Genomic DNA, 72089 nt, shown 5'->3' on the forward strand with positions numbered 1-72089 from the left:
CCCAAATGTGATCTTATTCACTTTGTACTTACTCCTGAACTCATTCTTTGCTAACTTAAGTAATCTTTCTATCTCTTCCTTAGAAATTACTGAACATAGATTAACTAATACATATTATTTCAATCTCTCATCTTCTTTATTTGTCGTTTGTCTCCTAGCATCCAAAATTTCATACAAGCTCTTGGGTATGACTGACATTATCTCAATTAGAGATAATTTACTATATAAATTCAAGTAATATATAGTAGCTTCTTCTAATGTCCTTTTCCCATTCTCATCAAAATTATCATACCACTCTGATAGTGGCTTTAAATTCCCATTCTTAATGACTTGATTCACAATCTCACTCAAAGACATAGGAGGTTTGACTTCAAATTTTCCTTGCTTTAATGACTCATCAATTTTGGATGGCTTTAGTTTCTTACAAGTTTTTGGTTCACCGGATGGTTTCTCCTTGACTACCTTAGAAGTCTTTGAGATTTTCTTGACTTCCTTAACAACTTCATCAGACTCTGTCTCTTCTTCATCAATAGGGGCTACCACATAGACTCTGGATGGTTGCTCTTTCTTTCTCTTCCCTGCACCACCAAATGGCTTGACTTGAGGCTTAGGAGATTTGATAGGTTTCTAAGCATTGAAGGAGGGTAAAACACTCCTTGTCAACCTGGGCTTAGGTGAAGGGGCATCCAGTTTAGCCCTCTTTGGCTTTACAATATCTTTTTCTTTCAAAATATTCTTCTCTCTCGCTCTTTGGACCACCTCCTTGGTAATCCCCATGCTCTTCGCCAACTGCTCTACCTCCTTCCTAACCTTCTTCTGAATCTTAGGCTTCTTGAACTTAGTATACAAGTCCAATCTCTTTTCCTTGTAAATTCTAAACCTCTCCTTAGATTTATCCACCGATTTTCTCAATGTGTTGAGCATATGCATCAAGAACATGTCCTTCAACTTCATACCCCATGGGCATGATCCATGAAGTTCTTGGCTCCACAACTTCCATTAGGCACTGATTAGTATCAACCATAAAATAGATTGTGTCCTCATATTTCTCCACTATTTCATTAGGGATTTTGTCCCTTCTCTGCATCATGCTTTGCAAGGCCTTGAAGTATCCCCATAGTATGCCATTTTGGACTGTAGCATCTCCAAGGCCATGAAATGTCTCTTTTATTTGCACTAACACTGACCTATCATAGGCACATTAAACTTTCCCCATTCCCAAAATCTCATTCATAAAATAGAAGTATAAACATATAATCAAAGTTCCAAATTTAAATACATGATTATTATCATGTTTGATTTTATTTAAGTTACTCAATAGCACCTCACATAAGTCATATTTCTTATCTTCCTTCAACATCTAATATGCCACATAGATGGTCGTACCGAATATTGAATTGTCCCAGCTAGAATGATATATTTTGTATCCCATCACCATTGATGCAAACCTGACATCATATTCAATAATATCACTAATTGTCATCGACCTTTTGTCAAATTAGGAACCAGTAGCCTCTGTTACCATATGGTTCTTAACATTTCTCAAAGTAGGCACCTCACCGACTGAGCTCAAACAAGTCACTACCTTAATTTCACTCTTGGTACTCTTGTGGGGTTTTTCAAGCCACATGAACTCATCATGCATTTTTCTTAGAATGTATCATACCCACTCAGTTCATTGAACACTGGAAAGCTAATAAACTACATGAAAACCTTCTCTTCTATCAACTTAAATTCAGGTTTTAGGTTTCCCTTTCCATAAATCATGTGTTGTGTGTATAATTTCATCCTTTGAGCACTCCCAAGTGATAAATCAATGATGAAAAGTGAGTACCAAACTGGTACTGAGAGGGGGGGGGTGAATCAGTACAGGCACAAAAAATTTTCCTGAACCGGTTTGATTGCAAACTAAAAACTATTGGCAATCCTTAAACATCGGTCCAAACCAGATTACTATTGATTAAACACAGTGCAACTGTGAAAGACATGAACCGGTCAATCTTCTTAACTTTTCATACAACCTACTCCCTCATTTCCACTTTGTCCTTATGTATAAATAGATAATCTATCATGAGAGATACAATAACTAGCTAGATCAACATGATTCACCGCTTGACAAAAAACAACAAAGCATCACATGAAAAAAGACATCACACATGACACACACATTTTTCACATGGAAACCCAACTTGGAAAAACCACAGTGGGGATGAGTACCCACAAGCTGTTTTGAACTCTTTAGAAGTCCGCTCTGTTAGAAGCCTAGTCCGGTTAAAGACTGTTACAATAGGTTCTGTTAGGAACCAATCCTATTAGGGATCACCCGATTAAGGGATGGCTAGAATACCCAATTAAGGGTTAAACCCTGTTAGAGGTTACCTTGTTAGAGGATTTTATGAACTCAATGGTTTTGAGTCACCCTGTTAAAGGATTTACAGAAAGCTGGTTAAAGCTACCCTATCAAGGGATTTTTCAACTGTTGAAGTGATTAGAGATCAATAGGTATTACAATGATCTGGTAATAGCACTCAATGCCAAAATAGATCTGCTTTAGTTCCTTCCTTCTGCAAACACACTATGCAGGTATCAATCCTCTCAACTGGTCTAGTAAGAATCACGTATCTTTGGATGTAGATACACACATAACATTTTCCATTAACCTCAACATGAAACATCATATCGACCTTATAGGAAACATATAGGTAGGTAGCATAAATGCTAAACCCTAAACACTTAGGTTGAGAAATTTAGTCGGTTCAATCCTGACCATTGAACACTATTCATTTGAATACAATGGTCTTGAACAGATCTCAAGACATTCTCCATCATTCATTCTTCACCACTCCTTGGAGGTGATAACCCATCATGCGTTCTCCATCATTTGCAAAGACCTCGAATATTCCTGAGGTAGATAGGATCAATCTCCTTCATGCAAGATCCTTCACGTGCATGAGGCTGACGTGGAAATCATGATCTGATCTCTATTACAATGCTAACTCATCACACAATGCCATCGGTTGAAACACAAAGGCTTGTAACACTTCAACCGGAAACCCTGAAGCTGAGACTACCAATTGGTAGTTATGCCATATGAACCCTAGATACAAAACATTCCTTATACCAGTTCTCGGTCCAACATACCGGTTCCAGTTCACAACATCATAACGGTTCACTTGAACAAGAATACCGCTTCACTTTTTCACATATGCCAGTTCACAACATCATACCGGTTCACTTGAACAAGCATACTGCTTCACTTTTTCACATATGCTGGTTCACAACATTATACTGGTTCTCTTTGAGCATATTGACATCAATGACAACACAATATCATCATGTCAACATATTCTACACATATGCCAACACCAAGTTCCTCAATATTGTAGTGGATGTAAGCCCTGATGTCTTCCACATGCAATACTCCATATGGGACTTATGAAAAAGCACCACTCAGATCATCTTCCATTGGCTTATATGGATGCTTCTTAAAATTAGGTCTTTCCCTTTTTGTGACATCTACTACCAATGGGGTCACAATTATAGAGGATGCCATTTTAAAAAATTTAAGTGTCAAATGATAAATACCAAGTTCAATCAGATGCAAGATCACATGACAAAAAAAAATTTCGGTCTGTATCTCTAGAAATTCTTCTTCATTGTTCTCTTATTCTCTCTCACTTTGAATGCAAGGTGAGAAATGAATAGGTTCATTTTATTTTTATCCTTTGCATGCCTAAATTTTAGGTATAACAAATTCTCTTAGCCCTAATCTTTCGAATACGCTGCATATAGATAAATCTTCAAGAAATCTTATGTGGATCATCAAACACTTCCAAAAAACCTTCCACTAAGTCAATCATCACTAAATATAACATCGGAAACTTGTTGAAACTAGGTATAGATCTCCAACAAGGATCTGTAATCTTATCATGAAAAACTCCCCCTAAGGCCGGATGCCTTAGCTTAGTTACCAGATGAGGTTCCAGCACCAAAATCAGGTGTGGACCCATTCACTACATTATCATCACTCTTCTTCACCCAAGTCTTCTTCATCTGATCTCTAATCTCTTCAAATTTTTCTTTTCCCTTCTCATTTGCCTTCACATTCTTATTCTTGTCTTCCAAACCTCTCCTATTCACATTTTTGCTTCTTCAATACTTAGCAAATTGACTGGATTTGGTGCAAGCATAACAAACAACATTTCCTTGCATAGGTCTAAAATTCATTTGATTTCCTCTTAATCTGCATTGATTAGCAACATATCCAAACCTACCACATGCATAACATCTGACTTTTCTCCTATTTTGAAAGTTATTCATCATACATCTACATTCATTTGCCTTATGACCATACTTATTGCATTTGAAACATTGACCTAAGAAAGATGGACCATTGTTATTCATCCTATTTTTGCATTGACTATCCATATAACCAGATTTATTGCAAACAAAATAGTTACCATTAAACTTATGATCATTAGGTTGCCTTACTAGAGGCCTTCTTGAATCATTCTTTTATTGTGCTGATTTGGAGCTTTCACCTTTCTTAGATCCAAGACCTCGAGTATCATTAGGATTCTTCTGGCTTGCAAGCATTTCATCAAGCTTGGTTGAATTGACCCAAAACTTCTTCTTGTACTCAATTGCAACATCAAGATCATATCTAATAAGAATGATCTTCCTTTCAAGATCTTCCTCGTGTTGTCCGGAGTCTTGTAGGTCAAGCTTCAGTTGTCCATTCTGATTCTCAAATCTGCAACATTCTTCAGATTTGTCTTTCAAGGACTAAGCATGCTTCTCCTCATTCTTCTTCCTTTCCTCAATCTCATTTGTCAATCCCATCAAAATGGATTCCATCTCATTCTTTTGGACACCATTAGATCTAAAAGGTCTATCACATTCTTCTATCTTTTCCTTTAGGGATTTTTCATTAATGCTTTGACTTTCTTTCTCCTTCATCTTATCAACAAGTTCCTTTCTCTTTTCCCTTGACTTGTTCAACTGATCCTTCAATGATTCAATGAAGTTATCAACATCCTTAAGGTTTACTTTTACTTATCAAACCTTAGCATGGGTTTGATCAACATCTTCAAGTGCTACAACAAGTTGATGTCTAAGGCTACTGTAATCCATTGATTCACTTTCTCGAATCCTCCTCAAGTTGTTAGGCTTCTTTTGAGGAACTAGGCTCGGATACCAATTGTTGGAATCAAGGAACACTGAGAGGGGGGGGTGAATCAGTGTTCTGCAATTTTTAACATTCTTAATTTGTCTTTTAAACCACTTAATGAAAATGAATAGAAGTAGAGTGTAGAAACACAAAGAAAATAACCACAACGCTATAACATCAAGATTTTTACGTGGAAAACTATTCAAGGGAAAAACCACAGTGGGATTAAGGCCCACAATATTAATATACCTTTCTAGAAGTATAATAATATTACATGAGGGGAATGCACATGCATTCAAACACACTTCCTAGATCTCACTTCTCAAATTACATTAAGGGCTACAACCCCGAAAGACTCACTGCCTTAAAAAAAAGATTACTGATCATAATGGGAATGTCTGAAATGATAAACAGTATCTACAAATGCCAAAAATAGTTTTGGTTAAGCACAAATAGCATAGTATTACTCTACTTTGCTACAATGCTCTGTTCTGATATTTTATTGAATTCATGAGCACAAATCCTTCAATTTCGTACTTGAAACTGTGTACAATCACTCATACACATTTCACATATATCTATGAATATAAAAAATGATGAAATCAATGGGTCTGATATATCCACAACATCAATTTAGGTCTTCTTCCTGTCAACCCAAAAATGTATAACACACAAATGAAATGTGTTGCCCAAGTTGGCTTAATCCGATCCAAAAACAACCATGTGAACCAAAACAGATTGTCCACACACTTTCCACATGTCGGCTTAACATCCTCAAACACACAAACAATCACCAAAATTACTTTGCATGATCTGCACAATGAATCTCTACACGTTACTACTGATAAGCATTGTTCTAACCAGAAACCTATATATCAGACCTTCCAACTCACTCAACACTCAATACCAGAGGCCATAAACTTGGAACAAGGCATATTACACATCCATAATGCTTCTCCGAGATCCACAACACAAATGAAATACCAACCAGGTTACTGTACACTACCAAATACATTGTTATATCTCACCAGACCTCAGTGAACCTTAGACTCTCTTTTGGTATGAATGAATCATGAGTTGAGGATTGGATATCTGACTCTAGTTGCCATCAATGACAACATTTTAACAACAAAGCAGTGTCTCTTGCCAACATTTCCACACCTATCTATTGGAAAATGCACACTCCAATGAGACATTGTAGGTGATTGAAGGTATTGTCATTGATGACAACCTTACAATCATATGATACCGGGAGACATACGCACCAACACTAGTAGACTCTACACAAACATTCAGAACATCGACACTGAAAAGGAAGATTACCAACACCCTGGCTGACAGGAATTTCACATATGTATATTTTGTATTTAATTGTAAAATCTTTTGTAAGCCGACTTGGTGAATTGTAAAATGACTCATATATGTATGAGATCAATGCAGATCATTTATGAGAGTGAAGTATGAAAAGATAATAGCAGACCTAATATGTGAATTATTGGATAAGGGTTTATGTATATAGCAGAGCTTAAACCGGTACTGAATCAAGCATAGCATATGCTAAATTGAAGCAGTACAGGACACTAGATTTGTATAATCCATTTTTATAAGTCAATGTGACTTCCTTTGTAATTGAGCAGTGAGCTCTAGGCACTTGGCCTTCCTGCATGTGCAGGCCCCTATTGTAAGTAGTAATATTCTCTTATTGGCCAGTAAGTGAATATTGTGGGTCACAAATCCCACCGAGGTTTTTCCCACATCGGGTTTCCTCGTTAAAATATTGTGTTATGGTGTGTCTCTTATGTTGTGGTTGTTATTCTTCTTTGCTACATTATTTTTTGTTTACTGGTACACAGTTTTGATATGATTTTCATGTTATAAGTTAAGAAAATTTTACTACCGGTCAGATACTGATTCAGCCCCTCTTCTCAGTATCTTTGGGAATCCTAACAATTGGTATCAGAACAAAACACAAACCGGCATAGGATATGGGAAAGCTATTTAGAAGAACAATGTAACTTGTTATGCTTGTAACAAGATCATACATATTGCAAAAAAAATTAGAAGTAAGGCATCACCGGCAAATAATTAAGGTCCTAGCTTGAAAGGTAAAGAAAAGGTTGAAGAGGTAAAGCAAGAATTCTCAAAACAATGGATCAAAGAGTCAGATCAGAATGTTGATGGGAATACTCCTCCATCAGAAGAACAAAATATCACTCCACTGGCAGGAGACTCTGCATCTAACTAAAGGAAAATCCTTTGGGGGTTTAGCAACAAAATAAAAAACATGTTATTATTGCCTCGGTTGATGGTGAGAAGTGGAAATTACTTCATTATCGGCAGATGAGTTAAGTTGTGACTTAACTGGAAAGCATTAAATGTGGTAGTTGGAGAAAATAAAATTATAAAGCAAGTGTTTTTGCTCCTTTTTCATTCACTGAGCATTCAAATCTTCAAGAGCGTGAAAATTCCCGAGCGAAGGCATCCTTAGCGAAGAAGCAAATCAGTTCATCCAAGCACTCATCCTAAAGGGAGATTGAGGTATTTATAATTATGGCATCCTCATCCACTCCTGAATTTATTGTAAACCCTACTATGATTGAAGTAATCAAGCGCCCTAGACCCATATTCAAGCTTGTTCCCAAAATTCGCCAAGAAAGATGATACTCTAGGTGCATTTTCTCAAATTCCTAAGGGAGTAGTATATGCTGAAGATCCTAGAATATACATACATTGTCATATAGAGGAATTAGGTGATGATGAGATCAAAAACATGTATAGGACTATGATTTGTGATGTAGATGGTAATGTCAAGCTGGAACATAAGATAGTGGAAACCCTAGGTTTTACTGAAATCCTTAGTGTCCTAGATTTTCCCAAGGATATTATAAAGATTGTGCTAAGCAGAGTTCATGGGGAATTCTTTTGGTTGGATTCAATCCCTAAAATCACCAAAGAAGTCGTTAAGGAAGTAACAAGGTTACCTTCCACTGTTAGCAGACTTGACAGAACCAAAAGAGTCTCAAATGACACAGTGATGGATTTAACTGGTGCAACATTTGATAAAAGGTCTCTAAGGGTAAATGATATGAAGGACATAAATGTTAGATTTATCAGTATGATCTTACGCTACAAGGCTACTCATGCAAATAGGTTGAACTCAGTTTCTAGCCTATGTATTAAAAGTGCATATGACATGGTAAACAATAATGCTAGAATAGATGTGCGTGAATGGCTCAAAGATGAATTAATAGACAATTGGGGAAGATAAAAGGAGATAAGAAAGGAACCTTTAGATTTGGAAATTTACTTGTATGCTTATAGCTGTACATTACAAAACAAGTACCCGGTATTGGTGCAAGAGATTTTGGTTTTGACATACCGATAGGAAAGCAACTATTGGGTTTATTGAACAACATGGGAGAAGACAGAGAGAAAAACATAAATGAACATTTTCAAGCACTGAAGACTTGAATGAAGACAAGGTTAAGACTTGTTGGCATTTGTGCAGAATATGTTGACATAATGATATTGTATGCTATCATTGATGTCAATATGCTAAAGAGTGAACCAGTATATTGAAGTTTTCAACAGGCAAAGAGAACCGGTATATGTGAAAAGGTGAAGCGGTATGTTTGTTTGAGGTAAACCGGTACATTGGTATGAGAATTGATATATGAAGGTTTTGCATGACTACCGGTTGGTAGTCTCAACTTCAGGGTTTCTGGTTGAAGTGTTCCAAGCTTGTGTGATGAGTCAGCATTGTAATGAAGATCAAATCATGTTGCCACGTCAGCTTGAGCATGTGAAGGATCTTGCATGAAGGAGATCGATTCTATCTACCTCAGGAATGTGCGAAGTCTTTGTAAATGGTGGAGAATGCGTGATGGAGAAATACAGGAGAATGGGAAAGTCATGGAAGCCCTAATCAGTAGCTTATTTGACATTGAGTTTATTGATGTCCAGGATAAAGATAATCCCAAAGAAGTATGGGACACTCTTGAGAATATCTATGGCAGTGATGAGCATGTAAAACAAGCTAAGGAAGAAAGCCTTAGAGGGAAGTTTGAAGACATGCAGATGGTTGAAGGTGAGACCATTCAATAGTATGGAATAAGAATCAAAACTGTTGTTGGAGATATCAAGAGTGCAGGTGGTAAAATGGAATATTCCACTATGGTAAGCAAAGTTCTGAGATCCTTATTACCGGTCTATGCAATAAGGGTTGCTGCTATTCAGGAGTTGAGATCAATAGGCAAGAATAAGGTATCCCTAGACTCCATCATTGCAAAATTGACAACCTATGAGCTAAATAGTTTTGAAGGCAGTGTTCAAAAGATTGAATCAGCTTTTAGAGCTTCTACTATACCATCCCGAAAAGGAAAAGAAGCAAGCACAAGTGGTGAACAAAGATAGAGCAAAGAAATGGATGATGAGGAGATCCTAATGGAATTTGAAGCTCTTCTTGACAAGAAAATTTCTAAAGGAACTGGTAAATACAAAGGTAAGCTCCCTTTGAAATTCTTTTCTTTTAACCGGATAGGACATATTGCTATAAACTGTCCTAATGGTGACAACAAGGACAAACCGGAGAGGTTCAAGAAATTCAAAGGAGGAAATCGGAGAAACTATTTTGTTGTAGTTGATGAAGGTGTCACAGATGAGGAATCAGAAGATGAAGAGAATTAAGATATTGTATTTATTGCAGTAAAGGAAGATGTGTCAGACAAGAAGGCTCTTGTCTCCCACTTTGATAATTCCAAAGAGTGGATTATTGACAGTGGTTGTTCTCATCATATGACTAGTGACCGGAGCAAGTTCCTATCTTTGGAAGAATATGATGGTGGTGTGGTTTGCTTTGGTAATGATGCACCATGTATGGTCAAAGGAAGAGGGTCCATCTCTCTTAATGGAAAGAGAAGTGCTGACAATGTGTATTTGGTGGAAGGTCTCAGACACAATCTATTGAGTGTTGCCTAGCTGAATGACAGTGAACTCACCCTAGAATTCAAAAATAGAGCATGCAAAATCAAAGGAAAGAATGGTGATTTGATGGCCACTGGTATGCAGACTAAAGGTAACTTATTTCAGCTCAATGCAAATATAAGTACATGTCTTATGGCTAAGTTTGATGACAACTAGATATGGCATAGGAGACTCTACCATGTAAACTTTGATAACATTGTGAAGGCCAGTAAGATCAAGGTAGTTAGAGGACTGCCGATGCTGAGCAAACTAGAAAATCCTTTGTGCAGAGAATGTCAACTAGGGAAAATGTCTTCCTCAACCTTCAAAGGTAAATCCTTCACAGCTGATAACTTACTTGATCTTGTGCATACTGATTTGTGTGGTCCTATGAAAACTAGGAGTGTGTAGGGAGATAGGTATTTTATGATTCTTATAGATGATTTCTCAAGAATGATGTGGGTCACATTCTTGAAGGACAAGTCTGAAGCATTAGGAAAGTTCAAAGCTTTCAAAGCATTGGTAGAAAAGGAAAGTGGTAGAAGAATCAAATGCCTTAGAACTGATCGAGGGGAATTCACTTCCGATAAATTCAACAAATATTGTGAAGAGAATGGCATCAAGAGGCAACTGTCTACCCCCTGAACTCCACATCAGAATGGCTTACCAGAGAGAAACAACTGGACTATGGTTGAAGCAACTAGAACTATGTTGATCCAAGGAAAAGTCACTCACACCTTTTGGATAGAAGCAGTGAGCACTGCAGTCTACACAATGAACCGGGTACTCATCAAAAAGGGAAAGGATAAGACTCCTTATGAGTACTAGACCGATAAGACACCAGTGGTAAGCTACTTTAGAATGTTTGGTACCAAATGTTATATCAAGAGGAGTGAACATCAGAGCAAGTTCGATGCAAAATATGAAGGAATATTCCTAGGATATTCCACCAAGAGTAAAGCTCTAAAATGTTTCAACAATAGGACTTAGAGAATTGTTGAAAGCATCAATGTTAGGGTTGATGAAAACTTTGGAAAACCTGAGGAAACCGACAGTGAGCAAGTAGTAGATGAACTAGTAGTAACCTTCTAGGAACCGGTTGCAAATCAGCCCAGTACCAGTAATTGTGTTCCTACACTGGTGGATGCTGATGCTGATGAAGATGAGGATGAAGAAGAAAAGCAAGAAGAATTTGTTAAGAACATACCTAATTATGTCAAACTTGATCATGATCCAAAGCAGATCATAGGAGACAAAGATGCAGGAATTCTTACAAGAAGAAAGGTCAGAGAAAACTCATGTATGATCTCTGAATTTGAGCCTAAATCATTCAAAGAGGCACATAAAGATGAAGACTGGATCAAGGAAATGGAGGAGGAACTTGACCAGATAGAGAAGAATGGTACATGGTCTTTGGTACCCAAACCAAAACATAAAAATGTCATTGGAACCAAATGGGTTTTTAGAAACAAGCTATAAGAGGATGGCACAATGGTAAGGAACAAAGCCAAACTAGTGTGTAAAGGATATGCCCAAGAAGAAGGAGAAGACTACGGGAAAACCTTTGCTCCAGTAGCAAGATTGGAAGGAGTGCGTATGCTTCTTGCATATGCATCTTTTAAAGGATTCAAGGTATATCAAATGGATGTAAAATCTGCATTCCTAAATGTAATACTTGAAGAGGAGGTGTACATAGAACAACCAGATGGTTTTTCCCTATCAAAAGATAGTGACATGGTCTGTAGGCTACATAAAGCCTTGTATGGACTGAAGTAGGCACCTAGAGCATGGTATGAACACTGGCACTCCCATCTTGTGAAGATTGGATTTGAAAGAAAAGTGAAGATAGCAATATCTACTTGAAATTAGAAGGAGATCAGATTCTGATCTTTGAAGTATTTGTTGATGACATCATCTTTGGAGGTCATGACAAGATGAGTCATGAATTTGCTGATGAGATGAAAACAGAGTTTGAAATTTCACTCATAGGGGAGATTAAGTTCTTCATTGGACTACAAATTCAACAAATGAAAGATGGAATCTTTATTACTCAGTCCAAGTATGTCAAAGAGGTGTTGAAGACCTTTGGCATGGAAGACAGTAAACCAGTTGGTACACCAATGGTGACCAGTTGTAAATTATCAAAAGAGGATGACTTGACATTGGTAAATGAGAAGGATTACCGATCAATGATTGGTAAGTTGCATTATGTAGTGCATAGCATACCGGACATTGCACATGCAGTGGGTATTACCACTCAATTTTATCAAAGCCCAAGAGAATCCCACTTGGTAGCAGTCAAGCGGATTCTTAGATATTTGAAGGGAATAGTTGACTATGGGTTATAGTATCCATACAATAACGATTTCAACTTGAAAGTGTTCATAGATGCTAATTGGGCTGGTAATGTAGATGACCAGAAGAGAACAACTGGTGGTGCATTCTTCCTTGGTGGTAGGCTGGTCTCATGGATGAGTAAAAAGCAGAGTTGTATCTCTCTATCTACAGTAGAAGCAGAGTATGTTGCAGCTTTTATGAACTGCACCCAAACTATTTGGATGAAGCATGTATTAAATGGCTTCACAGTTCCTGTATCTAAACCGGTAAGCATATTTTGTGGCAATACAAGTGCAATTAACATTTCCAAGAATCCGGTTTTGCATGCTATAACCAAGCACTTTGAGCTCAAGTATCATTTCTTGAGGGAGAAGGTTCAGAACAAGGAGGTTGTGTTGGAACATGTTTCCAGTAAGGAGAAGTTAGCAGACATATTTACCAAGCCTCTACCAAAGGCTATATTTACCTATTTGAGAGATGAATTAGGGGTGTTTCCCCTTCAAGAGATGAACTGAAAATATGTGCTCCACATCAGTTAGGTATGGCAGTGTCCAATATTTTTCAGGATTGATGTGTTGAAGGATGCTACTCCTCAGGGGGAGCAACATAGTGGAACAGGAAAACTTGTGCCTGCACTTTGGCATTGTTGTCAAAGGGGAAGAAGATGTGAAGATGAGAACTAGTATATCTATAGCAAAAGATGTGATTCTAGGTAATATCTTTGTATATTGCCATCAATGCCAAAGGGGGAGATTTTTGGCATTTGTGCAAAATATGTTGACATAATGATATTGTATGTTGTCATTGATGTCAATATGTTGAAGAGTGAACTGGTATATTGAAAAGAGTGAACTGGTATATTGAAGTTTTCAATAGGAAAAGAGAACCGGTATATGTGAAAAGGTGAAGCGGTATGTTTGTTTGAGGTAAACCGGTACGTTGGTATGAGAACTAGTATATGAAGGTTTTGCATGACTACCGGTTGGTAGTCTCAACTTCAGGGTTTCCAGTTGAAGTGTTCCAAGCTTGTGTGATGAGTTAGCATTGTAATGAAGATCAGATTGTGTTGCCACATCAACTTGAGCATGTGAAGGATATTGCATGAAGGAGATCGATCCTATCTACCTCGGGAATGTGTGAAGTCTCTATAAATGGTGGAGAACGCGTGATGGGTTATCGCATTCATGAAGCGGTGAAGAACGAACGATGGAGAATGTCTTGAGATCTGTTCAAGACCATTGTATTCAATGAAATGTGATTAACGGTCAGGATTGAACTGACTGTATTGGTAAACCTAAATGTTTAGGGTTTAGGGTTTATGCTACCAACCTATCTATTTTCTATAAGGTCGATGATGTGTTTCATGTTTAGGCTATTGGAAAATGGTGTGTGTATCTAAGTGCTGAGATACGTGATTCTTGCCAGACCATATGAGATAAGAGGATTGATTCTTGTATAATGTGTGTGTAGAAGGAAGGAACTTAAGCGGATCTGCATTAGGCATTGAGTGCTATTATCAGATCATTGTAATACATGTTGATCTTTAACCACTTCAACAATTGGAAAATCCCTTAACCGGGTAGCCTTAACCAGCTTGCTATAAATCCTTTAACAGGGTGACTCAAACTCATTGAGCTCTTGAAATCCTCTAACAAGGTAACCTCTAAGAGGGTTTAACCCTTAATGGGGTATTTAGCCATCCCTTAACCGGCTGATCTCTAATAGGATTGGTTCCTAGCAGAACCTATTGTAACAGTCTCTAACCGGACTAGGCTCCTAACAGAGCGGACTTCTAAAGAGTTCAAAAGAAGCTTGTGGGTATTCATCCCCACCATGGTTTTTCCTAGTTGGGTTTCCACGTGAAAAATCTGTGTCATGTGTAGTATTTTTTATGTGATGATTTAAGTGATTTGTGTCTAAAGGTAAATCATGCTGAGCTAGCTGTTATTATATTTATGATGATAGATTACCTATTCATGCATAAGGGTGAAATGGAAGTGTAGTATTAAGTTGAGTGGTAAGCTAAGTGATTAACCAGTTAATGCAAACTATTTCAACTGATGACAAAGAGAGCATAGAAAATAGTGTAATCTTAGACTTGGATATTTATAAGAAATTTCTGAATGAAATTGTTGGTGAAATACCCACTGATCTTTACAGAAGACTTGAAGCTAGAAGGGTAGCTATTGTTGAGCTAGATAAGAAAATTTAAATTGAGAAACTACTTGCAGTTCATCCAATTAACTCATCGGAAGAGATTGATCAATTAATTAGTGAAGAAAATTGGACTGCATTTTCAACCTCTCACTGACATGTAGCACTGATGGCTGGCAGAGTGTTTCTGAAGAAACAATAGATGGATTGGACATATTCTTCATTACAAAAGAGGAACAGGAAGAACTAAAAAGACCCAAGACTATCAAAGTATATCAAAAGGACAAGGATAAAGGGAAAGGCAAGATAGGAGGTCCTCCACACCTTAAGATAACTGACAACTTACCTCCACCTCCTTCTGATACTCCACCGGTAGAATTAGTTGACACACAACCCACTACAAAGAGTATGGAGACTCCTCAAGAGGATACCAATCCTGAATCTAAATTTTTTTATACCATGAATATTGTTACACAAGAGGTAAATATTGTGGTAGATAAAGAAACCACCGAGGATAAGAAGAAAGATGTGGCTACTAAGTCACCGACTGAAGATGTGGAAACTAATGTTAGCAAAGAGACAAAGAAACCGATAGAGGACTCTACTGAGAAACAATTAGAGAAACAGAGAATGAATAGTGCAGAGGCAAATACATAGAAACTGAAAGTACATTCAGAGACTACATCTGAGAAACCAACAGTTGAGAGCTCAGAGAAACCATTTGAGGCACTGAAATAGAAAAAGGTTGATGTTCAAGTTCAAACTGAGATAGTGCCACCAACAAGAACTGACAAACCAAAACCTTTGCTAATAGAAATGCATACCCAAACAGATCTTCTAGAGAAAGAGGAAGGCAAGGTTATTACTACAACCGATAACATGGAAATTATAAAAATAGTTGGACAGACACCTAGTACTTCTATAGAAGAATTATGGCCTACAAATGTAACAAAGGTCTTATTGGAATCAATAAAGAAACTCACAAAATGTAATGCACAAGCCTATAAGGCTATTGATGATGCAATCCCCATTCTTAAATTGATAGCACCCAAGTGCATTGTGGATAAGAAAGATTCTTTAGGACAACTAGACACATTGTCTAAATACATCACCGACAACACCTTGACAATTGATCAAATAAATGAGGTGCATTTAAGGAGAAAATGAATAAAGAGAAAGAGAAATTCTTTGATGTAACAATAAAGAAGTGCATGGGCCACATTGGCACAATTTTACAGGCACTAAACAAAACAAGAAAGGAGTTCAAGGAACTCTATAGAGATACATGCAAGACAAATGTTCTGACAACAGATATAGACAAGGAAATAGGGAAGGTACAAAAAGAAATTGACAATATAGTTGATAACCTCATCGGTTCATCTAAACCATTATCAGTTATAGAGCAGAAGATACACAGTCTTGAAGAAAAACTTGAGAAATTTGAAAACGAGAAAAACAAAATAAATTGGAAGGCAAAAGACCTTAAATACAAACTTAACCCTAAATTGGAGTACCCCATCTCTTTGAGTAACGAGATCTCTGAGGCACTTGTTTAAGACACCCAAGGAAAAAATGCATCACCTCACTGGTACTATTCAAAGAACAGAGGCTGCACTAAAAGACAATGAAAATTTCACTGAGAGTATAAATTTGGTATTAACAAAAATTCTTCAAAATGTAACACATAGGTTACAAGGATCTAGGCAGGGAACACACTCCACTGACAGCAAATGACAACCTTCGTCATTGATGTCAAAGGGGGAGTAGTGGGATGAGAAAAAAAGGACAGAAAAATGGACATCATCTACTCAAGGGGAGCACTTATTTTGGGTAAGACAATTTTGGCAAACCATTTTTTGGATCTTTGGATTTTTCTCATGAGTGTTTCCATCAATGCCAAAGGGGGAGATTGTTGGCAAATTCACACTCCAATGAGACATTGTAGGTGATTCAAGGTATTGTCATTGATGGCAACCTTACAATCATATGATATTGGGAGACACAGGCACCGACACCGACAGACTCTACACCAACATTCAGAACACCGACACTGAAAAGGAAGATTACCGGCACCCTAGCCGACAGGAATTTTGCATATGTATATTTTGTATTTAATTGTAAAATCTTTTGTAAGATGACTTGGTGAATTGTAAAATGACTCATATATGTATGAGATCATTGTAGATCATTTATGAGAGTGAAGTATGAAAAGATAATAGAAGACCTAATATGCAAATTATTGGATACAGGTTTATGTATATAGTAGAGCTTAAACCGGTACTGAATCAAGCATAACAGATGCTAAATTGAAGCAGTACAAGACACTAGATTTGTATAATCCTTTTTGTAAATCAGTGTGACTTCCTTTGTAATTGAGCAGTGAGCTCTAGGCACTTGGCCTTCCTGCATGTGCAGGCCCCTATTGTAAGCAGTAATATTCTCTTATTGGCCAGTAAGTGAATATTGTGGGTCACAAATCCCATCGAGGTTTTTCCCACACCAGGTTTCCTCATTAAAATATTGTGTTATGGTGTGTCTCTTATGTTGTGGTTGTTATACTTCTTTGCTGCATTATTTTTGGTTTACCAATACATAGTTTTCATATGCTTTTCATGTTATAAGTTAAGAAAATTTTACCACTGGTCAGATACTGATTCAACCCCCCTCTCAGTATCTTTGGGAATCCTAACACTATCCAGATTGGGCATGTTAAAAAACACAAAATTTTTGCAAAGTATACTAACAAGTTTGGGTTTGTAAATTAGTTATGGGGAGTTTCTAGCTAACAAATGTGGATTTCAATAAAACTATCCACAATGAGACATTTCAATCAAAACAAAAATGCCCCTTTCACAACCCAAAAACATAAAAAAAATCTCCATCTGGAACTAAGACTGGAAAATAAATTAGGCTTTTTTACTCACTATTTTTTATAGTAAAATCCTTTACTATCCATTCTCCTATCAAAGTTCCCTCTTTCACATGGTCACATTGTTGGCAAATACACACTCCAATTAGAAATTGTAGGTGATTTAAGGTATTGTCATTAATGGCAACCTTACAATCATATGACACTGGAAGGTAGACACAGGCACTGACACCGACAGACCCTACATTGGCATACATATTACTGACACCAAAAGGAAGATAACCGACACCCTAGTCGACAAGAATTTTGTGTATATATATTTTATAATTAATTGTAAAATATTTTGTAAGCCGACTTGGCAGATTGTAACATGACTCATATAAGTATGAGATCATTGTAGATCATTTAGTAGTGCGAGATATGAAAAGATAATGGCAGACCTAATGTGCAAATTTTTGGGATAAGCATTTATGTATATTGCAAAGCTTAAACCGGTACTGAATTTGGCATAGCAGATGCTAATCTGAAGTAGTACAAGACATTGGATGTGTATAATCTAATTTTGTAAGTCAGTGTGACTTCTTTGTAACTGAGCAGTGAGCTCTAGGCACTTGGCCTTCCTACATGTGCAAGCCCCTATTGTAAACAATAATATTCTCTTATTGGCCAGTAAGAGAATATTGTGGGTCACAAATCCCACCAAGGTTTTTCCTACACTGGGTTTCCTCGTTAAAATATTGTGTTATGGTGTGTCTCTTATGTTGTGGTTGCTATTCTTATTTATTGCATTATTTTTAGTTTACCAGTACACAGTTTTGAAGTGCTTTTCATGTTATAATTAAAGTAAATTCTTTTACTGGTTAGATACTAATTCACCCCCCCTCTCAGTATCTTTGGGAATCCTAACAATTTGTATTAGAGCCTGGTCCTCTATTTTCAAAATCCTAATAACTTGAGGAAGATCTTGACACTGGTAGAGATGGAAAACTTAAGAAAGCAATTGGAAACAACTCTTTCAGACTATGATGCTGAAAAAATAAAGAATATCAAACTTGAGGATGATCTGAAGGCTGCACAGGATATTATTCGAGGACTTAAAAAAAAATTCACTATAGCAAGAAACAAAAGAAGAGAACTTTGTGAAAAGATGCAGAAAGATGAAGATGAAAAGGAAACTCTCAATGATCTGGTAAACAAGCTGAGATAAGATAGTAGTATAATGAAGAATGAGATGCAAGATATGACTATGAGATTTTGTAAAGAAATTGAAGATAAGAAGAAGAATGAAGAGGACTTGGTTAGAAGACTAAATGATGTTGCAAATGAAAACACAAGACTTAGTCATGAAAATGATATGTTGAAGACAGATTTGATGCATACACAAAATAACACAAATGAACTTATGAGACAAAAAGGAATCTTGGAGAGTGAATTGGCTGCTGCAAATCAACACAAGGAGAAATTCAAGAAAAGTTTAGAAGAACTTGTTGACATACTGAAGAATCAGAAACCTAATGGTGATACAAATGGCCTTGGCTTTGAAATTGGTGAAAGCTCTGATACAACAAACAATCACAATCATAGTAAACCGGTAAGGAAACCTAATGCTTAAAATTCAATGGGAAATGCTTTAACTATAACAAGTATGGTCATAGAGAAAATCAGTGTAGATCTAGAAATTATCAGAACACTAATACACCCACCAGTCAATTTTCTAAGTGTAACAAAATTGGTCATAATTCAGAAAATTGCAGAATGAATGTAAGATGTTATGTTTGTGGAATATTTGGACACTTATCTAATCAATGCAGAACACATACCGGCATAGGATAAGGGAAATCTATTCAAAAAATCAATGTGACTTGTTATGCTTGGAACAAAATTGGACATATTGCAAAATTTTGTAGAAGTAAGACTTCACTAGCAAATAACAAAGGTCCTAGTTTGAAAGGTAAAGAAAGAATTCTCAAAGAAATGGATCAGAAAGTCAGAACAGAATGTTGATGGGAATACTCCTCCACCAGTAGAACAAAGTATCACTCTACCGATAGGAGACTCTTCATCTAACTGAAGGAAAATCCTTTGAGGGTTTAGCAAAAAATTGAAAAACATGCTATTATACCCTCAGTTGATGGTGATAAGTTTAATTACTTCTTTATCGACAAATAAGTTAAGTTGTGACTTAACCAGCAAACATCAAATGTGGTAGGTGGAGAAAATAACATTATAAAGCAAGTGTTTTGGCTCCTTTTTCATTCACCAAGCATTCAAATCTTCGAGAGCGCAAAAATTCCTGAGCGAAGGCATCCTTAGCAAAAAAGTGAAGAAATTCATCCAAGCACTCATCCCTAAGGCAGATTGAGGTATTTATAAGTATGGCTTCCTCATCCACACCTGAATTTATTGCAAACCCTACTGTGATTGAAGTTATCAAGTGCCCTAGACCCGTATTTAAGCTTGTTCCCAAAATTGCGAAGAAAGATGATACTATAGGTGCATTTTCTCAAATACCTAAGGGAGTAGTATATGCTGAAGACCCTAGGATATACATACATTGTCATATAGAGGAATTAGGAGATGATGAAATCAAGAACATGTATTAGACTATGATTTGTGATGAATTTGGAAATATCAAACCAGAACATAAGATAGTGGAAACCCTACATTTTACTAAAATCCTTTGTGTCCCAGATTTTCCCAAGGATATTATAAAGATTGTGTTAAGAAGAGTTCATGGGGAATTCTTTTGTTTGGATTCAATCCATAAGATCACCAAAGAAGCAATAAAGGCAGTAACAGGGTCACCTTCCACCGGTAGTAGGCCTGATAGAACTAAAAAGGTCTGTAATGACACAGTAATGGACCTAACCGACACAACATTTGACAAAAGGTCTCTAAGGGTAAATGATGTGAAGGACATCAAGTTAGATTTGTTAGTATGATTTTAGGCTACAAGGCTACACATGCAAATAGGTTAAACTTAGTATCAAGCCTATGTATCAAAAGTGCATATGATATGGTTAACAACAATGCTAGAATAGATGTGTGTGAATGGCTCAAAGATGAATTGATTGAAAATCTGAAGAAGATAAAGGGAGATAAGAAAGGAACCTTTAGATTTGGAAATTTGCTTGTATGTTTAATGTTGTACATTACTAAATAAGTACCCAGTATTGGTAGGAGAGATTTTGGTTTTGACATACTGGTAAGAAAGCAACTTATGGACACATTAAACAACATGGGAGATAATAGGGAGAAAAACATAAATGAACATTTTTAGGCACTAAGAGCTCAAATGAAGACTAGAACCAGACTGTCACAGGCAATTGTGGATAAATATCAAAAGGAAATATGTTTTGTAATTAAGAAAGATGAAATCTGGATGGAGGCAGTTGTCCCTAGGACTATCTGGGTAACTGAAATGGGCTATGAAACAAATGATAACATCATAGAAACTTATGCAAAAGCCCTCCTTGAAGCACCAAAGGAACCCACTGAGAAAGTCTTTGGAAATGCAGAAACAATTGAAAGTGGAATTCAGTCAAGGAAAAGGGTTAAGAAATATGAACAAACAGTGAAGAAGGGAACCAGATAGGAAACGGCAATTAAGGAAGATGTTTTGAAACAAACTGGTATCAAGGAAAGTGAGCTGGAAGGACTTCAACCATAAGCTCATCTTTCACTAGTTGGAACTTCTTCTAAGAGTGATATACCGACAGTATTCAAAAGGGTAGAAAGGAAAATAAAACCCTCACCGACATCCTCACCTACACCTAGGAGAACAAGACAAAAGCAACAGGCAGTGAGGCCTCTAGTAAAGAAGTTGACTCCTAAGAAGAAAAAGGTAAAACAAGACATTGCTCCATTGGATAAGCTCCTTAGTGAAATAACAGAGGATGGAAATTTGAAAAACATTGGCAAACTATATAATACACTTTCCACTGATGACAAAGAGGGCATAGAAAATAGTGTAAATTTACACTTCGATATTTACAAGAAATTTTTGATGGAAATTGTTGATGAGATACCCACTGATATCTATAGAAGACTTGAAGCTAGAAGGGTGGCTATTGTTGAGCTGGATAAGAAAATAAAAATTGAGAAATTACTTGCAGTTCACCCAGTGAACTCACCTGAAGAAATTGATCAATTAATCAGTGAGGCCAACCAGACTATATTCTCAACCGGTCACCGACATGTAGCACTGATGGCAGGGAGAATGAATGAAATTTTAGAAGAGACTGTGGACCAATGGGACATATTCTTTATTGAAAAAGAAAAACAAGAAGAACTCAAAAGACCCAAGACTATCAAAGTATATCAAAAGGACAAGGACAAAGGGAAAGGTAAGGAAGGTGGACCTCCTAACCTGAAAATAATAGATAACTTACCCACACCTCCTTCTGATACTACATCGGTACAATCAATTAATACTCAACCTACTACTGAGAGTATGGAGACTCCTCTAGAGGATACAAATCCTGAGTCTAAAATTTTGTATACCATGAATATTGATACAGAAGAGGTGAATATTGTGGTAGATAAAGAAACCACTGAGGATAAGAAGAAAGATGTGGCTACTGAGCCATCAACTGCAGATGTGGAAATCAATGTTACCACAGAGACAGAGAAACCAGCAGAGGACTCTACTGAGAAACAATTAGAGAAACTGGCAATGGATAGTGCAGAGGAAAATACACAGAAAATAGAAGTACATTTAGAGACTACATTTGAGAAACCGACAATTGAGAGCTCAGAGAAATCCTTTGAGGCACCAGAATAGAAATAGGTTGATGTACAGGTTCAAACTGAGACAATGCCATCGACAAAAACTAAAAAACCAAAACCTTTGCTAATAGAAATACATACCCAAATAGATCCTCCTGAGAGAGAGGAAAGCAAGGTTATTACTAAAACCGGCAGCATGGAAATTGCAAAAATAGTTGGACAAACATCTGGTACTTCTATAGCAGAATTCCTACCTACAAATGTGACAAAGGTCTTACTGGACTCAATAAATAAAATCACAGAGCGTAATGCATAAGCCTATAAGGCTATTGATGATACAATTCCCATTCTTAAATTGATAGCACCCAAGTGCATTGTGGATAATAAAGATTCTTTAGGTCAACTAGACACATTGTCTAAATACAACACCGACAAAATTTTGACAGTTGATCAAATAAATGAGGACACATTTAAGGAGAAAATGAATAAAGAGAAAGAGAAATTCTTTGATGAAACAATAAAGAAGTGTGTGGGACACATTGGCACCCTTTTACCGGCACTAAACAAAACAATAATGGAGTTTAAAGAACTCTACATAGATATATGCAAGACAAATGTTCTGACAACAGATATAGATAAGGAAATAAGTAAGGTACAAAAGGAGATCGACAATATACAGTCTTGAAGAAAAACTTGAGAAATTTGAAAAAGAGAAAGATAAAATAAAAGGGAAGGCAAAAGACCTTAAATGCAAACTCAACCACAAATTGGACTACCTCGTCTCTTTGAGAAAAGAGATCTCTGAGGCACTTGTTCAAGGACTGAAGACACCGAAGGAACAAATGCATCACCTCACCGGTACTATTCAAAGGACAGAGGCTGCATTGAATGACAGTGAAAAGTTCACTGAGAGTCTAAATTTGGTAATAGCTAAACTCTTTCAGATTGTAACCCACTGGATACAAGGATCCAGGCAAGAAACACACTCCACTTACAGTGAATGACAACCTTTGTCATTGATGTCAAAGGGGGAGTAGTGAGATGAGAAAAATGATCAGAACAAGACATCATCAGCTCAGGGGGAGCATACATTTTTGACAACACAGTTTTGGTAAGATATTTTGGGAGATTCTTGTTTGGACATAATTTTTTGGACACTTTTTGATTTTTCTCATGAGTGTTGCCATCAATGCCAAAGGGGGAGATTGTTGGAAAATACACACTCCAATGAGAAATTGTAGGTGATTTAAGGTATTGTCATTAATGGAAACCTTACAATCATATGACACCAACAGGCAGACACAGGCACCGAAACCAACAGACTCTACACCGACATACAGATCACCGACACCAAAAGGAAGATAACTAGCACCCTGGCCAACAAGAATTTTGTGTATATATATTTTATAATTAATTGTAAAATCTTTTGTAAGCCGACTTGGTAGATTGTAACATGACTCATATAAGTATGAGATCATTGTAGATCATTTAGTAGTGTGAGATATGAAAAGATAATAGTAGACCTAATGTGCGAATTATTGGGATAAGGGTTTATGTATATTGTAGAGCTTAAATCGGTACCGAATCTAGCATAGTAGATGCTGATCTGAAGCAGTACAAGACATTGGATTTGTATAATCCAATTTTTTAAGTTAGTGTGACTTCATTGTAACTGAGCAGTGAGCTCTAGGCACTTGGCCTTCCTGCATGTGCAGGCCCCTATTGTAAACAGTAATATTCCCTTATTGGCTAGTAAGCGAATATTGTGGGTCACAAATCCCACCGAGGTTTTTCCCACACCGGGTTTCCTCATTAAAATATTGTGTTATGGTGTGTCTCTTATGCTGTGGTTGCTATTCTTATTTATTGCATTATTTTTAGTTTACCAGTACACATTTTTGAAGTGCTTTTCATGTTATAATTCAAGTAAATTCTTTTACCAGTTAGATACTGATTCACCCCCCCTCTTAGTATCTTTGGGAATCCTAACACACACAAACCACAAAAATTGTGATTTGTTTTGCCTTATTTTAAAAGTTTCAGTGCATCAAACCCTATGTGCTTTGGGGAAAATCACACCCGTGTCCTTTAAGACACACTATGATTTCCACATAGTTTTGGCAATAAAAAAATTCCTGTCATTTATGCCTTTTCTAGATGGTGGTACAGTTTCCTACTACTTTGTTGGCTTCACATCGACAATTACCATGCTATCAGCCTACCTTTTCCCAACAGTCAAAGGGCTCTTTTGCACGGTTGCATGGTGATGCATGTTTTGGCCTTTTTTTGTATATTCCCTATGTTACCAAAGTCATGTTTCAACCCACGTATGTATGGTGATGGCTATGTTTTGTACGGGCATGCTATTTTGTGTGGAGACTAAATTTCCAATAATCTTCTACCTATAGCATAAATGTGGACATTCTAGTTGGCTTGACAATAGGAAGCTCTCATACTTGAACCTTTATTATTTGTCTTGTTAATATAAATCTTATTAAAAAATAAGAAAAGCAAATGATGACACCATTATTAATTGAGTGATCATTTGATGACTAGGACCTTGAACGACTAAGGCCCACCTATTAATTATTCCATAGTTGAAAAAAAAACCGGGTCATGGTACATAGAAACAAAGATTGGATTGATTGTGAACATTTTTTTTGCAGCTTTAAACTATGTTGTTAAAAAATTCATTCGGTTGTAGGTTTAGGGTGAATAGTTTGATGAATACTAAGAGGGGGGGTGAATTAGTATACCAAAGAATACTGAACTTAAACACTTAAACAATTTAGTAGTAAACCAGTATAACAGTTTTACTAACAAATCGGTTAACACAAATGCAAACCAGATAGCAAAAAAGGCATTCACCCACAGAAGCACAATCACCATAACACAAGAGATTTTGACGTGGAAACCCAAATGGGAAAAATGACGGTGAGATGAAACTTACAAGTAACTATCTACAAAATAGTAACCAGACCAGTTAAGGTCAAACCGGTTAAGGTCATACAATGTTCTTCACCATAACAGATCCTATTAGGAATCTCAATCTCTGTTAGGAGATAAGTCTGATTAAAGACTACCTTGTGAGAGGATTTTAGATCCATAGATGTGAACCACCTTGTTAGAGGATTTGCAAAGGCTTTTCTGGGCTTACCCGGTTAAGGGTTTCAGACTTGTCAAAGATATGAGTAATCAACAAGTGAATGATCTAGCAAATAGCATAGTTTTCTTGGTTAGATCCATGATAGCTCATTGCTAATGCATTTCAGCATTACTTAAGTCTTCAATAAATCCACACTCTATTATAGCACACAGACTCAATCTTCTCTTCTAAGATCGCACATATAAAAACTCATCAACCACGAAAAACCCTAACAACTACATCTCCTAAAACCCTAGACATGATGTCCTTAAAAAGGAATCTGATTTCATGTCGGTCCAATAGGATTACATTGCAAGTTCCTAAGTTCATTGCATCTAGACACATTTGATAACACGACACAAAATCACCGTCAAAGTTTCGGTGGATGGTAAATCATCACAAAAATACCGGTTGGTAACTCATCATAGAGTATTACCAGTTCATACAACTTTACCAATTACCGGTTGGTAACTCATCACAGAGTAACACCAGTTCAAACATTAAACTGATTACCGGTTGTCAAAAAATGAAGATTGGTAAAATGATAACTGCTGCTTTAGTTTCTTCGCTCCGCTTGAGATCCTGAAACCACTTGAGGTCTTCATACTGCTTGAGATCGGTAAACACTTTCTGCAAAACACCGATAGCCTAAAGACTATAATACATAATACTGGTTTGGAACAAATACCGGTTGAGCATAACTCATACATAAAAAGTGATCTCTAAGAAAGTGTGTGTCCATCAATGACAATCACAACATAAACATAAAAAATGCCAACATAGTTGGTACATGCCTATGACATAAGCTCCTCATTAAAGGGATCTTCATCTCCTTGGTGTGGTTGTAGAAAAAGAGAGATGGCAAGGAGTTTGAGCTCCAAATTATTTAGAAGTGCACTTTCAATTTCCTCCTCCATCAAAAGATGCAACGATGAGGAAGAAGACCTCCTATGGGCTGCCATCTAGAGTTTGGGAATGTGAAGTCCAAATTGATCTCATCTAGATGTGGTTAGTCATCATAGATTGTCATCTAGAAGTATTTAGTCATCATGGATTCTCATCTAGTAATTTTTGAGACTTACTATAAATAGAAAGTTTTGTTAGGAGACTTACTGTAATTAGTAATTTTGACATGTGTTATACATCTAGTGTGAGTCATACTTACTAAATTTAGTAAGTTGTCTTCTATTCGGACTCTACAACTCGGTTGTTATATGCTATTCAAAGTCATGTTTTCATGTATTTTTTGATATTTTTGTAAATTTAAAACTTCTTGAGAATTAATTTATGAAAGATATTTGCCTGTGGCTTTTTACTAGTAGAAGTTTACCTCATTTTTCCACATAAATTCATGTGATGCGATTTTGTTCTTCTCTGTAATTTTTGGACTTCTAATTTTTCTTACAATTGGTATCAGAGTGAGGTTATTTGTGCAGAAGTTATTTATTTTGAGAGGTGAGAAATGGAAAGAACTACTATTACTAGGTTTGAGGTGTAGAAGTTTGATGGTTCCAATTTTGCTCTATGGAAGCTAAAGATTTAAGCCTTGTTTGTGAAGGATGGATGTGTGATAGCTCTTAAAGTGGTAGCATCAAAACCTACTTCCATGATCCTTGTAGAATGGAATGAAAGGGATAGTACAACTAGAGAAATAATCTAGTTATCTCTAGCAAATTCAGTTATGTTCAATGTTGCAGAGGAGAAAATTGCACACCACTTGTGGAATAAGCTTGTAAAGCTATATGAGATGAAGTCATTGGAAAATAAAAATCTTCTACGAAGGAAGTTATATAATTTGAGGATGTATGACAATTTATTAGTTATAGATCATTTGAACTATTTCAAAACATCGATAAGCAAGTTGGCTTCAGTGGGTGTGAAAATTGATGCAGATAAGGCATCAATATTACTATGCTCCTTTCCAGATAGTTGGGATCAGTTGGTTATGGATCTTAGTAATTATATATCGAGTGGGAAGTTTGTCTTTGAAGATGTGGTGGCTACTTTAATCTCTAAATATTCAAGGTAGAAGACATCTCAAGGATCTTCTTCAAATGAAGCCCTTGTTGTGAGAGACACAACTTAGGAAAGAGAAAATGCTTAGCATGGATAAACCAAGCCCAAATCCAAGGGGCAGAAAAAGGTAAAGTGTTGGAACTATGGAAAAAATGGGCATGTCAAGAAAGATTGCAGGTTTCCAAAAGAAACCTAAGAGGATCCTAGTACACTAGCATCTGAAGAAAATACCGCTGAATTTCAAACACATTGGAAGATGGAGAGGTATTAACCACTGATCTGAGAGGCTCTTTACTTCAAGTTGGATTATTGATTCTGGTGCCTCCTTTCATATGTCTCCTCACATAGACTATTTTTCTTCATACTAATCTTGTGATGGAGGTATGGTTTACATGGAAAATGACAACCGATGTGAAGCTATTGGTGAAGGAGAGGTAAGAATCAAGATGTTTGATGGATAAGTTTGAAATATTCAACATGTTAGACATGTACATGGTTTAAACAAAAAATTTCTTTCACTTGGAGTGTTTGATGAACAAGGTTATCGATTCAATGGTGAAAATAGTTGTCTTAAGGTACCAAAATGGAAAAAAGTTGGCAATCTCTATAGATTGGTTGGAAAAACTAACATTGGAGAGGCTATTGTGGTATTTGATGCAAAGATGGACTCATTATCAACCTAGCATCAAAGGCTAGGCCATATGAGTGAATGAGGTCTCAAGGTACTGCTAGATAGAAATCTTCTTCGAGGTGCAAAATCTAAATATTTAAGTTTTTGTGAATATTGTCTATCTAGAAAATAGTTTAGATTGAGTTTTTCTAGAAGTACTACTAGAAGCAAAGATGTATTAGATTTAATTCATGCAAATACTTGGGAATATTTTGTAACATCTATTGGAGATTCGTCATATTTTGTTTCATTTATAGATGATTATTCTTGTGAGGTGTGGATTTATCTTCTCAAGAAGAAATCTAAAGTGTTTTCTTGTTTCAAGAGGTCTAGGGCTTTGGTATAGAATCAAAAAGGTAAGACAATAAAATGTCCAAGAATTGATAATGGAGGTGAGTTTTATTTAGCAGAATTTAACTAGTTTTATAGTGAGCATGGAATTGCAAGGCAATTGATGGTTGCGCGGACACCACAACAAAATTGTGTTGTTGAATAGATGAACTGTACATTTATAAAGTGAGCCAAATGTAAGTTGAGCACTGCTAGTTTGGAGGAAAAATATTGGGGTGAGGCTATAAATATAACTTGTTTCTTGATCAATAGATCTCCCATTACTGCTCTTGATAGCAAAATTCCAAAGGAAATATGGAAAGGTAAACTAGCTAATTATTCATTTCTCTATTTTTTGGTTCTAATACTTATTTACATATTCTTAAAAAGAATAGAAATAAGCTGGACAAGAAGTCCACAAAATTAATTTTTCTTGGCTCTATAGAAGGTACAAAGGGGTACAACTTGTGGGATACTGCTTCCTGCAACATTATAATTAGCTAAGATATTTTTTTAATGAAAAATCAATACAAAGAAGTGAAGAACAAAAAGGTACAGAAGTTATTCTAGTAGAGGTGGAAAAATGAGATGATCATCTAGATGTGCTTGATGAAGAGCAACTAGATGAAGATCCAATAGATGAAGATATACCAGAATAGTTAAACAACCAGTTGAGACACAGGGTCAATTATCACCTATTTTAAGGAGATCTAGTACAGTAATCAAACTACCTGTAAGGTACTCTCTTACTTGTAATTCTTCTTTTGCATTACTAACTAATGCTAGTGAACCTAGTTCATATAAGGAGGCTTGTGAAGTTGAATGTGCAAGCAAATGGAGAGTTTCTATGGAAGAGGAGATGGAAGATTTTCATACGAACAAGACATGGGAGCTTGTGCAATTTCCTAAGGGGAGAAAAGCTATTGGAAACAAGTGGGTCTTCAAATTGAAGGATATAACTTATAATTTCAAGGAGAAATTTAAAGCCCGGTTGGTGGCCAAGGGGTATGCACAAAAAACTAGTATTGATTTTGATTAAATTTTTGGTTTTAGCTCTTGTTACTAGTCTTGATTTGGAGTTAGAATAGTTAAATGATAAAACAACCTTCCTACATGGTGATCTCTCTGAGGAGATTTATATGCAGCAGCCAGAAAGAAGGTTTTGAGGAAAAAGGCAAAGAGAATCTTGTTTACAAGTTGAGATAATCACTGTATGGTTTGAAATAGGCACCAAGGTGTTGGTACAAATAGTTTTCTTCCTTCATCATGAGTTTAGTTTTTAGTAGATATTAGGTTGATCATTGTGCCTATGGTCAAAGGTATGATGATGGCAATTTTATTATTCTACTACTATATGTTGATGATATGTTGGTAGCAAGTCCCAACATGTATAAAATAATCCATTTGAAAATTCAACTTCATAGGGAGTTTGAGATGAAGGAATTAGGTAGTGGCACAAATCAAATTCTTGGAATGGGGATATGTAGCTCAATAAATTTAATAGGAAATTATGGTTGTCACATAAAACTTATGTGGAGAAGGTTCTGTAGTGCTTCAATATGCAGAATGCACAAATAGTTAGTACTCCATTTCTTGTTCATATTAAATTGTCTTCAGAACAATGTCCTAGCACAAAAGCAGAGAAGACACAAATGTCTCATGTACTGTACTCATCAATAGTTGGTAGTCTTGTGTTCACCATGGTGTGTACCAGACTAGACATTGCACAAGCAGTGGGAGTTGTTAGTAGATACATGGTGAATCTTGGTATTGATCATTAGATAGTTGTGAAGTGGATTCTCATATACTTGAGAGGCACTTCAGATGTTGCTATCTATTACAGTGGGAATATACTTCAAGTTATTGGGTATGTGGATGCATATTTTGGTGGAGATAGAGATAAGAGAAAGTCTACAATGGGTTATTGTTTCTCTTCAGCTGAAGGTGATGTTAGTTGGGTGTCAAAGTTGAATTACAAGTGAAGCAAGATAACATGGTGTTGCATTGTGATAGTTAAGTGATTTACACATCACTAAACTCAGTATATCATTCTAGAACAAAGCATATTGATATTCAATATCACTTTGTTCATGAAGTGGTCAAAGAAGGACATATCTCTTTGCCCAAGATTCACATTGATGTAAGCCCTGTAGATATTATGATGAAACATAATGGTAGAGAGAAGTTCATTTGGTGCAAAACTTCTCTTGGTCTATAGATTATGTGATGATAGGAAACATTGGCAATGATCTTTCAATCAAGGAATTGTTCATGATTTTGAAATTTGACTCCAAGTGGGAGAATATTGGAATGCGAAGTCCAAATTGATCTCATCTAGATGTGGTTAGTCATCATAGATTTTCATCTAGATGTGGTTAGTTATCATGGATTCTCATCTAGTAATTTTTGAGACAGTATAAATATATAAAGTTTTTTTAGGAGACTTACTATAAATAGTAATTTTAACATGTATCATAAATGTATTTGTGTGTGTCATACTTGCTAAATTTAGTAAGTTGTCTTCTATTTAGAGTCTACAACTCGGTTGTTATATACTACTCAAAGTCACGTTTTCATTTAATTTTTGAGATTGTTGTAATTATGAAAACTATTAAGAATTAATATATGAAAGATATTTTCTCGTGGTTTTTTACAGTATAATTTTATAAATTTTTTTCATATAAAACAATGTGTTATGCGATTTTAATCCTCTATAACTTTTTTAACTTGTAATTTTTCTTACATAGAGAAGCTCCCCACCTATGACTGCTTGACAATGTCCATTCTCCAAGATACCTTTGACTCCAAATAGATAGAAGTTGCAGATTGGGATAACCAAGTCTTTCTCAGAAAGCTTCACGAGATGCTCGATTGGTTAGATGTTTTTATAAGACACTTTATGCTTATTTTTATCCATCTACTATTTGTTCATTTTCTAAGTTTTATTTTTGGTATTCAAAGTTGGTTTCATCTTACCTAAAATTGAAATGTGTTTTAAGGAGCTCACTATTTTTGCTATTATCTACATGGGAAAATGGGCTTTGCCAACCCTAATTAATTGGAGAATTAATAAGTTAGAGGTAGGATGATTTTTTCTTCTCCAAGTCAAGATTCTTATTTTCCACTTGCATTTTCTAAAACATAATGTAATAGGGAAGGCCTTGTATAGTTTTCGATATGAAATTTTTGCTGTTCATTTTAGGATTAGGTTTTTGTCTTGGTTTTTGAGTTGTTTCAACATTTTAGGGTTAGATTTTTATCTTGATTTTTGAATCATCTCTATTATTCAATTATCAATTCTCTTCTCTTCCCTTACTTATTGTAATTATGAATCTTATAGTATAATCCAAAACTTTAACAAAAAAAAATACTCACATAATCTAATTTCTTATCTAATGAGCATGCTGTCATTGAAATAGGATGTTTTGGGATCACTTGGGCTCTGTAAAACCAAGAAGAAAACATTGAGGATTCTAAGGAATGTTAGCATTGTATAATCAAACCCAGAAGGTAAAGGAATTATGTAGCAGGATAGTTGATTATAATTATCTCTTATGATGATTATGGTGATGGTAACTTCACATTCCTATTTTGGTCTACTTATAGTCAGGATGACCCTTCTTCTCAAGCTATCTGCTTCAGGTAAAACTACTTTATTATTGGGTTTGACTAGAAAATTGGACATGACTTTCTACGTAAGTAAAAATATAATGATAAAAAATAATTGCCAATGTTCATTGCTTCAACAGTATTAGTACAAACATGGGATTAACATAAAGAAAGAAGAAATAAATTATTCTAATGTCCACGAGGTTAAATATAGCCTATGGTACAGACCCCTTCACAAAATGACTTTTTCATTTTAACTCTTTTCTTATGTAGCATGATGATGAGTGCCCCTAACTTCTCAATAAACCTCTCGCTGAATAAATTATCCCAAGAGTTGGCTGCCAGGGTGCTTTCATAACTATCCTCTTTGGCCTTGAAAGTGTCATAGTTTAGAATGAAGTGTTTATTAGTCTCAACGTTACTTGAAGTGTAAAAATGTACTCTTTCCTCCCAATCTTCTTTTTGGTCTTTTCCAACATCCGATTTTGTAGCGGAGTTGATGAGAATTAGTTCTTAATTGAGTAATGAGGATTTTGACTTTCCACAGTATATTGCTCCCTATGTACACTTTTTGATGATGGTTACAAGAGGGGTTAAACTCTTCAATATAGTATTTTTCTTTCTCCCTAGCTCTTTATCTCAAGTACACTTGGAACTTATCCATAAAATAAGCCTTTATCTCCTTACTATCCATGGGCATGTGTTCAAGTAGATATCCCATTTTCTAGGCCATTTGTTATTTTGTCCCATCCAAGTCTTCTTTCTTATGCATAATGTGTCATTGAAGATGACCTTAGGCCATCAACCCTCTTCCATTTCTCCAATTATTTTGAAACAACTTATGATCTCACCAAAGCAATTGCTTCTATGGGTGTATCCCCCACTTTACTCAACATGATATCATAGGGGATTGAACTTTTGAGTTTGAACTTGTTTGAAATCAATCATTTTTTAATTTTCTCAATTTGTTTCCACTGTAAGTCAGAGGTGCTACTGGCCCACACTTTGAAACTATAAAGTACAACAATGAATATTAAAAAGGAGGACCACATCTTATGGGTTTTGCATAAACACTATGTGATTTTAATGTGTTACTTCAAATTTTACTTTTTAATAAAATAATTAGTTTGGGAAGTTGGGAAATTGCTATCCAAGCATACATAATGCTTTTGATGTTATAATTTTGTGTTTTCAAAAAAAAATTCAAAAACAAAAAATAAAATAAAATAATTGTATTGTGTTTTCGAATTTATTTATTGAAAATACCAAATGGTCACATCAAGGCCATTCTATCTACTCCATCACGAAGTTGAAATCTTATTGAATTGCACAAGATCTTTTTATAAAAATATCTAGTGGGAGTGTGCAAGTTATGGTTTATTGTGTTATGAAATATTTTAAGTTTTATTAAAATATATAGTTGAAGTAATTTTAAATTGTATTGTGTAAGATTTTATGTTTAAATAAAAATGTGGAATAGAAATGGAGTCTTGGTAGAAGATTATTTTATCATTTATTTATTTTCCTTTTTATTAAAATATAAAAAATCAAATCTTATAAAATTGATTATATTAAAAATATCTAATATTTTTTAAATTTTATTTCTTTATTAAAAATAAAGGGTGGATATTATTTTTTATTGTATTACTCAACATTTTCTTTTAACACAAATAGACAATGGAAATAAAATCTTATAGAAATATATAAAATTTAATTTACTTAAAAAATATACAATAAAAATATTTTTTATTACTCTCTTTTTCATACAAATATAAAAAAAGACAGTGTTTTATTTTGTTACAATTATTAAATTTTTCTTTTCATTGAAGAGTATATAATAAAAGTGATGTTGAGGAAATGGGGACAAGACAAAAACAAAGTTCAATGTTAATAAGTTAGTTTCCAACCATAAAACTAAGACAAAGAACTAAAACCATTCCAAACATATCAAGAAAGATTAAAAAGAATGTAAGTAAAGCAAGATAAAAGAGGAGAAGGAAGAGAAATCTCCATAAGATGCTTCCATGATGCCTTTTGATGCTTCTTCCTTGTTTCTCCCCTCTCCAAGTCCCAAATGAGTGTAGCTCTCACCTTTAGCACTATCCATGAATGCCATATGGAGATTCAAGATGGTTGTAGATGATAAACAAATGCAATGCAAGTGTAAAAAGGTTGCTATGAGAAAGCTCCTAATGTCTATGTAAATTTCACTATAATAACCATGCTCTAATGCTCTCTAATGCCTTTTTTTGCTTGAGGAATGAGGTCCTTTTATAGGAAAAAATGTTGATTGTATGGCTAAGATTGAGTGAGCTTGTGAAGGGTCAAGATTGATGGGTTTAGGATCCATGTGATGGCTTTCAACCCAATCCCATGATGACAAGTGTCAACATGAGATGGCTTGAGAGGAGAGGGAAGGAACACTTAATGCCTGAGGAGACATGAGGGTAACCTCATGTAGGTTAGGTTATTGGATAAATCTATTATCCAAGGGTAAAAGGGATAACCATGGTCAAAACAATGAATACTTGAAGAGACCCATGATTTAAAGGATGGTTGAGTTAGAGAGAATGTCTCTAACCAAAGGTTGAGTTTGAGTTAGCCATTTATGGTCATCTAAGAGCCTTTAATGGTTTTAGAAGACTTTAGATGTTAGCTTTTTGGAGACACAAAGCCTTTAATGGTTATTGAAGACTTTTGAGTTGTTTTGAGAAGTGACCTTTCTTAAGGGATGTACAAATGATTAGAGAGGGGGATTAGGCTAATTAGAAGGGGTTAGAAGAGTCTAGAAGAAGGGTTAGATATACAAGCGGATTTGGTGGGTGAGAAAAAATAGGATTTTATTTAGAAATAAAATCTATTTATGTGTGCAACTTGCATTTGTAGGAAAATGCAAGTGGGGAGGGATTTTAAATAAATATTGATTTATTTAAAAAGGGGAATTTGATTTGTGTTTTTAAATAAATGTTAAATTTATTTAAATGAGAGGAATGAGGGAAATTAAATAAATTAAATTTATTTAATAATTGGGTTATAGATAGGGGTTTTTAATTTAAATAAATTTATGTAATTTATTTATATAAAATAGCAGAATGGGGGTTGAATGAATGAATTAAATGTGAATTCAATTAATAGAGGAATATATGTTTTCCCCTCTTTGAGATGGTGTGGTTTATCTACGATTGTTTCAAAGAACAATAGATAAACATGGTAAAAGTGCCCCAAGAATGGTCATTCTATGGGTTGATATGCCCCCTCGAGAGATGGGCTGAAAATTTCAAAAAATTGGGCGATCTCTTGAAAAATAGAAAGAAATTAGAGAATGGTAGAGTAGATGAATTTAGAGAAAATGGCGAAAGAATGGAGGAAAATGGGGGTAAAAGGGAGAAATGGCAAGCATAGGAAGTACCCAAGGGTCACGAGGTGATTCAGCAGTAGACTATATGTAGGTGAGGAGGGGTAAAATAGTCCTCATTTGTACATGTTGTTCTCAAATTTTGATTCCCCATAAAAACCCTTATGATAAAATAATAAACTCTGTCTTCAAAAGAGAAATCAAGGAGAAGGAAACTTCAGAGCAACATATGACAAGGTTTGATGAACCTTCTACACTTTGAACTTATCCACAGTAAACCAGTCCGAAAACCAATGAATCTTATTGCCTCAAAACTAACTGAAACAAAGAAAGAAAGCTTATGCTCATGTTCAGTATCGACCTACAAGATATGTAAAAGATAACCACAATAGATACCAGTACCTTATCCAGGCCACAGAGCTATTTAAGTTTAAACAATAATCTCCCAATTGAACATCTCCATACATCCCATCACATTGACTTTTACAAGCCCCACATATGCCTGACATACATAAGAATTTACCCTCATCAAACTAGATAGAATTCATCAAATTCAAAGTCTCCCACAAGGAATTTACTGATAGAAATGATTCTTGCATATTTAATTTCCCCCCTGAAGAGAAAAGATAAGAAACACATCTATTTAAGATTGCCTTACAACCCATACTCAAATGAACAACCCTAGATTACTCAAATTGAAGACAATAAATATTTGAAAGCACACTTGAAGACAACACAAATTCTAGGCTCAAAGTTGATGGTTTGTGTATTGATATTAATTCAGAAAATATTATAAAAACACTTGAATGTTCTAAATAAGACTTAGAAAAAAGCTCAAATAAATTTCTGTAGCATTTCTTTACAATTTCTTGCGATCCCTTTTCCTACAGTCCTGGTATCCATTTATAACAACATGGATGCATAAAAAGCTTCGGACTTCCCTAGGAAAATTTGATACAACTATACTTTGTTTCAAAAAGCAGTTACATGTCTCTTTCTGTCTCAACGACTTTTTCAGTTGGTAACTCTTCTGCAATATCCTCTAACTGTTCTGGAGCATCTTCTTCTTGCACCGCATATTTTTTGGACCACTCTTGAAAAACATCATCGGTAGGCCATGAGTAACAAATAACCTTTTTCTTCAATTTTAATAACCTTTTCCAAGAGTTAATTATTTTCCTTACCTCTGACTACAAGAAACCATAATGTGATTTGATCTTTTCTATTTCCTCTATTGTTTTAACAAATAGTGAGGTGTTATCTTTATTAACTATTTCATTTACCCTTAGAGACAGATTAGCTCCTAACTCATCCAGCCATACCTATTTGTCCTTTATCTAATTTTGGTTGACAAAACCTCTGGGAAACAGTTCAAATTTGTGCTCAGTATACTCTTTTCTATATAGGTTAGCCTTCCTTTCCACATTGGCTTTCCCTTCTGCCAGCTTTGTGAAATCTTTGGTTAATTCATATGTGGACTTAATAGTGGCATCGGATCCAACTTTGTCATAAGAAACACACATGAATTCTAAATCTACCTCCCTCGGGATCCACTTATTTAAAATAGGCTCTAGAATGGCCTTGTCCTCATTTAACTCATATAGAGTGTCAAAAATTCTCTTCATATTGATATGTACCATGGGAGCATCAATGGTATCAGCAAAACTCAAAATTATAGCCTTTATCTTCTCCTCATACTTATTTGCAAATAAGGCCTGAGCCTATTTCAACTTCTCCAATTCATGTTGATAAGTCTCAGTTGGTTGAAAAATAGAAGGCATAGGAGAAGGAGGGAATTCTATGATGGGGCTAGTAGGTGGGGGCCTAACTGGAGATGAAGAGATTGCCAAGGTAGAGGACTCACCTCCTTGGTATTGTCCCACCAACTGACTTTGAAGTTTGGCAATGATAGTGTCCTTGCTGGCTACCTCCTTCTTTGCTTCATCACAAGCTTTTAGATCTGTCTCCAATTTGATTTGAAGATAAGCCCTTTCTTTTGCTTCCTTCTCTGCTATTGCTATATTGAACTTAGCAGTCTCCAAAATAGTACTAGCTACTTCCACCACCCCTGTGTCCTAGACTCTCCTGACTATCATTCCTCCCAAGAGAAAAGACTCTGAGGTGTCCTTCCTTCTTCTACCCTCATCTCTTTTAAGGGACCACATTACTAGAAAGGCATCATCTTTACTAAATACCACTCCTTTCATTAGCTTGGTTTCCATTCTAACTGCTTCTAGGACCAATGCATCAGCTATATCCCATTCAAGGAGAATTAGCACACCGGCTTTTGAAACCATTTCCCTTCCAGCCTCAGGAGAGATGGCTTTGAATTCAACCATCATTTATTGTTTGACCTCTTCTTCTATTGAATTTGTATCTTTGTGAGGTTGTTCACTTGTTCTTTTTGCACATCTGATCTTAAATTGATCAATATTTTTTTTCCAAAGAAACTGCATGAAAGCACCTGATGCAACAAAATTGTTGTTAGCTAGGAATTCTTCACTAGCTTGCTTGACAATGATGTCCAACTATTTTCCTTGTAGCTCACCATCAGTTATGTCTATTTTAGCATTGGGTGGCTCCTCTGGCATTCCTTCTTGAGTCTCATTGTAGGTGTATGCAATTTCACCCAGACTCCCTAATTGTATGTATGCAATTTCACCTAGACTCCCTAATTGTAATAATTGTTCTGCCACAACTTGTTCGTCTCCTATATGAATTGGGGACTGAGAGGGAGAGTACTGAGGCTCATTGGATTCAATTTCTTTTCCTACTCTCTGCCTTTTTGGTGAATCTAGAATCTCTATAATATCTTCAATGGCCCTCTTCCCTTTGGAAGTTGAAGGTTCACCTGACACTGGCATCATCACAGTGTATTTAGATTTTTTCTACATTATATATTTACTTGGTGGAACAAGCTTAGCAAAGGCATTCTTGGATAGGACCAATTTAGTCCTATCAGGATCATTCTGCATTATGGCCTCTGTCTTCTCCTTCAGGGTTTGCATTAAAAACTTTAAAATAAAGAATCAAGAATTTAATCTTTTCCTCAAATGGGGTAAAATTGGAAAGATGATCATAGATAGAATCAAATTGGTGGATGAAGTCAAGGGCTCTCTTGTAGGCAATTGGATTTTCTTTCCTTATCTCCTACTCATCTAGACTGAATTCATTCCTGATCAAATCTTCAGGAAACTAAAATTGATGAGGCCTGATCTTACATACTGCCCTCTTTCTAAACTTGCCATTGAAGAAATCTTCAGGGTGGGTACACCTTGATACTGCAGTTGATAACACGTACAGTGTAAAGAATTCTTCAAATTACTTCCATCCACCTTTGGTTATTACAAAATGATGAGCCATTGTGATGGTTGGGAAAATTGTCCCTTTGCCCCTGTTGGTCAACTCGGTTTCCTGCACTCCACCAATCTGTCTCAACACCTCTGCATCCCTATCTTCAATGGAACTTGATAAGGCAATAAGTAGGGGGTTCCTCTGAAACCATATACTCTCAAAATAGTAGAGACTAGATACAAATACATATCTCCCTATTTATGAACAATCTTGATGTCCTCTGCAAACTCTTTGGGCCTAAGCAATTCTAAGAGAGCCTTGGGAATCCTAGGGTTTTCTGCACATAACAACACTCTAATATTAGATGCAAAGCATCTATCAAACTTCAAATAACTCGCTTCCTTTCTATCCCAAGATAGAACAGTACTCCACAATTGCACTTACATCTCCTCTTTATCCTTGACCTTAACTAGGTCCATCTCTTTTGCAAAATAATCAGCCCCTTTGAAAATAAAAATATGCATCAACAAAGAATACCATCCAAATGGCTTGTCTACCTTACCATTTTTAATTCCTACTAGGCCTGCATGGATAGCATCAATGAGGAAAGGAGCAAAGTCAAATGTTATGGCTAGGGAAGGGTTCAAAATTTGGGCAATCATTAACATACAATGGACTGGCATGTTTTTCTCGGCATCTTCCCCAAAAGTTTGACATAGTGTCCAGTACATACCCTTAGCTCTCAAGGTAAATAGATTCAAGGAAAATGGCTCCATTGTGCCAGGGCCTACAAATATTAACCCCCCTATTTTGACAAAGAATTCTCTCAATGGGTCACTCCTAAGATGATCTCTTTGGGCATTGTAAACTTGGGTTAATGCCTCAACATCAATAGGCTCAAGATAGCTGGAAGCTTCACTAAGCTTGAAAACATTCCTAAATTCTTCATCCTTGATCTCAACAAGGGATGATCCCTTTATGTTTCTGATGCATTTGGCAACAGGGTCATAACTTTGTTCTATTAAGGTCAACAAATCAACGTCCATGAACACACCAGGGACCACAAGTTTTCCCACATCTAAATCCCAAATACTATTCATAGGGGAAGAGGCATGCCTCTTACCAAAACCCACTTTAAACAAACTAAGACCAGATATCCCTATTTCAGGGTCCCGTAACCAATTTCCTTTATCATATAAACCATCCCCAATTTTTAGATGAGGGTTCTTTTGTACTAATTCCTTAGCTCTAGCCCCGACATTGGTTGACATGGTTAACTGCTCAAGAAAATCATCACAAATATTTCGGTCCTGGTAATTTACCTTCCCTTTTAATTCTCTTCTAGGTCCCATTTTAAAAATATATGACTGAGCCAATTATCAACCAAAACGATGTTCTAATAGCACAAGACCACAATCTAGCAATTTTTAAGCAAGGGGTAAACAAAGAGCAAGAGAACTTGATTTTTGGTTTGCAAACTTCTACTCTGCACCAGCTCCCTCTGCAACTTCTTTTGTGAAATGATACCCTCATTCAATTGATGCAGGTATATATATACAATAATTTGGCTCCTTAACTATGACATTAACACTGCATGCTTCAGTCGTCCCTTCAGAATTGAATTCATAAAAGAATACATAAATTTGGCTCCAACGGGTTAGAAAAGCTCTGAGTATTTTTTCTTTTTCTCTTTCATTGTTTCAAAGAGTGTAAAGTGCTTGCAGGTTCATCTAATGAAATCACACCAACCGTCCGATCAACTGAAACTTGATTGACTTTTAGCTTTTGACTTTTCCTCATTTGGCGATGGACTAGAAAACCTTTTTTCTACTTCATGGTAGGTAGCCATCCTGCATCTTGTCCTCGTGAAACTGCCCTAGCCATCCGATCAACCGAAAATTGACCAGTCTTTACTCCATCTTAACCTAGTGGTTTATATTACTAACTGTGTTCAAATTGGTTACCGCTAACCGTCTTCACCATTTTTCAAATGGTTACAAGCTCACATCTTTGGGTTGCGAAAAAATGTCAACCATTAGATCTTCCTTGAGATGCTCGTCCCTTATCAAACTATTGGAACCTGCAGATGTGGGTCCTCTGAATTAGCACCTTCCACTTTGGCATTTGATCCCTTCTGGACTAATGTGCCAACCTCTTACTTGCTAAGAGACTTCAATGGGATCCACTTCTTTCATTGCCACCTGTGCCTGACATATATCCTCTTTGTCTTCAGTTTACATCATTCTGTTTGTTTGGCCTACCACTTGGTCGCCAAGTTTGTTCTTTGATTTACATGATCTGGAGGACACGTGTAACCTTTTTATTCATGATCCCTACCTCCTGGATTGCCCACTTGGAATGCCATGTCATTTCATCATCTTGTGAAAACTAACTCTCGAGCATCTTTGGGTTGTGAATCAACGCAGGTCATTGATTATTCTCTAAACCACCCACTCTTTACTCGTCAGAAAACCCATTGGCTTCTGGGACCCGCTACAACCTTGCACTATTTCACAATAGTTAAGACACATGCACCTTGATCTCACAAAATAACGAGGGCTATCCTATCAGATAGAACATGATCGGTCTTTAAACCTCAGATGAAGCATGGACGTTGGGCCCACCAAACTCTTTTGCTATTTTGCAATAGTTAAAACTCAGTTACCTTTATCTCGTGAAACAACGTGAGCCATTCAATCTCATAGACTTGCACTACTGTTACTCTTTCTGCTAACCACTTCACCTGGGCCCACCATCTTTTCGCCATTTTGCAACTTGTAAACCACGGACATCTTTAGGTTGCGAATCAATGTGGGCCATTGATCTCTTTTCAAACTCATCGCCTTTTAGCCAAGGGAGAAGTCCTTATTGTTGGATCCCACCAAACCTTTTCGCTATTTCACGATAGGTAACATTCAGGCACGTTGAGTTTGCAGATCCACACGGGCCGTCCGATTGACTGAGAGTTGATCGAATTTTATAAGGCCCGACGAACATTAGAAAAGGCATATTTAAAGGTGAATAAAATTTAAAACATTTAAAAGGGACCACCTAGGTAAATAGCAATGGGGGAAACACTTTGCACGACAAAAGGACCCATCACTTAAGTGAATAAAGTAATGCAGGATTAGAAACCAAAGGTTTTTTCTCAAAAAATGAAGTGACTTAAAAACCAAAATCCTGAAAGCCTTAGGACTTAAAACAATTTTTGAAGCAACTAGGGCACACCAGACTCAAAATTTTCAAAAAATGTAGCCAATTATGGACTGAGAACATCCATTTTTAAAACAGTGATAACAACGACTCTGATCGGGGATGGTTGATCGCAAGATCAACACAAGAAACATAGAAACTCTAGAGAAATAGACCAAAACAAGCCGAATAGAAAACAAACAAAACAAACCCAAATATATACAAACAGAGGACCTACTATGCATGGATGTCAAGAAAAGTAATGCTTCAGGAATTGTCCATGCACTAGAAATTCCTGTACTTCATCATTCATATTCTTTAGAATGTATGAGTCTTTTCCATTCACATCACAGACCACAGAAGGGCAAACCCATAATGACTCAAACTTCTTATGCTTTCCCTTGTCCTATCTTTTTGCATTCCACTGAAGAACAACATCACCGATTTGAAACTTTCTCAATGATGTCCTTTTGTCAAATAGATACTTAGACTGTAATTGGATCTTCAAATTCCTCTTATGGGCTAAAGTTCTAATTTCTTCCACTTCCACCATCTGAATCATTCGATCCTCCATAGGCTCAAACAACTCCATGTCTTTAGCTTGCATGAATTTATATACTGGAAGAAGATTGTTTACTGGCACTCTATCTTGTGTACCATAAACCGGTTCAAAAGGTGACATTCCAATGGCCTTCTTGACAGTAATTCTGTCAGCCCACAAAGCTAATTTCAACTTTTGATCCCATGACCTCTTGTTCTCTTCTAAGATTTTCTTAATAATGTTCAAGAGGCTTTTATTTCTGGATTCATCTTGTCCATTCCCTTGAGGATGATAGGTTGAAGAGTATGACATAATTATCCCATGACTAGTGCAAAATGTAACAAACTCTTCAGACCTAAAACTCATAGCTAATTTTGCAGGAACTCCAAATCTAGTTATAACATTATCTATCAGGAAATCAATGACAACTTTACTTGTAGCTCTCCTGGTGGGTATGGCTTCGATCCATTTAGTAAAATAGTCAGTTGCTACTATAATCCACCTATGGCCTCTTCCTGATCTTTCAAAAATTTCTCTAATAAAATCAATGCCCCATTGGACAAAAGGGGCTTCCACTGTGACCGGATTTAAAGGTAAAGCTCCTTCATATTTAGCTTGGATGAAAACCTTTGGCATGGGTCACATTTCCTAACATGTTCATGAGCATCTTTAAATAAGGTAGGCCAATAATACCCAACCCTGACTATCTTTCTAGCAGTTGTCTTAGCAGAGTAATGACCTCCGCATACTCCATCATGCATTTGAATCAACACTTTCTTGGCCTGGAATTCATCCAAACACATTAACAATGCTCCATCTCTATTTCTCCAGAAAAGGTCACCTTGAATGAGAACATATTTTTGTGACTTAAGCTTTAATGTCCTTTTCTGATTTTGGGTCATCCCCTCTGAAAATGTAGCATCTCTCAAGAAATGTACTACTTCTTAATACCAGGGCTGCTTTTCAATGCTGGTGATTACAATGTTTTCAACTTCAACATTGTTTATTTCAATATCAAGAAGATTGGATTCAGCCATAAGCTTGGCCAGGCCTAAGCCTCTCACCAATTTGGTGATCTTTATTTCCAAATCAAATTCTTGGATTTTGTTAATCCATCTACACCTTTTGCCTATGACCTCAGATTGGGATAAAATGTCCTTGACTACAGCATGTGGAACATAAGCAACTACTTGTGCATTTACAAGATATGGCCTAAAATCCTTGACAACTTTAACCAAAGCATATGCCTGTTTTTCCATGATCTCATACCTTAATTCTATTGCTTGTAAAGACTTGCAATAGAAAGCTATGGGATGTTCGAATCCCTCATTAGCCTTTTGCAACAACACTACAGCTACTGTATGATATGAAGCAAAAGAGAACAAAGAAAAGGGCTTACTATAGTTCGGGGATTTCAACACAGGTGCTTCTTGAATGGCTTTTTTTCTCTCAGCAAAATCCTTTGAAGCTTCTTGATCCCAACAAAACTTTGTATCCTTCTTGAGTAGTCTAACAATGGAATTTACCACCTCTACAAAGTTTGCAATGAATCTTCTAACAAAATTAACTTTGCCTCAAAAAGACAGAATACCTTTAACACTCTTTGGTTTAGGCACATTGTTTATTACTTCAATTCTTTCAGGGTCTATCCTTACCCCTTCCTTGGAGACAATATGCCCCAACAACTTCCCTTCAGTAACAACAAAATGACACTTCTTGGGGTTTAATGACACACCAAATTCCAAAGCCTTACTGAACACTTGCTCCAAATGTCCACAGTGGCCATGAGCCCTTTTTGAGAAACATGTTAAATCATCTTGGTACACAACCATGATGATGTTAATAAATTCTTTGAAGCCTACATCCATTTCTCTCTGAAATGTAGCTCCAACATTTTTTAATCCAAATGGTATTCTTACATAAACATATGTTCCCCATGGGGTGGTGAAAGTGGTTTTGAATTGGTCAGATTCCTTCACTAGCACCTAATTGTACCCTAAGAAACCATCCATCATTGACAAAAGATCACAACCAGTTACTCTCTGCAACATGGCTTCCATATTGGGAGAAGAATAATTATCCTTCAGGGAAGCAACATTTAAATTTCTAAAATCAACACACAATCTTATGTCCCCATTTTTCTTTCTAACTGGGACCAAATTGGAGACCCATGAAGAATGTCTTATAGGTTTAATAATCCCCCCTTCTCTTAGCTTAGTCAATTCTTGCTGCATCTTGGTTTCTAGTAGGGGATTAATAGGTCTCTACTTTTGTCTAAAAGGTTTAACATCTGGAAGTAAATGAACTTCATGCTAAAAAAGGTCTTGTCTATATGCCTTTAGGTCTTCATAGGACCAAGAAAACACATGCTTATATCTCTTCAATAAATTAATAAGATTAGTTCTAACATGAGGAGGCAAGTTTTTTCCAATGTATACCAACTTAGGGGATAATTCTATCCCCAAATTTAGTTCTAACATGAGGAGGCAAGTTTTTTCCAATGTATACCAACTTAGGGGATAATTCTATCCCCAAATTTACTTCCTCCAATTCTTCTAATTTGGTAGTAGATTGCTAGTGCAGGTGACTATCATTATAGCTGAACATGCCCTCAAGCTCTACCAACCCTTTTGGTATCTCATTTGTTTCCAATTGAACCAAGTCATTGCCGAATACTATCTCTCTATTGTCAATCACCTCTACTAATGCATTGCAGTCAATTTTTTGTCCATCATAATCATCAATGCATTGTATGAACCTAATAATATCTTCATCATCTGCAAAAACTTGCCAATTATACACATTATCAGGGATGGAAGGCCTAGATTTTATTTCCATAGTGGATATGTCGGTTAGTGTTGCATCATTATTTTTCAATGCAACATTGGCTAAAAAGTCTGCTATGGTATTCTTTGATCTCTCTATCCAATTAATAGAAAAAACACTAAAATGTTCAATGACATCCCAAACTGCATGCTTATATCTTTTCAATCTATCATTTTTTGATGCATATTTGGATCTTACCTGAGAGACAACCAATTCTGAATCTCCTAAAACTTTCAACATTTGTATCCCATGCCTCTTTGCAACTTCAAGCCCCAATAACAAAGCTTCATATTCTGCAGTGTTGTTTGTGCATTGAAAGGCTAATTAAAAAAAATATTTAAAAGTTATACTTGATGGGGATACAAAAAGAACTCCTGCTCCAGACCCTTCTTTGGAGAAAGCTCCATCAAAATACATTTGCCATAGACCATGTTGTTGGGATTCTAATTCAATCACAATGGAGTCAGTATTCTTTAACTGAGGTAAAATTGGTTGCACTCTAAAGTTGTCAAGATCCACATCAATCATACAATTGAGCATGCTAGGATCTACATTTTGAATTACTCTAGGAGCACATGATTCTCTGTATAACTTGACTTGATTCCCATTAATTGGGATGGTAGCATAAGATAGATCCAATTGGACATTTCCACCTACTATTGCTGCCCACTGCCTGGATAATAACATGCCATAATGAGGCTTAGTGTCAGTGACAATAACATCCATCTTATAGGTTGCTTCAGGGAATGCTTCTATCTTCACTTCAACATCTTTCATTGTACCTGTCATAGGTACTTCTCTGTTATCCATAGCATAGCATTTCCCATATACTGTAGTCACTGATAATCCTAATTCTTTCATAACACCATAAGGCATTACATTAGCAGCTGCACCTGAATCTCATACAATTTTTTATCAACCGGTTATTCACTAACAAAGTGGCATAAAAAGGATCTACCTGTGAAGGCTCTTGAGTAATAGTTGTTCCAACATAAACCTCTGGGGTTTGGAACTCTTGATCCTTTCCATTTTTAACTGAACTGATGGGTACGACTGTGTTACTGTCAGATATATTAAAAAACAAAGACAAGGCAACTTCTCTATGTTCTTTTATTTTCAGTAACTCTATTAATGGGACAATAACTTTCATTTGTGTAAGAGCTTGAGCCATGTCAAATGTAGAATTAGTGTTCAACTCAGTATTAGCTTTAGCTTTTTCTACCTTAGGCTGAGCCGCCTTCTTTGTTGTGGCAGCTCCTTGCATATCATTAGTATTTTTATCATCTGTACTCTTGGGTACATCTTTAATTTGATCTTTCTTTTCTTGACCCATTTGAGGGGTAGTAACACTACTTGTTGCTTTCTTCTGGGATATCTCTTTTATAAATATAGAACCAAGCTCACCCTGATCACTATCCCTTTTGCTACTCCTCAGATTGTAATTGTGCTTGGATTTAGCTATAGCCACCTTAGTGAGATTTTTAACTTCTTCCTCACTAGGCCTTCTAAGATGAACTTCTTCATCCTCAATGGTTACCACATTTAGAGTAGGATGCCAATCAAGTGTTAATTGTCCTTGGTAGGACCTTTCACTATCCAACACATCACTAAATTCACTTTGTACAGATTCCTCATCACTTTCTATAATGGTTTCAAACATATTAATATCAGGCTCGACCTCTTGTCTCATGGACTCTTCTAGGGCTTGAGCAACTGCACACTGATGAGGAGAATGTGGCCTGTCACAAGCAATACACCAAGGAGTGTTCTCTATGTTGTGAACATTTTTTCCTTTCAAGGGATCAGGGGTGTCTTGGCTCTGAACATTCTTAGGCTTCTCATTCTGAGGTTTACCATCCTTCCAGTTGGTATTATAAGGCATATCATGCAATCTGGGAGGTCTATCTTGCCAATTATAGTGAGGCTTATCATTTTTATTTACCTTAGTAGTTAGATCCTTCATAGAAGTGACTAAATTTTCTATCTTATCTTCCTCCTTAGCAAGTTTGTTTGGTTGTTGTTTTGTTTCCTCCCATAGCCTACCATCAGTTCTTCTTCCTAATTTTCCGGATGCTTTCCTATTGCTCTCCACATTGATAGAAATTCTGAATGCATCTCTTAGGCTATGTGGATTCTTATCCCTTAAAATATAGGCTATTTTGGAATCAAATGCATTATAATAAGTGTTTAGGCACATGTTATCATATAGTCTCATCACCTAATACAACCTATGCATGGCTTTCTGAAATCTAGCATTGAAATCGGTGACCATTTCATTATCAGATTTTCTAATATTATTGAATTCATTTAACATGAAACTCACATTTGTTTTGTTATTGTTTTTGAAAGAAATTTTTGAAATCCTCCCAAGACCCAATGCTATTAATAGGGAGATTCCTATACCAATCTCTTACATCATCTATTAGGGATTGGACAAATAATTTCATTATGACATCTTCATCTACTATCTCATAATCATTTATCAAATCACCATAAGATTTTAAATGCTTCTCTGCACTAATTGCATTATTTCTAGCAAATTTATGGAGTCTATCTCTCAATTCAGTAGGAACATGGTCAAAATATCCTAGGATTCCATTAAAAAATAACTGTCTATACTATTCTAAGTTGATAGGTCTCCTTTGGAAAGGGTTAACAATATTATTATTACCCATGTTCATTCTCACATCGGGGATTTGAGTTTGAGAGATCTGGTTACTCTGATTAATTATATGGGCTTGACTAGCTATTGTTGTATTGGCAGACAAAGTGGGTTGAATTTTGACAGGGGGGAGGGAAACTTGCTAAGGAGCAGGCTTATTGAGATCTTCTGATGGGAAGATGATAGGGGGAGCTTTTAAGTAACCAATTTTTCTTTTAACTTCCTGGTTAGTCTAGCTCAGCTTTCTCTAGCTCCATTTGTAGATATTCTTTCTCTTTCCTCATTCTTTCCATTTCTCTCTCATGTGCTGATAATCTATGGGAGATCTCCACCGTAGTCTTTGATCCTGACCCACCTTCCATGCATTTTTGCTTCCCTTTATAAACCTCATTTCTAACAGGTTGTGGGTCACCAAAAACCTCCTTATTTGGTTGGATTACTGACTTATATGCTGGTTTGGCTATGGGAACAAGAATCTCCCTAATCATAGGACCTTCATCATCACTCTTTTCATTTTCTTGGGCCAACAATTCAAGATCAGCAATTTTCTTAAGAAGCCTATCTCTTTCCATGAGTTTTTCTTTGACCTCCTTCTCCCTATTTTCTTCCTTTTGGGTTCTTAAGGAGATTAAGTGATGAACCTTTCTATTTAGGTCCTCTATTTCTTGGGATACTTTATCTTCATCAAGGAAGATCTCCTCAGAGTCAGATAGGTTAACTTGGTCTATATCAATCAAGTTGATGTTTCCATCAACTGTTCTAGGCACAGAATGTCTGACTACATTAGAACTACTTATGTCTCTCTTGGAAAAACTAGCATGAGATATATCTTGATTTAAAACATGAACATCATCTATATTTCCAAGTAATCCAGAATGGAAACCTAAAACATCATGTTCAGATTCTCGGGAAGAAGAATTAGACTTTGCATAAATAGGTCTATCAGATACCTTACCAGTATTGTTACGTTTCTGCACCCAGGCAACATTTGATGGCTCATGTAATACTGATCTCTTCTGACCTCTTCATGACTGTTCAGGTAATCCCTCCTACAACATCTCACGAGGATGCTTTTTCATGAAGGATCTGGTGTTTTTTCCTCCTTGCATTGTGCTTGTTTCCTTTTAAGAATCGTATTTATTTCACAATGAATGGTTATGACTAACAGAGTCGTCACCCACAAAACTATGGGAAATATGAAAACAAGCTTGAACAAAATATTGTGAACCTTCAGACCAAAATCACACATCAAAATAGAGAAGAAATCCAAATAGAGATTTCCAGACAACACTGATATTTCAATGAAGCACCAATTTATACCATAGACACACCATGATTATTCTTTACTAATTTAAACACCAATCTGCATCTGGATTCACAGAGTGACTTGGTCCCCAGCAGAGTCACCACTTTTGTTGTTCTCAAATTCTGATTCCCCCTAAAAACCCTTATGATAAAATAATAAACTTTGTCTTCAAAAGAGAAATCAAGGAGGAGGAAACTTCAGAGCAACATATGACAAGGTTTGATGAACCTTCTACACTTTGAACTTATCCAAACTTCAGGCGGGTATACCTTATGTGAATTGACTTCACACTTTTAAAAGACAGATCCATAGTAAACCATTCTGAAAACCAATGAATCTTATCACCTCAAGACTAACTGAAACAAAGAAAGAAAGCTTATGCTCATGTTCAGTATCGACCTACAAGATATGTAAAAGATAACCACAATAGATACAAGTGCCTTATCTAGGCCACAAAGTTATTTAAGTTTAAACAATAATCTCCCAATAGAACATCTCCATACATCCCATCACCATGGCTTTTATAAACCCCACATATGCTTGACATACATAAGAATTTACCCTCATCAAACTAGATAGCATTCATCAAATTCAAATTCTCCCACAAGGAATTTACTAATAGAAATGATTCCTGCATATTTAATTTCCCTCCTCAAGAGAAAAGCTAACAAACGCATCTATTTAAGATTACCTTACAACCCATACTCAAATGAACAACCCTAGATTACTCAAATTGAAGACAGTAAATATTTACAAGCACACTTGAAGACAACACAGATTCTAGGCTCAAAGTTGATGGTTTGTGTATTGATATTAATTCAGAAAATATTACAAAAACACTTGAATGTTCTCCATAAGACTTAGAAAAAAGCTCAGATAAATTTCTGCAGTATTTCTTTACAATTTCTTGCGATCCCTTTTCCTACAGTCCTGGTATCCATTTATAACAACATGGATGCATACAAAGCTTCAGACTTCCCTAGGAAAATTTGTTACAACTATACTTTGTTTCAAAAAGAAGTTACAAGTCTCTTTCTATCTCAGTGACCTTTTAAGTTGGTAACTCTTCTACAATATCCTCTAACTATCCTGGAGCATCTTCCAACTATTTTGGAGCATCTTCTTCTTGCACCGCATATTTTTTGGACCACTCTTGAAAAACATCATCGGTAGACCATGAGTAACCAATAACCTTTTTCTTCAATTTTAATAACCTTTTCCAAGAGTTCCTTATTTTCCTTACCTCTGACTCCAAGAAACCATAATGTGATTTGATCTTTTCTATTTCCTCAATTGTTTTAATAAACAGTGAGGTGTTATCTTTATTAACTATTTCATTTACCCTTAGAGATAGATTAGCTCCTAACTCATCCTGCCATACCTGTTTGTCCTTTATTTGATTTTGGTTGACAAAACCTCCAAGAAACAATTCAAATTTGTGCTCAATATGCTCCCCTCTATATAGTTTAGCCTTCCTTTCCACATTGGCTTTCCCTTTTGCTAGCTTTGTTAAATCTTTGGTTAATTCACATGTGGACTTAATAGTGGCATCGGATCCGGCTTCATCATAAGACACACACATGAATTATAAATCTACCTCCCTGAGGATCCACTTATTTAAAATAGGCTCTAGAATGGTCTTGTCCTCATTTAACTCACAGAGAGTGTCAAAAATTCTCTTCATATTAATGTACCATGGGAGCATCAATGGTATCAACAAAACTCAAAATTGTAGCCTTTATCTTCTCCTCATACTTATTTGCAAATAAGGCTTGAGCCTGTTTAAACTTCTCCAATTCATGTTGATAAGTCTCAGCTGGTTGAAAACCAGAAGGCATAGGAGAAGGAGGGAATTCTATGATGGGGCTAGTAGGTGGGGGCCTGCTTGGAGATGAAGAGATTTCCAAGCTAGAGGACTCACCTCCTTAGTATTGTCCCACCAGCTGACTTTGAAGTTTGGCAATGATAGTGTCCTTGTTGGCTACCTCCTTCTTTGCTTCATCATAAGCTTTTAGAACTGTCTCCAATTTGATTTGAAGATCAGCCCTGTCTTTTGCTTCCTTCTCTGCTATTGCTATATTGAACTTAGTAGTCTCCAAAATAGTACTAGCTTCTTCCACCACCCTTGTGTCCTGGACTCTCCTGACTATCATTCCTCCCAAGAGATTAGACTCTGAGGTGTCCTTCCTTCTTCTACCCTCATCTCTTTTAAGGGACAACATTACCAGAGAGGCATCATTTTTACTAAATACCACTCCTTTCATTGGCTTGGTTTCCTTTCTGACCGATTCTAGGACTAATGCATCAGCTATATCCCATTCAGGGAGAATTAGAACACCAGCGTTTGAAACCATTTCCCTTCCAGCCTCAAGAGTGATGGCTTTGAATTCAACCATCATTTCTTGTTTGACCTCTTCTTCTATTGAATTTGTATCTTTATGAGGTTGTTCACTTGTTCTTTTTGCACATCTGATCTTAAGCTGATCAATATTTTGTTTCCAAAGAAACTGCATGAAAGCACCTGATGCAACAAAATTGCTGTCAGCTAGGAATTCTTCACTAGCTTGCTTGACAATGATGTCCAACTCTTTTCCTTGTAGCTCACCATCAGTTATGTCCATTTCAGCAATGGGTGGCTCCTCTGGCATTCCTTCTTGAGTCTCATTGTAGGTGTATGCAATTTCACCTCGACTCCGTAATTGTAATAATTGTTCCACCATAGCTTGCTCATCTCCTATATGAATTCGGGACTGAGAGGGAGAGTAGTTAGGCTCATCGGATTCAATTTATTTTCCTACTCTCTGCCTTTTGGTGAATCCTGAATCTCTATAATATCTTCAATGGCCCTCTTCCCTTTGGAAGTAGAAGGTTCACCTGACACTGGCATCATTACAGTGTATTTAGATTTTTTCTGCATTATATAGTTACCTAGTGGAACAACCTAGCAAAGGCAGGGTTGGATAGGACCAATTTAGCCCTATCAGGATTATTTTGCATTATGGCCTCTCTCTTCTCCTTTAGGGTTTGCATTAAATCCTCAAAATAAAGAATCAAGAATTCAATCTTTTCCTCAAATGGGGTAAAACTGGAAAGAGGATCATAGATAGAATCAAATTGGTGGATGAAGTCAAGGGCTCTCTTGTAGGAAATCCACTTTTCCTTCCTTAGCTCCTGCTCATCTAGACTGAATTCATTCCTGATCAAATCTTCAGGAAACTAAAATTAATGAGGCCCGATCTTACATACTGCCCTCTTTCTGAACATGTCGTTGAAGAAATATTCAGGGTCGACACACCTTGATACTGTAGTTGATAACATGTATGGTGTAAAGAATTCTTCAAAATACTTCCATCCACCTTTGGTTATTCTAAAATGATAAGCCATTGTGATGGTTGGGAAAATTGTCCCTTTGCCCCTGTTGGTCAACTCGGCTTCCTGCACTCCACCAATCTGTCTCAACACCTTTGCAATCCCTATCTTCAATGGAACTTGATAAGGCAATAAGTAGGGGGTTCCTTTGAAACTGTATACTCTCAAAATAGTAGAGACTGGATACAAATACATATCTCCCCAGTTATGAAAAATATTGATGTCCTCTGCAAACTCTTTGGGCCTAAGGAATTCCAAGAGAGCCTTGGGAATCCTAGGATTTTCTGCACATAACAACACTCTAATCTTAGATGCAAAGCATATATCAAACTTCAAATAAATCACATAATTTCTATCCCAAGATAGAATAGTACTCCACAATTGCACTAGCATCTCCTCTTTATCCTTGACCTTAACTGGGTCCATCTCTTTTGCAAAATAATCAGCCCCTTTGAAAAGAAACATATGCATCAACAAAGAATACCATCCAAATGGCTTGTCTACCTTACCATTTTTAATTCTTAATAGGCCTACATGGATAGAATCAGTGAGGAAAGGAGCAAAGTCAAATGTTATTTCCAAGGAAGGGTTCAAAATTTGGGCAATCATTAACATACAATGGACTGGTATGTTTTTCTCGGAATCTTCCCCAAAAATTTGACACAATGTCCAGTACATACCCTTAGCTCTCAAGGTAAACAAATTCAAGGAAAATGGCTCCATTGTGCTAGGGCCTACAACTGTTAACCCTCCTATTTTAACAAATAATTCTCTCAATGGGCCACTCCTAAGATGATCTCTTTGGGCATTGTAAACTTGGGTTCATGCATCAACATCAATAGGCTCAAGATAGCTAGAAGCTTCACTAAGCTTGAAAACATTCCTAAATTCTTCATCCTTGATCTCAACAAGGGATGATCCCTTTATGTTTCTGATACATTTGGTAGCACGGTCATAAATTTGTGCTATTAAGGTCAACAAATCAACATCCATGAACACACCAAGGACCACAACTTTTCCCACATCTAAATCCTAGATACTATTCATAGGGGAAGAGGCATGCCTCTAACCAAAACCCACTTTAAACAAACTGAGACCGGATATCTGTTTGCATTTTTTATGTTTATGTTGTGAGACCGGATATCTTTAGACTATTGGTGTTTTGCAGACTATGTTTCCCAGTCTAAAGCGACATGTTGACCCCAAGCAGTTCGTAGATCCCAAGCTGTAGGAGGGATTAAAGTGGTATAACACATTTTACCAGTCTTCATTTTTGTCAAACCGGCAACTAGCATTTTGTATGAACCGGTAGTACTCTGTGATGAGTTACCAACTGACATTTTTTGATGAGTTACCATCCACCGATTGTTTGATGGTGTCGACACTTTAAGGATGCTTTTTGTGTCGTGTTACCAAGTATGTCCAGGTTCATTGAACCTAGGGAATTGTAATGTAATCCTATTGGACCAACATGAAATCAGATTCCTTTATAAGGACATCATGTCTAGGGTTTTAGGTTGTTGATGTGGTTGTAGCAAAAGTTTATGTTGTTGCTAGGGTTTAAGGTGGTTAAGGAGTTGGAGAGAATATGAATGTGTAGAAGACTGAAGTAATGCTGGAGTGCATTAGGAACGAGCTATCAAGGATCTAACCAAGCAGTCCGTGCTATTAGCTAGATCAAACACTTGTTGACTACTCACATCTTTGACAAGTTTGTAGCCCTTAACTAGGTAGGCCCAAAAGCCTTTTGTAAACCCTCTAACAAGGTGGTTCACATCTGTGGATCTAAAATCCTCTAGCAAGGTAGTCTTTAATCGGACTTATCTCCTAACAGAGATTGAGATTCCTAACAAGATCTATTCTGGTAAAGAACATTGTAAGACCTTAACTGGTCTGGTTCCTATTCTGCAGATAGTTACTTGTGAGTTCCATCTCACCGTGGTTTTTCCCATTTGGGTTTCCATGGTAAAATCTCATGTTTTATGGTGTTTGTGCTTTTGTGGGTGAATGAATTATTTGCTATTTGGTTTGCATGTGTGCTAACCGGTTTGTCTGCTAAACTGTTTTACCGGTTTACTGTCAGTCTTGTAAAGTGTTTAAGTGCAAAGATTTTTGGCATACTAATTCACCCCCCCCCCCCTCTTAGTATTCATCAATTGGTATCAAAGCCAACCTTTCTATAAGTTTAACCACTTGGAAAGAGATATGGGGGAATACTCTATAAGGGAACTTACTCATCGGCTCACTCAGTCTGAGCAAGCCTATGATGATCTTATGGTCAAATACAAGGCATCTCAAGCAAAAAGGAGAGAACATGCTGAAAAGCTGATGGAGCTATCTGAAAATAGTTCTTCAGATGAAGTAGACATGGAAGCCCTAATTGCAGAAGTAAATAAGTTGAATGAATCAAACTCCAACCTGAGAAAGGAGTTGGAAGGATTGACTATCCGGATGTGTCAAGAGCTTGAGAGCTGGAGGAAAGCTGAAGATCTGGTGAAAGAAAGAGATCATGAGATCTCCAAGCTGAAACAAGAGATCAGTGCCCTAACTACTCAAATCCATGCAAGCAAAGTGGAAAAGGAAGACATGCAAGGAGAAATGAACATTGCCATCTCTAAGAATGAAAACCTATTGGAAACAAATGCTGCTATTTCCAAAGAACTCTTTGAGTCAAAGGAAATACTCACTAAGTTCAACAAGAGTACTGTCAAGCTAAAGAAACAGCTTGAATCTGCCAAACTGGTTAAGAATACCAATGGACTTGGTTATTCCAGTCATGAGGAAGGTGAGACCTCTGGTACAAATGTTGAAACATCAAAGAAACAACTGGCATCAAAGGATAAAGGTAAGCAAAAGTTTAAACCTGTTTGCTTCAACTGTGGACATACTGCAAATGTGTGTAGGAGTAAGGCTTACAACAATTTTCCTTATTTCCAAAATGATAAGCCTAGATCCTATAGATTCAATGGTAACTATTATGCATGCAACAAGTATGGACATAGAGCATTTGAATGCAGGTCAGTTATGAACAACATTGGTAGATATCCTCAGAGGACCCAAGGAGTTGGTCCTGAACCTTTTGTGAACTAGAATCACAACTGGTTTAATGCCTTCAATCATCAGCCAAGAAGTGGTGGCTATCAAGTGGCAACCGAATGGAGAGAAAATTGTATGGTCTGTCATGGTCATGGTCACACTACTACAACATGTAGAAGGAAGAATGGAAACATGAGCAATGGACCTTGGAGAGCACCTAGATTGGTCTGATATCATTGCAACAAACCAGGTCACATTGCCAGATTCTATAGATCAAGAAAGGACATATCTGATGATATACTGGTCACTCTGGAAGGAAACATTGATGTTGACACTGTTCAAGAGGACATGAACAAAACCTAGAAGAAAAAACCAGTAGTGTTACAAGAGGAACTGGTTTCTGCACCTAGTGTGGAAATCATGAAACCGATAAACTAAGCTTCAGAAAAGCTTAGGGGAAGAAAACGGCGAAATGTTTCGAATCCCTGGTTTACACCGGTAAAAGACCTTAACCAGTATGTGATACCTGTTGTTTGGCAGAAGACCAAAAATGGTAAAAAGGCAAATTAGGGTTTACGCCCTAATGGAGGAGTATTAATGATGGTAGGTGAGGAATATGCTTAAAAGCATTTTTCAAATCATTTCTCACTATTAGTTTTCAAGCGAAGAAAAGTTTTTCAAAGAGTAGCGCGACGAAAAGGCAATTTGAGCTGAGATTTTGAGAAATTGAGAAACCGTGAAGGAGATTCAAATTCAAACTGCAAACGGTCAAGTGGAGAACACAAAGCGGTGATTCAGCAACCGATAGAGTGTGAAGTGAAGGAGAATTTGCAAGCCCTAAATTCATGTGTTTCAAAAGGTATTTCTCGAGTTCTTAAAATTTATATCATGGCTTCCGCATCTCATACTAGTTCTAGTGCATCTGTCGAGTCTGCAAGTTTTATTCAATGAAAGTCTAAGTATAATTCCCTATCACAAGTTTCGGCTGGTGTGATAGTAGAAGAGGGAATTTCTGACTACATAGATTGCAAGATTGAAGACCTAGGGTCTCTAGCTATCCACTCCAAGTTATGTTTATTTTGTGGAAAGGATAAGAAGATCAAACCGAAGTATAATATTTTGGAGAAGAAGAAGCTCCACAATGTTGTTTACTTCCTAGAGGATTTCACAGAGGATCATATAAGGATCATTCTAAGAAGAGTCCATGGTGACAAGATGTACCTGGAGAGAACACATGATATTAGGCTGTAGGCAATTCATGCAGTCACCGGTTTCTACAACATAGGGGAAGTGCCAGCCCTAAGGACGGTAAGCAAAACTAAAATGTCCAAGCTCACCAGTTCAATGAGCGACTCACGAGGCATGACATTCAATTCTATCAAGGATGGTCTGGTTAAGTATGCCTGCATGGTGATAGGCTACTGGACATTCTCTGCCAGCAGAATTAACTCTGTATCTGTTGTAGTGGTAAATGTTGCTTACCAAATGATAAAGGAGGATGCATCATTTGACCTATGCACCGGTATGCAGAGACAACTCCTGTTGAACTTGAAGTCGATCAAACAAGATAATGCACTAAGGTTCAAGTTTGGACAACTACTAGTTGGGTTGTTCTTCTATTTCCAAGGCTACTTTCTAGGAGTAGGAGATGTCCAATGGTCTGCTGACCAACCGGTGACCAAGCAAATCAAGGAAAGCATTCAAGCAATTGGAACCGGTTACCTTGATGTTCTGAACAAGTATTTTGATGAGTTCAGATGGAAAATGAGCTAAAGAATGAGGATATCAAGTGACATCGTCAAGAAATATGAAGATGATATTTGTTTCACCATCCAAGTGGATAAATGCATAATGGAGGTTGTTGAGCCCAGATAGACAGGAAGAAGTGGAGCCAATGGGCTATGAGGTGATGTACGATATGTTGGAAGGGTATACCTCTACCCTTATTGCCTCACCTCTTGATCCTAAGGCAAAGAGGACTAGAACATATCTGGAAAGGGTTACACTAATCGAGGAACCCTCTGCAAAGAAAGGAAAAGAACCTGTAGTGAAGAAGGCAAAGGCAGTGCCTGCAGCATCAGCACCAGTTATTACTGCAACTCCAAAAGTGACCAAGCGGTCACCAGCTAAGAAGAAACCTGAAGTGGCACCGGCTAAAGTGTTCAAGAGAAAGAGGAAGACAAGGAATACCTCTCCAGACTCAGAAGAAACTATGTCTGAGGAAAAACCAAAGAAAACACGTCAAGCAAAGAGAAAGACAAAGAATGAACCGACGTCATCTGCACTGGTAAATATAGATATCTCTTCCTATAAACCTTTGACACATTGTCAAAGAACAATAAATAATATTAGGAGAAAAGTGCTACATGACTTAATTGAGTATTTTGATGACTTTAATGATGATGAAAAGGAAGTAATTGAAAAGGAAATAATTCAGTATTTATGTGTTAATGACTGGTCACCCTCAGAGATTAAATCTCAGATACTGGATTCTTTAGATAAGTCATTAGATAATATATGGCGCATTGCCATAGAGAAGGAACAGGAAATTAGGGAGAAAGTTTTTGCACAGTACTTTCCTGACCTGTCAAATTCTGAATTATTTGATGTTATTGACCAAAATAAAGGACTCTTCTTCACTAGAAGAAGAAGACTCTGGTTGTTAGAAGGTAGAGTTGATGATGTCAAAAAAGACACTCATTAGTATATGACAACCATTGTCTAGTCTCATGAAGCGCATCTAGCCAACTGGCAAGCTGAAAAAAAATTGGTTATATCCAAACCAGATGAAGTATTTGATGATGAAGGAAATTCATTTGTTGAACTGATCGAGACCATTGATGTCGATACTCTGGACATAGAGTATGTTACTCAGGAAACACCATCTGAGGCAATAGGATAGGAGCAACAAGCTAAATAGGTTGATAAGCAAGCCGAGGACAGATAGGAAGCGGCAAAGGAAGAGGCCGAGCAGAGGAAAAAGGATGAAGAAGAGAAGCGGAAAAAGGGTGAAGAAGAGAAGAAGAAGAAGGATGAAGAAGAGAAGAAGAAAAAGGATGAAGAAGAGAAGAAGAAGAAAGATGAGGAGGAGAAGAAGAAGAAGGATGAAGAAGAGAAAAAAAAGCAAGAAGATGAAAAGAAAAAGAAAGAAGAGGAAGATAAGGAATAGGAGAAGAAGAAGGAAGCATAGAGGAAGAAGAAGGAAGAGGAAGATAAGGAACGGGAGAAGAAGAAGGAAGCAGAAAAGAAAAAGGCTGAGGAGGACAAAGAAGAGGAGAAGAGAAGAGACGTAGAGAAGAAAAAAATAGAAGAGGATAAGGAAAGAGAAGTGGCAAAGAGAATCTAGATGGAGACTCTGAAGGCAACCAGTAGTCAAGCCAAACTGGTTGACCTCACTAGTCCTATCGATGTCTAGTCTGTAAGTGAAATGGAGCTGATGTAGAGCATCAAAGTTTCCCAAGAATGGCTTGAAAACATATGGAGGAAGAAGGAGTAGGATGCAATTCAAGTAGCTATGGACACTCTTACCAGTTTGATACCTGGTACTAACCTTCCCAATACTGAATCATCAATGGCCAAACTAAAGCTCCTATGCATAGTAGTGGATGATCAGGTGCAGAGTCTAGAAGAGGTAGCAGAGGCAAATGTCAAGAAGGAGCATCAAAAAGCTCTTAATATAGATCTGGTGAAGAAGTTGAATGAGCTCCAGTCTGAACTAAAGAAACAACAAAAGGATATAAGGGATGCTCTGGATGAGGGGAATCTACTACTTAGCAAGATCTGCCAACCCCATCTGTTCTATGATGATGTGCTAGCTCAGAAGAAAAAGCTTCAAACGGACTTGCAGTCCTACATGAGCACATTCAAGCCACCTTATGATTCCTTTATAACTTATGGGCAAACTGTTCACCAGTTTCACATCTTGTTTGCAAAAATGGAGCAAGAGATCAGCACCTGGTCTAGATATTTGTAGGAGCTACAACTGGTTCTACTCCCATGATTGCAAATTCTTCAAAAGTGCTATCTAAACCTAGATGCCTTAATAGTTACACAGGAGATGAGCACAATTGATGCCATGGAAGAAAAGGTCTCCCAGATGTAGACAAAGAAAGAAGTAGCCACCTCCCTACTTGAGTCCTGGTCTTTGTCAATGAAACAATTCTTGCAGGGCTTTAAATCTATTTTTGGCAAATATTATTCCTTATTGTCATAAACTTTTATTATTTTAATATCTAATGAAAATAGGGTTGTTCAGCTGTACTTTGTCATTGTTGGCATAGGGGGAGAAGAATTCTATTTGTGAGAAGTATTTGGTAATCAAAATTTTGATATATGCTCTTAATATCTCAATGTTTATGCTCTTTATGCAAAATTGTTATACATTGTATTGCCAAAGGGATAGTGTATATGCTTAGGGGGAGCAATTTTGCTAATGGCATGATTTTGTTGTAAAACACTTAGAGGTCAAAATTTTATTTTCCTCAGTGTTGCCATCAATGCCAAAGGGGGAGATTGTTGGCATTTTTGATGTTTTTGTTGTGATTGTCATTGATGGACACACACTTGCATTGAGATCCCCTTTATATATATGAGTTAGAGCACAACCAGTATTTGTTCCAACTGGTATGTTGTATTATAGTCTTTAGACTATTGGTATTTTGCAGAATGTGTTTCTCGGTCTGAAGCGACATGTTGACCCCAAGTGGTTTGTAGATCCCAAGCGGTATGAGGGATTAAAGCGGCATAACACATTTTTACCAGTCTTCATTTTTGTCAAACTGGCAACGGTATTTTGTATGAACCGGTAATACTCTGTGATGAGTTACTATCCACTGATTGTTTGATGGTGCCAACACTTTAATGGTGCTTTCTGTGTCATGTTCCCAAGTATGTCTAGGTTCATTGAACCTAGGGAATTGTAATGTAATCCTATTGTACCGACATGAAATCAGATTCCTTTATAAGGACATCATGTTTAGGGTTTTAGGTTGTTGATGTGGTTGTAGAAAAAGTTTATGTTGTTGCTAGGGTTTAAGGTGGTTGAGGAGTTGGAGAGAATATGAATGTGTAGAAGGCTGAAGTAATGCTGGAGTGCATTAGGAATGCGCAATCAAGGATCTAACCGAGCAGTCTGTGCTATTAGCTAGATCAAACACTTGTTGATTACTTACATCTTTGACAAGTCTGTAGCCCTTAACTGGGTAGGCCCAAAAGCCTTTTGTAAATCCTCTAACAAGGTGGTTCACATTTGTGGACCTAAAATCCTCTAGCAAGGTAGTCTTTAATCGGACTTATCTCCTAACAGAGATTGAGATTCCTAACAAGATCTATTCTGGTAAAGAACATTGTAAGACCTTAACCGGTCTGGTTCCTATTCTATAGATAGTTACTTGTGAGTTCCATCTCACCGTGGTTTTTCCCATTTGGGTTTCCACGTCAAAATCTCATGTGTTATGGTGTTTGTGCTTTTGTGGGTGAATGCATTATTTGCTATTTGGTTTGTATGTGTGCTAACCGGTTTGTCTGCTAAACTGTTTTACCGATTTACTGTCAATCTTGTATAGTGTTTAAGTGCAAAGATTTTTGGCATACTAATTCACCCCCCCTCTTAGTATTCATCAATATCCCTATTTTAGGGTCCCTCAACCAATTTCCTTTATCATATAAACCATCCCCAATTTTCAGACGGGGGTTCTTTGGTACTAATTCCTTAGCTCTAGCTCCGACATTGGTCGACATGGTTAACTGCTGAAGAAAATCATCACAAATATTTTGGTCCTAGTAATTTACCTTCCCTGTTAATTCTCTTTTGGGTCCCATTTTAAAAATATGTGACTGAGCCAATTATCAATCAAAATGATGTTCTAATAGCACAAGACCACAATTTAGCAATTTTTAAGCAAAGGGTAAACAAAGAACAAGAGAACCTGATTTTTGGTTTGCAAACTTCTGCTCTACACCAGCTCCCTCTGCAACTTCTTCTGTGAAATGATACCCTCATTAAATTGATGTAGGGATATATATATATGGCAATTTGGCTACTTAACTGTGCAATTAACACTGCATGCTTCAACCATCCCTTCACAATTGAATTCATAAAAGAATTCATAAGTTTGGCTCCAACAGGTCAGAAAAGCTCTGAGTATTTTTGCTTTTTCTCTTTTGCTATTTCGCAGAGCATAAAGCGCTTGCAGGTTCATCTAACAAAATCATGCCAACTGTTCGATCAACTAAAACTTGATCGACTTTTATCTTTTGACTTTTGCTCATTTGGCGAAGGACTGAAAAACCTTTTCGCTACTTCGTGGTAGGTAACCATCCTGCATCTTGTCCTCGCAAAACTGCGCTAGCCATCTAATCAACTAAAAATTGATTGGTCTTTACTCCATCTTAACCTGGCAGTTTATATTAGTAACCATGTTCAAACTGGTTACCACTAACCATCTTTTCCATTTCACAAATGGTAACAAGCTCACATCTTTGGGTTGCGAAAAAATGCCTGCCATCAGATCTTTCTTGAGATGCTCATCCCTTATCAAACTGTTGGAACCTACAGATGTGGGCCCTCTAAATTAGCGCCTTCCACTTCGGCATTCGATCCCTTCTGGACCAACGGGTCAACCTCTTACTTGCTGAAAGACTTTAGCGGGATCCACTTCTTTCATTGCCACCTGTGCCTGACATATATCCTCTTTGTCTTCAGTTTACGTCATCCTATTTGTTGGGCCTACCACTTGGTTGCCAAGTTTGTTCTTTGATTTACGTGATTTGGAAGACACGTGTAACCTTTCTATTCATGATCCCTACCTCCTGGACTGCCCACTTGGAATGCTATGTCATTTCGCCATTTCGCGAAAACTAACTCTTGAGCATCTGTGGGTTGTGAATCAACACAGGCCATTGATTATTCTCTGAACCACCCACTCTTTACTCATGAGAAAACCTGCTAGCTTCTGGGACCCACCACAACCTTTTGCTATTTCGCAATAGTTAAGACACGTGCACCTTCATCTCATAAAATAATGAGGGTCATTCGATTAGATAGAACATGATCGGTCTTTAAACCTCACATGAAGCTTGGACGTTGGGACCACCAACCTCTTTTGCTATTTTGCAATAGTTAAAACTCAGTTACCTTTATCTTGCAAAACAACGCAAGCCGTCCGATCTTAGAGACTTGCATTGTTGTTACTCTTTTTGCTAACCACTTCACTTGGGCCCACCATCTTTTCGTCATTTTGCAACTTGTAAACCACAGGCATCTTTAGGTTGCGAATCAACATAGGCCATTGATCTCTTTTCAAACTGATCGCCTTTTAGCCAAGGGAGAAGTCCTTATTGCTGGGTCCCACCAAACCTTTTCGCTATTTCACAATAGGTAACTTTTGGGCACATTGAGTTCGTAAATCCATGTGGGCCGTCTGATTGATTGAGAGTTGATCGACTTTTATAAGGCCTGACGAACATTAAAAAAGGTTTTTTCTCAAAAAATGAAGCGACTTAAAAACCAAAACCCTGAAATCCTTAGGATTTAAAATTTGTTTTGAAGCAACTAGGGCACACTAGACTCAAAATTTTCAAAAAACCTAGCCAATTATGGATTGAGAACATCCATTTTTAAAACAGTGATAACAGTACTCGTGTCCATAGCAATCTAGAGCCTCTGACAGCGACCTGTGCAACAGTTTAGGAGAGTGAAAATGGTGTTTCCCATTGTCAATCATCGATTGGAGCACATGTGGAGGTATACACAGCCAACTTGTTAGGATTCCCAAAGATACTGAGAGGGGGAGGTGAATCAATATCTAATCGGTATATAAATTTACTTGACTTAAAACATGAAAAGCATATTAAAACTGTGTACTGGTAAACCAGAAATAATGCAGTAACTAAGAACAATAACAAAAACATGAGAAGCACACAATAACACAATATTTTAATGAGGAAACCCAGTGTGGGAAAAACCTTGGTGGGATTTGTGACCCACAATATTCGCTTACTGGCCAATAGGGGAATATTACTTTTACGATAGGAGCCTGCACATGCAGGAAGGCTAAGTGCCTAGAGCTCACTACTCAATTACAAAAGAAGTCACACTAACTTACAAAGATGGATTATACTAATCCAATGTCTTGTACTACTTCAGATTAGCATCTGCTATGCCAGGTTTAGTACAGGTTTAAGCTCTGCTACATACATAAACCCTTAATCAGTAATTCGCATATTAGGTCTGCATAATTTTGCCTGTATCCTTATTACAAAATGATCTACAATGATCTTATACATATATGAGTCATATTACAACTCGCCATGTCAGCTTACAATGATTTTACAATTAATTACAAAATACATTTTAAACAAAATTGAAGTCGGCCAAGGTGTCGGTATCCTTCCTTTCACTATCGGTGTTCTGTATGCCGGTGTAGAGTCTGTCAGTGTTGGTGCCGGTATCTTTGTCTTGCCGGTGTCATATGATTGCAAGGTTGCCATCAATGACAAAACCTTCAATCACCTACAATTTCTCATTGGAGTGTGCATTTGCCAACAATCTCCCCCTTTGGCATTGATGGCAACACTCATGAGAAAAATCAAAAGTGTCCAAAATAATATCCAAAAAATAGTCTACCAAAATTGTCTTACCAAAACTATGTGCCAAAAAATGTATGCTCCCCCTGAGCAGATGATGTCCTTTCTTCTGACCATTTTTATCATCCCACTACTCCCCCTTTGACATCAATGACAAAGGTTGTCATTCGGTGTCAGTGGAGTCTGACCTGTATTCTTGTAACTGGTGGGTTACAATCTGAAAGATATCTGTCAAAATCAAATTTATACCATTATTGAATGTTTTGTTGTCTTTTATTGCCTCTTGAGTTCTCTGCACTGTATTGGTGAGTATGTGCATTTTCTCTTCCTGTGTCTTCAGTCCGGGAAACAGAGCCTCAGATATTTCTTTTCTTAAAGAAATAAGGTATTCTAGTCTTGGACTAAGTTTGCATTTCAAGTCCTTTGCTTTATCCTTTATTTCATATTTGTTATTTTCTAGTTTCTTGATTTTCTCTTCTTGTTCTACAATCTTCTTCTCTAACTCAAAAAATGAATCCTATGCACCTATCAGATTGTCAGCAATATTGTTTATCTCATTTTGCGCTTTGTTGATCTCCTTGTCAAGATCCTCTGTCAAAATATTTGTTTTACAAGTGTCTCTATACAGTTTCTTGAAGTCAAAAATTATTTCCCCAAGTTCCGGTAAAAGAGTATCCATTTTCTCTTTATTCTTATTTACAATATCCTCAAAGAGTTTCTCTTTTTCCTTTATCATTCTTTCCTTAAATGTATCCTCATTTATTTGATCAATAGTCAATAAGTTACCGGTGATGAACTTAGACAATGTGTCTAGTTGACCTAAAGAATCCTTATTATCAACTGTGCACTTAAGTGCAATCAATTTAAGAATTGGTATTGTATCATCAATAGCCTTAAAGGCTTGTGCATTGCATTCTGTGATCTTCTTTATTGAATCTAATAAGACCTTTGTTACATTTTTAGGTCTAAATTATGTCATAGATGTACTAGATATTTGTCCAACAGTCTTTACAATAGCCATGCTACTGGTTGTGGTAATTACCTTGCTTGTTTCAACCTCTGGTAGGTCAATCTGTGTTTGCATTTCTATTAGTAGGGGTTTGGGCTTTTCAGTTTGTGCCGGTGGCACTATCTCTATCTGAACTTGAGCTTCAACGTATGTTGGTTTTGGTTTCTCTATCTGTATCTTAGAGGGTTTCTCTAAGCTTTTAACTGCCGGTTTCTCAGATGTAATCTCAATTTGTACCTCTGAACGTTCTTTAGATGGTTTTTCTATTGAATCTACCAGTTTCTCTATGGTATCCTTTGCCAGTTGCTCTTCCTATGTAGGTTTTTCTATGTTTATCTCAACCTTTGCAGCCGGTGACTTAGTAGTCACATCTTTCTTCTTATCCTTAGTGATTTCTCTATCAACCACGACATTAAATACCTATGTGTCTACATTTACCGTATACAAAATTTCAGAATCAAGATTTGTATCCTCTACCATAGTCTCCATACTCTCTATGGCCAGTTGTTTGTCAGTAGTGTCTACCGGTGGAGTATCTGATAGAGGTGGGGGCACATTGTCCGTTATTTTCAGGCTTGGTGGTCCACCTACCTTACCTTTCCCCTTATCTCTGTCCTTTTGATATACTTTGATAGTTTTTGGCCTAAGTAATTCTTCCTCTTTTTCTTTTTCCACAAAGAATATATCCCATGCATCTGTTGTTTCCTTAGATACTTCATTTACTCTACCAGCCATTAGTGCTACATACCAGTGAGCAGTGGAGAATACTATCCGGTTAGCCTCACTAATTAATTTGTCTATTTCATCAGGTGAGTTAACTAGATACACTGCAAGTAATTTTCAATCTTAATCTTCTTATCCAGCTCAACGATGGCTAATCTTCTAGCTTCTAATCTTCTTTACAGATCATTTGGAATTTCACCAACAACTTCCATTAAGAATTTCTTGTATATATCTAAGTGTAAAATTACACTATTTTCTATTCTTTCTTTGTCATCTACGGAGAATGTGTTATACAGTTTGCTGATGTTTTTCAACTTACCATCCTCTGTTATTTCGCTAAGAAGTTTGTCTAGAGGAGCAATAGTCTGTTTCACCTTCTTCTTCTTAGGAGTCATTTTCTTCATCGAAGGCCTTACTGCTTGTTTCTTCTGTCTTGTTCTTTTTGGTGTAGGAGAGGGTGCCGATGAGGGTTTTCTTTTCCTTTCAACCCTCTTAAATACTACCAATATATCACTCTCAGAAGAAGTTCCAACCGGTGAAAGATGATTTTCCAGTTGAAGTTCTTCCAACTCACTTTCAATTATACCAGTTTCTTTTAACACATCTTCCTTAATTGCCTTTGTCTGCTGGGTTCCTTTCCTTACGGTTGCTTCAACCTTCTTAACCCTTTTTCCTTGATTAAATTCCACTTTCTATTGTTTCAGCACTTCCAAAAACTTCCTCTTCCGGTTCCTTGGGTGCTTCAAGGAGGGATTTTGCATAAGTTTCTATGATGTTGTCATCCATTTCATAGCCCATTTCAGTTACCCAAATAGTTCTAGGGACAACTGCTTCCATCCAAATTTCATCTTTCTTGATCACAAAACATATTTCTTTTTGATACTTATCCACAATAGCTTGTGATAGTCTTACTCTGGTTTTCATTCGAGCCTTTAATTCTTGAAAATACTCATGTAGGTTTTTCTCCCTATTCTCTCTCATATTGTTTAGTAAATCTAATAGTTGTTTTCCTACCAGTATGTCAAAACCAAAATCTCTAGCACCAATACCAGGCACTTGTTTGGTTATGTACAACATCAAACAAACAAGTAAGTTTCCAAATCTGAATGTTCCTTTCTTATCTCTTTTAATCTTTCCCAAATTGTCTATCAACTCATATTTAAGCCATTCACATATGTCTATCCTTGCATTATCATTGATCATATCATAGGCACTCTTGATACATAGGCTAGAAACTAAGTTTAACCTATTTGCATTTGTAGCCTTATAACCTAAGATCATACTGATAAATCTTACATTTATATCTTTTACATTGTTTACCCTTAGAGATCTTTTATCAAATGTTGCACCAGTTAGGTTTATCACTGTGTCATTTGAGACCTTCTTTGTTTTGTCCGGTCTATTACTGGTGGAGGGTAACCCTGTTACAACTTTTACTGCTTCTTTTGTGATTTTATAATTTGAGTCCAACTAGAAAAATTCACCATGCACTCTTCTTAACACAATCCTTATGATATCCTTGGGAAAATCTGGGATACTAAGAATTTCAGTGAAACCTAGGGTTCCCACTATCTTATGTTCAGGCTTGACATTTCCAGATTCATCATAAATCACAGTTTTAAACATGTTCCTAATCTCATCATCACCTAATTCCTCAATATGATAGTGTATATACATCCTAGGGTCTTCAGCATATACTACTCCCTTAGGGATTTGCAAAAATGCACCTATGCTATCATCTTTCTTTGTAATTTCGGGAACTAGCTAGAATATGGGTCTATGGTGCTTAACAACTTCAACAATAGTAGGGTTTGCAATAAATTCAGGAGTGGATGAAGATTCCATAGCTATAAATACCTCAATCTGCCTTGAGGATGAATGCTTTAATGGATAGCTTCACTTCTTCACTTGGAATGCCTTCGCTTGGGAATTTTCACGCTCTCGAAGATTTGAATGTTTGGTGAATGAAAAAGGAGCAAAAACACTTGCTTTATAATGTTATTTTCTCCAACTACCATATTTAATGCTTGTCGGTTAAGTCACAACTTAACTCATCTTCCGATATAGAAGTAATTTCAACTTCTTACCATCAACCAAGGGAATAATAGCATGTTTTTCATTTTGTTGCTAAAACCCCCAAAAAGATTTGCTTCAGTTAGATGAAGATTCTCCTATCGGTGGAGTGTTACTCTGTTTTTCTGGTGGAGGAGTATTCCCATCAATATTTTGATCTGACTTTCTGATCCATTGTTTTGAGAATTCTTTCTTTACCTCTTCAACTTTTTATTTACCTTTCAAACTCAGACCTTTATTGTTTACCGGTGATGTCTTGCTTCTACAAAATTTAGCAATATGTTCAATTTTGTTACATGCATAACAAGTCACATTGTTTTTCTGAATAGCTTTCCCATATCCTATGTCGGTATGTGTTCTGCATTGATTAGATAAGTGTCCAAATCTTCCACAAACATAACATCTTACATTTATTCTACAATTTTTTGAATTATGACCAACTTTGTTGCATTTTGAATATTGACCGGTGGGTGTATTAGTGTTCTGATAATTTCTAGATCTACACTGATTTTCTCTATGACCATACTTGTTACAGTTAAAGCATTTGCCATTAAATTTGTAATTAGTAGGTTGCCTTACCAGTTTGTTGTGATTATGATTATTTGTAGTACCGGAGCTTTCACCAACTTCAAAGCCAAGGTCATTTGTATCACCATTAGGTTTCTGATTCTTCAGCATGTCACCAAGTTCTTCTAAACTTTTCTTGAATTTCTCCTTGTGTTGATTTGCAGTAGTCAGTTTATTCTCCAAGATTCCTTTCTATCTCACGAGTTCAGGTCTATCATTTTGTGTGTGCATTAGATCTGTCTTCAACATATCATTTTCATGACTGAGTCTTGTGTTTTCATTTCCAACATTATTTAGTTTTCTAACCAAGTCTTCTTCATTTCTCTTTCTATCTTCAATTTCTTTACAGAATCTCATAGTCATATCCTGCATCTCATTCTTTGTTGTACTGATTTCTTGTCTTAGCTTGTTTACCAGATCATTAAGAGTTTCCTTTTCATCATTCTTATTCTGCATCTTTTCACAAAGTTCTCTCCTCTTGTTCCTTGCAATAGTAAAGTTTTCTTGAAGTGCTTGAATAATATCTTGAGCAGCCTTTAGATCATCTTCTAGTTTGATATTCTTCACCTTTTCTGCATCATAGTCTATAAGAGTTGTTTCCAATTGCTTTCTTAAGTTTTCCATCTCTATTGGTGACAAGATCTTCCTCAAGCTATTAGGCTTTTGAAAATAAAGGACCAAGCTCTAATACAAATTGATAGGATTCCCAAAGATACTGAGAGGGGGGGTGAATCAGTATCTAACTGGTATATAAATTTACTTGACTTAAAACATGAAAAGCATATTAAAATTGTGTACTGGTAAACCAGAAATAATGTAGTAACTAAGAACAATAACAAAAAAATGAGAAGCACACCATAACACAATATTTTAATGAGGAAACCCAGTGTGGGAAAAACCTCGGTGGGATTTGTGACCCACAATATTCGCTTATTGGCCAATAAGAGAATATTACTTTTACAATAGGGGTTTGCACATGCAGGAAGGCCAAGTGCCTAGAGCTCACTGCTCAATTACAAAAGAAGTCACACTGACTTACAAAGATGGATTATACTAATCCAATGTCTTGTACTACTTTAGATTAGCTTCTACTATGCCAGGTTCAGTACCAGTTTAAGCTCTGCTACATACATAAACCCTTAACCAGTAATTCACATATTAGGTCTACATAATTTCGCCTATATCCTTATTACAAAATGATCTACAATGATCATACATATATGAGTCATATTACAACTCGCCATGTCGGCTTACAATAATTTTATAATTAATTACAAAATACATTTTAAACAAAATTGAAGTCAGCCAAGGTGCCGGTATACTTCCTTTCACTGCCTATGTTCTGTATGCCGGTGTAGAGTTTGTCGGTGTTGGTGTCCGTATCTTTGTCTTGCCGGTGTCATATGATTGCAAGGTTGCCATCAATGACAAAACCTTCAATCACCTAAAATTTCTCATTGTAGTGTACATTTGCCAACACAACTAAGTATGGTCCCCTAGTTAGTCTAATTCTAAATTTTGCCTTGTGACATCATTTATTGCATTTAATAGCTAGGGGAAAAATTCGGAGGACAAAGACGCTAAAACATTGTTTTAGCACTATTTCTAATATAGTGCTATTGTTTTGGTAGTTTTAGTGCATTTGTCAGTTTGGGTGAATGAGTTTAGTATAGCGCATGTGTCACGCAATGTAGCACTTTTGATTTGTTTGAGCACTTTTGTAGGTTCAAATAGTGTTGTTGATCGGGTTAGCGCTTATGTAGGTAGAGTTAGTGCTATTGGTTGTGTTGTCACACATTTATCAGTGTTGTAGTACTTTTGTCTGTGTCGTGGCGCATTTGTTTGTGTTGTAGTGCTTTTGTCTGTAGGTATAAAAGGATCTGTGTTGGTTGCCCCAAGTTAAATGTCAAGTCTATAGTTGATGTCAATGTTTGTTGTTGTATGTGTAATAGTGACATGTGAGGCTCAGTGAACCTATTGAGACTAAGAAAGGGATGTAAATGGATGTTAGTAGTCTAGGTTCAATGGTGAGTCAAGTTACCCGATGAGACTTAGATACTTTGAAAAAGCATCCGATGAAGTCTAGGTAAGAGTCAATTTTTCATAGCAAAAATTATTGACAGTGTTTGTGTTATTTATGGTTTTGTAGGAGGATCACCTAGGGGTCTTGCAAATGTGTGAGAGGCATCCGACCACACATCACCTATGAGATTAGTTGAGAGATCTAAAGATAGACTGTATATTCATGACTGGTTTATATGATATGATGCACCTACCTGTGATTCAGATGAATCATAGATTACTGACAACATTGGTCGAGCAATGGCATAGCGAGACATGCTCTTTCCATTTAGCAATGGGAGAGATGACTATGGCATTGGAGGATGTCTAGAGGATACTGCACATCCCAATTATTGGTGAGCTTGTTACTTATGACAGGGCACTAGGCGAGGCGGCACTATGGCAAGTATTCCCATATACGGATTTGGAGGTGGTTGATGGATCGGTTTTGTGGGAGGACATAGTGGACTTATATGACCCATTACCAGTAGTGGTATCAAGCATCATTGGAGGGCTACTATGCCCAGATCAAAGGTCACATGAGCTTGCAATGGGCTGGGGGTAGGTGGTTGAGCAAATGGCAATGAGGGCACTAGATATGCATGGGGACCATGTGTGCTAGCACATTTATATAGGGATTTGCATGAGGTTGTGTACCATGAAAACTCATCACTATGAGTAGGGATTACCTTGCTTCATATTTGATCATGGGATCACTTGCCGATATCGAGACCAGTGTGCCTAAGGTTTAGGGTGATTGACCAGCCCTATGTATATATGTATGGAGGTATGATGACATCCCCAGTTGAGGAAGCTAGAGTATTGGCAGCGTGCATTGGATGAGTTAGATGTGATGATATGGCACCCCTACTAGGATTATGAGCAGTGGGAGGATGATTCAGACGTGATACCATATGTGTTCATGGGGCGGTTCCTCATTGGATGGACAATGTACGTGGTAGAGAGACATTTTCTAGGGTGGGTGATGATATAGTTTGGGCACACACAAGGTTTTCCTTGAGGTTCTAGTGAGTATGCCAGAGTAGTATGAGAGAGATTCCAGTGGGGGCCGGTATTATCCCACGAGAAGGCTATAGCAGAGTTTTGGACACTATAGGCAAGGCCATGGCCATATCGAGCAGAGGTCACGGATGCAGGGGTGACAGATGAGTATACATAGTATCGAGCCACTCATCCAATTCCATAGATATCGGATCCCATAGAGCTAGTGCCACCGTTTGAGGATGATAGAGCACCGCGGCAGGGGAGGAGGACAAGATTAGTCAGGGGGAAGAGATGGTAAGGGAGGTGGAGGGGGAGGAGGAGGAGGAGGTGTAAGAGGGTGGTTACAGAGGAGAGGCAGAGGTGGGCAACCCTTATGACTATCATAGGGTCCATTGATACAGGGAGCAGTGAGAGTAGAAGGGAGAGATGTCAGTGGTGGAGAGGGTGGTGATGTGGCTATGGAGATGGAACAGGGAGTCATAGGTGGGGGTGAG

This window comes from Cryptomeria japonica, chromosome 9 (genome assembly GCF_030272615.1).
Source record: "Cryptomeria japonica chromosome 9, Sugi_1.0, whole genome shotgun sequence".
NCBI lineage: Eukaryota > Viridiplantae > Streptophyta > Pinopsida > Cupressales > Cupressaceae > Cryptomeria > Cryptomeria japonica.